Source organism: Pinus tabuliformis, chromosome 6 (genome assembly GCF_031772625.1).
Source record: "Pinus tabuliformis cultivar Carrire ecotype Pingquan chromosome 6, CPIR1, whole genome shotgun sequence".
Lineage (NCBI taxonomy): Eukaryota > Viridiplantae > Streptophyta > Pinopsida > Pinales > Pinaceae > Pinus > Pinus tabuliformis.
The window spans coordinates 1,895,452,595-1,895,524,683 of record NC_142292.1 but is presented as its reverse complement, the minus strand read 5'-3'; the positions used below and the strand labels follow the sequence as shown (position 1 = coordinate 1,895,524,683).

Below are 72,089 nucleotides of genomic sequence, written 5' to 3'. Positions count from 1 at the left end.
TCTGCATATTTAGGCCCCACCTCCTCATTTTTGCCTCCAAACCTCCACACTCCACCCATCCACACATGGGCTGCTAAATAATTCACACGCACATTGTCCGCGTAACCTAATATGTTATTCAAAGAGCCATGTGGTTGCTACATCTATCTATTAAACCCTACTCCCAATTATTGGCCAAAGTAAGAGTTTTAGAGTTTCGCGATCATGATAACTACGTCAAATAGTTATTCAAAATATTGGTTCCTCTTGGGAACATCAAAGAAAGCATAGAAGCCTTGCCTTCTTCAAGCACTTCTGTTAGTTTTAGATAACAATGGTATGTTCTATTCTTGCAACAATTTTCAATGTCCTTTTATGAGCCCAATGAAAATTTCCACTTAGATTTTGATAGAAATCACATTAACCAATAGATCAATAAAATTAAAAATACAATTAAAGACAAGAGAACAAAAATATTTGGCTAAATCCAAGGAAAAAAATCTCGGAGGGTGAAAACCCTTAATCAATCCTTCTTATTATAAAATATCAAATGTTAAGCAAAGAGAGAATATCTAATAGAGTGTAATGATGAAATTCAAAGTCAATGTGACTTGAATTTTGCAAAGAATCCAAACCAATATCCAAATGATCAAGTCAAAGTAAAATCTGGTTAGCTTGATGAAAGTGTGCAATTCTGAAAAGTCAATAGCAGTCAACAAAAGTCAATAGCAGTCAACGTGCCTTAACCAGACAAAAATCAACAGTCAATGTAGCAGTTAAATACCTCCTCTTGAGATCAGTCAAAGTCAAAGATACTTGTTCTTCCTTAGTGGTCAAATAGTATCAAAAAAATTAACAAAATGGTGGTCAAACCTAGTCAAATGATGAAATCGCCCTGTGGTCAAAACACTCCTCCAAGCTTGCAGTCAAACCCAGTCAAACAACACCTTCTTTCTTGATTTTTGTGCCAAAAAATGCAACCTACTAGGAAAAATATTTCCTTGGTCAAATCGTAGTCAAACAATCCCTCAAAGTCCAGTTTCTCAAAGTCTCCTCAAGAATAGAAAGTCAGCGTAAGTCAAATCATCCCCCAAAAACTCACATGTGTGGAAGAACAACTGCCTCAGATGTACGAACCAATGAGATAAGGAGAGAGAATAAAGTGTTGTGAATGTGCCAAATGAGGTGAACATGAGGCTGTATTGACAGTGGTTGGTGTGGGTGAAGGGATACGTCTTTTCATCAATAGGGCTGACATGAATAGGGGAACACCTATGCTAACATGAAAAAGAGGCATTTGTAGGAGGAAAAAAATTCCAATATTTCAAATGAAAAATGATGGCATCAATTTTTATTCAAAGGTGACGAGTGTCATCAAAAGAGGAACTTCCAAATGAGGGAACTGATCCCTAGTCTCCAACTTTAAGGCTCCCATTTATTTCATTAATATCAAAGAACTACAATATGCTTAGATACATAATAGAAATAAACTAGCTCGAGCGATGGTAACTTATCTCTGAGAAGAGATGTGGCAGCTACATACCTCTTAACTATGTTACAATGAGGCTTAAGGGTATTTTTATTAATTAACAATAAAGGAAAACCCTAAACAACAAAAACCCTAACCCTAGGAGATGAAACACCAAGAGTTTGATAGGTCCCTATAATACTAGTGATTACCCCATTACTATTGTATTTATATCCCTTATTAATATTGTTGTGCCCCTATTGTCCCCATATTGTTATTACTGTGCCCCATAGAATCCCTTTATTGTTATTTTTGTGGCTTTATATTATTATTGTTAGGTCAGCTGGGTTATATTATGACTCCTTAGACTCCTATATATAAAAAGGAGGTTTTTTCATTTGAATCGTCCAAGAATTGTTCATTTATGTAATGTAAAGGAGGTTGCCCCCTCGAAGAGGTTGAATTCTAAGGCGTTGATCTATCTTTTCTATCTTTTTGTGAAGCTAGTTTCATAACATTTGGAATTAGAGCTTTGGATTCTAGGGTTTCGCTGCTCCAAATAGGTCATCATAGAATTTTCACTATAACCTTTTTCTGTGATGTTTCAAAAGCTAAAAAAAACCCCATTTGAGACGAAATCGCACTAAACCTTGGGTCCGAATTTCAGAGCTTTTCGCACTATATGTGCGGAGATATGATCTAAGGAAGTTGGTCTTTTTGCAAACTCCTGAATTACATTCCAAACAGTTGACCTGGGGAAAATCATCATAACTCCCTCTCTAAGCATTAGATTGAAATTTCATAAGAAGTTACAGGAAGAGGATGGAATTTAGTTTCTTGTATATATTTATTAGAGCCAAAGGTTGAAACAGTGACTCGTGGCATGTCGTACAAGTTCGCTCTACTAAACTAGTCTATAATCAGGTCACTGTGGGAGATTTGGCATAACTTTTCCCTGGAGAATCCAATTTGGATTAGACTAGTGGCATTGAAAGGAGGATGCAGAGGGCTACCGCAGGTCGCATTTTCAGAACTGGATGATCCGAAATTACAGAGATACATCAGATTCAATATCAAGCTCCTGCAAAGTGAAAAAAGTGTGTAGTTTTTTTTAATTTTTTGCATAAGCTTGGTTTGAAAAATTAGTTTGAAGGAATTTGAAGGGCATAGTAAAGCATTATTATCGGTAATTGATGCCCCGAGGAAAGAAAATGCAAACACCTAGTAAGCAACCTAAAAGCTCTAGCATGACTCATGAACAAGAGGAAGAAATGCAACATGATATATTATGAGACCAAGTGCAACAAGTCTCACTTGCACAAAAAGTAACAGAATCTAAGATGGATGGTTTAAGGAAAGATGTAGAAGCTAAGATGGATGGTTTAAAGAAAGGCATAGAAGCAAACATGGATTGTTTAAAGAAAGGTGTAGAAGCTAAGATGGACAATTTGAAGATAGCATTGAAGACAAATTTGAAGACAGGCATGGAAGATTTGAAGATAGGCATGGATGATAAGATGGAAGAATTGAAGATAAATTTGAATAAGATGCTACAAGAAATTGTCGCTAATGGTGAAAGGGTAGTAATGAAAACTCATGATGAGAACAAAAGAAATGCCAATCATGATTTCATAGACTCTAACGTTGGATCAAAAAACCACCATATTCCAAAAAGCGATATGAGGAAGTTTGATGGCAAGGATCCCGCAACATGGATATTATAGATGGAGCAATTTTTCGATCTCAATAATGTGCAAAACACACAATAGGTACATATTGCAACTTTATATTTGGAACCAAATCAGTTTGTATGGTATCAATGGCTTTGCTCTTGTAAAAAAATTATCACTTGGGCAATTTTTACGGAAGAATTGACAGCGCATTATGAGAATACAAAAGGCAACACATTTTTTAGCCAATTGATAAGTCTCAAACAAAAGGGTTCAATAATGGAGCACATTGAGGAGTTCCAAAAATTGAACATAAGGGTAAAAAATATTCCAGAGGAGCATAGGATTGATGTGTTCATAGCGACTTTAAAGGATAATATCCAACATGATGTTTGCCTTTGGGAACTTAATTCATTAGAGAAGGCATTCAGGTTAGAAAGAAAAATGGAAAGCAAAATTATGGCAACCAGGAAGCATACCACTCACAACTATAAAGATGGAAGTGTTGTTGCCCCTAGTCTTCCACATCCTATAAGGTTGACACCACAACAATTGGAAGAAAAAAGATCAAGAGGGATTTGTTACAGTTGTGATAGCAAATACACTAAACGCTACAACAAAACAGACAATTTATGCCAGATTTAGCACCAAATTTTAGTGTATTTTTCTCTCCATTGGGATGAGCAGCCTGGCGCTAAATCTGGCTCTATTGTACAATTTTTAAAGTGTCCTTTTTTGCGCCAAATTTTGCATCATTTTTTGCACCAAGATTTGCATTTGGTTTTACAACAAGTTTTTCTTCTAGTTTTGTGCCATTCTTTGCTTCTACTTTTGCATCATTTTTTGCTTCCTATTTTGTGCCATTCTTTGCTTCTACTTTTGTGTCATAATTTGCATCGAGTTTTACACCATCGTTGGCATTAGATTTAGTGCCTTTTTTTATGTCGAGTTTGTGTCAGTTTTTGCATCCAGTCTTATGCCATTTTTTGCTTCTAATTTTGTACTTATTTTTGCATCTATTTTTGCACCAAATTTTCTACCTTTTTTACACCATTTTTTGCATCTAATTTTGCACCATATGTTGAATCTAATTTAGTGCCAAATTTTCATCCATTTTTGCACCATATGTTGAATCTAATTTAGTGCCAAATTTTCATCCATTTTTGCACCATTTTTTTCATCCACTTTTTTATTTCATTGCATCCTATTTTGCATCATATGTTGCATCCAATTTAGCATCATTTTTAAGAACATTTCTTGCATCCAATTTTGCATCCTTTTGAGCATCTAAATTTTCACCCTATGTTGGACCATGTGTTGCGTCCACCTTTGAATCCCACTTTGTGTCTAATGTTACATTCAATTTTGAGCTATTTTTTCGTCTACTTTTTCATTTGTCCTTGCACCAAGTTTTGAATCATTTGTTGCACCTCATTTTGCATCCAATGTTGCATCCAAATTTGAGCCATTTTTATGCCCATTTTCACACCATTTTTTCTACTTTTGTGTCCAATTTTCACTATTTTTTATGTCCAATTTTGCATCCTTTTTGGTGTCTAATTTTGAATCCTTTTTGGAATCCAAATTTGCATCATTTTTTCTGCCACATTTTGTGTCCACATTTGCATCTCATTTTTCACCTAGATTTTAGTTTGGATTTTCATCTAGTTATGCATCATTTTGGCATCCTTAGTTTCACCATTTTTTTAGTCCCATTTTTCTTCTTGTTTTGTGTCTTTTCTTACATCCTCTTTGCACCCAATTTTGCATCATAATTTTACACCATTCTTTGCAACCTCATTTTGGTGTCCATTTTTGCATCCTTGTTTGCGCCCAATTTGGTATCTTTTTGTATGCCATGTTTTGTTCCCTTCTTTGTGTCTAGTTTTGCACCCTTTTTTAATTCTACTTTAAAACCCTTTTTGTCTCATTGTTTGCCTTGTTTTGATGGCTAGTTTAACATTCAATTCTACTTCCAATTTTGCATCGATGGTTACATCCACTTTTGGCTTCTTGTTTAGAGTTTTACTTTTACTTCCATTTTACTAATTTTATTACATAGTGAAATATATTATAGTTTACAAATATCATTTTGCTGTAGGATTTAATGAACAGTTAGATGAACATAAAACCCTCTCAGTTTATCCCAGAAACCTAAGATAGATTGCTTAATAGATAGGTTGTTCTAAGGCTCAGGATTCTTAGTAGATAAAGATGTAGATAATAGATTAAGAAAAGAAGAGTGAATTCATGTGAGTCCTCGCATGCAGGTCTTGTTGGAGTTTTTAGTGTAGTTGGGAAGTGCTCCTAGATAGCTCTAAATCTTGGTCCTACACACAAGAGAGAGAACAAAGAAAACTTCACAACATAATATCTTGATAATGAAACTATCACAAACATATAAATATTACTGAATAAATAAATAAAAATCAAAATCCCATACATTCATTAGTTAAATAGGATATTAAAGAATGAATAGTAGCATATGGAAAGAAGAACAACTAATATATATTAATAAAGGAATTGGAGGAAAGTTACAACCATCAGATGCAGTTGCAACAACACCTTCCCCAACTCTTAGCTCCAAAACTCTCCCTCTTAAGATAGATCTCAACAGCATGCCAATACACGAATTTCCATCATTTCCTCAATGGCAAAGCCTCCAATATATATGGAAGTGAAGGCTATGAAGATTTCCCAAATTCCTCATTAGTTCAATTTTGGCAAAATCTTTTGGGTGAATAATGTTTCCTCATATAAAAATGGCATTTTCCACTTTTTAGATGCTTTTGTGCTTAGGAAAAAGCTTCCCCATGATTTATGGTTCTTTCCCACTTTTGCATGCTTTTATTTTTTTACGAAAAATCTAAAGATGAGGATAAAGAGATCACATTCCACCATATGAGTTTCCGAAAGTGAACAAGAGTGTCAAATGCTAGTTAACTCGAGCTTTTTCCCTCCCATTAGAGGAATTTTCATTTTAAAATGTTAACATGGAATTTCCATGTCATAATGTGTAAGCCAATCAAAATCTTTTAAAATTTAAAAGATATACAAGTGTGACTAGGCAATGGATTTTTTTTTTAATAATATAACTTACCTAATTTAACTGTGAATGGTGCCCAAGTGACCCAAAACTATATTAAATATTAAAAATAAAATTAATATCTTAATCTATAAAAATTAGAATATCGAGAATATTTTTAATGAAGGGTAAATCATGGCGTGTTAAATATATTTAAATATAAAATCTTAAATCCTAAATTTAATTTAAATTTTAAATTTACTTTCTTAATTTAAATTTTATTAAATGTTGTATTGATAAATTAATTTAAATAAAAAATATAAATATATCGCTATTTTGATAAAAGTGCATTTATTTGAGTAACTTAAATTTATATTTTAAATTTTCCTTTTAAATTTAAATTTTCTTAAATCTTGTGTTAATAAATTAATTTCAATATAAAATACATGTAGATGGTTATTTTTTTATAAAAGTGACGTTTATTTGGGTAATTTAAATTTAAATTTAAATTTCCTTTAAATTTTGAATTTGTTTTTTTTTTTAATTTAAATTTTATTAAATCTTGTGTTGATATATTAATTTAAATATAAAATACATATACCGTTATTTTGATAAATGTGAGATTTGTTTGGGTAATTTTGGTAAAAGAATAATAAAAATGATATATTAAAAAATTGACTACATGGCATTATTTTATTAGTTTCTTAATTTTTTCTTAGGTGGTTATTTTTTGAGTTGAAAATTCCTCTAATGTGAGAATTTTGGTAACAAACGTTAGATGAAGGGGACAACTTGTTATAGACTAAGATATCGTGGTCCTCATGGTACATAACTTGTATTATAGAATTATATAGTTTAGGAGAAAGGGGTATTTCAACCAACAACATAGTATTCTCCTCCAAGATGATGAGGAGGTATTTTCATGTATAACACATTTAAGAATATATCACAATTCAAATTCATAACTTAGTATTTGTAAACAAATTTAAGGGTAATTGACAATATTCATAAAAAATATAGCAGTATCCTCATATATAACAATTCTCCATAAAAAATTCATTGACAATTTTCAATATACATATATTACTACTAAATCAACATTTATCGCAAATATCATTATTCCAAGGTAAATTCACAACATTACATCCAAAAATAGTAATATCATCATACATAATCATTCTCCATAGAAAAGCATTGACAGGTTTCAACACATATATAAAGTATCAAGATAATACTAATAATATCCTCATCATCTTTAATCAAATCACCTGAGATTCAAATGTGTGATTATGATATCAAAATATTTCATGAACACCATTATTCTAAGGTAAATTCACAACATCCATCAAAAGATAGTAATATCATCATACATAATAATTCTCCATCAAAATAATGTTTATAATTTTCAATATATACATAAAATAACAAGATAAAAATGATAATATCATCATCATATTTAATCAAATCAACTAAAAGTCAATGTAAGATTACCAAATAAAAATGTTTCATAGATATTATTATGCTAAGGTAAATTCACAACATCCATAAAAAATAGGAATCTCATCATACACAATAATTCTTCATAAAAAAATTGTAAAGAATTTTCAACATATTAATAAGGTAACAAGATAGTACCGATAGTATCATCATCATTATTCAAATAAACTAAAATTCAAATGCATGATTACCATATTAAAACATCCAACTAAATATAAAAAATAACGCATGGCTAGCTAGCACCACGAAAATCATAGTCAAGCTCATCCTCATGATCATTTCCATGATCATCATCCTGACCATCCTGATAATATCATCCACATATTCATGACCAATGCCATCACCATCCTCATCATCATCATCTCTGATATACAATGTAATCTAAACATAGTCTATATCATCATCTTCGTGGTCATTACCTATAGCGTTCTGGAAAAAAAATCAATATTACATGTTAGTACTAATTCTATAAAAAAATGCATATTTTTATTACAGTGCTAGCAATAAAATGAGGTAGGACATAATAATATTTAATAGTACTAAAAATAAAATGAAAATATGGCTTAAGATATACTGGAGATCCGACTAAGGTTACACTTGTAATTCACATTAAGTAGTAGAAGCATTTTTTAATCCATATGAAGTAGGTACCCATTTGTTCTTCATATTATATTGTGAATGTTTCTTATGATTTCCATGCATAATTGGTAAATTAATATTTAATAGAAGCTTTATTTCGAATTACAATTGTAATTCAGATTAGAAATAGAAGAAATTTTAACAAAAAAAGAATGTCACATGAAAAAGTAAATTGTTTTAAATGAAAAATAAGTCGCATACAATATGAATGTCACATGAAATATTGAGTTGTTTTTAATGCATGTACTTTTCTCTATAATAATATGGATCCTAATGTTCGTTCAAGAACAAATGCTCACAAATAATTACTTCATTTTATCCATTATCACACTTAATCTATTATAGCTAGTGACGACAATGATTCCATTCAAATTTCTTTGAATTCCGTAAATATAATGTAAAAGAGAAAACTCCACGACCATGACCATCACTGCAACCCCCTCCTTTGCCTCGTCCACCATCAGAGACAATGAACTCGGAGTTATGACCACGATAACAACCCCTCCCTTGCCTTGTGTCCACCATTAGAGGCACTGAACTTGGAATTAAGAGTACTCATGTTTTCTTTGCTTTAATTAATCTCCAAGGAATCAAAACTTGGTCAATATATCAAGGACTCCATCAAGGAATAGATATATCATAAGAGAAGCTCAATAGGCTTTGCCAAAAGAGTGTGAAATAACACTTATCTTTGTTTTATGAAATAGCTCGAGTGAGTGGAAGGAATGGTGGGAAACAATTACCAAGGAAAGGAATATTTTTGGTCCGTCCTTATTTCTATTATTATTTTTGCTTCTTAGAATGGAGGGAAGTGTTTAAAAAAAATTCTAAAAAATATTTTAAATTAAAAAAAATAAAAATAAAAATAAAAAAATAAAATAAAATTATTTGCTTAAGTTTAGTTTTTTTTTTTAATATATATTCAGTTTAGTATTTTTTTACTTTCTAAAAAAATATATTTAGTTTCTGGTTTTTTTTTTATAACAAAAATTATATTTTCTTTTTATAAAAATGGATTTTAAACATCCATTCATTCTAAATTTGTGATTTTATGATATAAGTTTAAATTATATATAAAAAAGTAACTTAATGCCATGCGTTGTGTCACTGAGATGGGTATTATACATCTCTTCCTTGCTAAGTTATAGAATGTGCTTGGGTTTTCTTAATGAATTAAAATTATGTCTTCTCTTTATTATATCTTGAGATGTTCAACTTGCACCTAATAAAACAATAAAGTTAAAATAGGTTTGCCTTTGTCCTTTGTAGATTTCTTTCTCCATTAATCCTTTTCTCAATAGCTTAATTGTGTTATGGTGGCCTTGAGTGGTCACTCCCATTAGTTGCGTGATTTTTAGTTTTATGTTAGTGACATTTCTTAGGATTGATAACATGTTATTTAATTTATGAAAATGTGTTATTTTCCATATTATTGTTAAATATTAATATTAAATATGTTGGTTTTGAACATGGTTTATCAAAAAGTTCCCAAAAGTTTTATAGATTGTAATTTATAATGTAATGCTTCATTGCTTGAGGAAATTGTTTTGGATATTTTTTTTAAAGATTCATTGATTGATGAAATTTTTATGGATATTTTTTTTAGTATATTAACTTGTATGTGATAAAGTCAAAAGTCACCTCTTTTTGAGATTTTCATTGGTATATTTCCCTTAAGGCTATCAAGTTCACCATTTAGTCCCAGGTTAAGGAAATATAGGAGTCATGAAGTGGCATTGTCTAATAACTTTAATCTTGGAACATTTTTTTTTAGTCACATTATACTTCCTTTCTGTGCAAATTCTCCATGAAAATAGTCTCATGGAACATGAGGAACCTCAATAGTATAGGAAAACAAATACTCCTAAAAGAAAAATGGTACGCAAAGCACCCATCAATAATGTTGATATAAGAAATACAAATATTAAGTGAGGTTCTACCTCATATAATTAGAAAATGGGGGAGGAATTTCCAAGTAGTAGTGATTGATGATTAGATATACTTGGGTGGAATGGCTATTATTTGGAATGATCAGGACATCAAGGTTACCAATATGTTTACCTCTTTTCGCATTATGACAATATAATTTTAGTTAATTGACATCGAGGACTACTACCATGTATCCAATGTCTATGACTCCAATATTGCAAATGGAAAACCTCTATTTCTCAATTCTATTTCCAACACAAGTAATTTATACTCCCCATCTTCGTGGATTATTGGGAGTGACTTCAATATTATCAAGTGTCTCGAGGAAAAGAAAGGATGAATCACAATGTTTACCAAGAGATTTTGTAAGATATACCATCAAGGCCCTAAAGTAGTATCCATTAAAGTTCTCAAGCAATGAGTCTCCAACCCACACATGTGGATCAATGACATGTAATACATGTGTGTGTGGTGACTAACTTAACACATTGTTCTAATAACTCCAAAAACTTAAGTATTTCACTCCGTCACATGATTGACTGTAGTGTGACATAAGTAAACCAAGAGTAGACATGAAACCCTTAGGCAAGAAAAATCCCTAGATCCTCAATTAGGTGCTTAAATGATGAAGTTAAAATGAAAGGGGAAAAGAGGACTTCATGATTTAACCATCACAAACATGTGATCAAGTGTGACTAGGAGTGTATATATTCATATGTTTTCCAAAGAGGGTGTGAATACATGAGTTACCATTCATTGGGCCTTATTTTTCTTTCTTTTGATTTTTCTTATATATAGGACTTAGGGAATAAGGTTTTCATAAGTTTTGAACAACTCATAGATATAATATTTACATAAATTTTCACTTTAACCTTAGAGTTTAGACTTAGATAAATCATTATAGTGTATCTTTAATGTTTTTGGCTTTCACTTTTTGATTTTCTTTCATCACAAATGACAAAAGGGGAAATATTTTGCCACAAATCTATGAATGCTTAATCATAAAGGTGTCATGTGATGAAAACAAATTAATGATGTTATTCCCTATGAAAATGATGGGTATTCTTGAGAAACATTTATGCTTGTGGATGTCTCCTCCCTGGTTGAGAGGGAGTGAGCATTGACACCATATTATCCATTTGTCATGTACTATGGCCGAGACTAATAGTCGTAAGCCTACTAAAGACACCAGTAGGGAGAATGGTGGATTAGATAAACATCTGGGACCAATATTATTTAAGAATTTGTGCTTTGACTAGAACTAACCGCCATAAGTCAAGTACATTAATCCAAGATAAGAATAGTCATGAGGATCGACATTTCTTGGTGTCAAATATTATGACAGTGGATTAGGAAATGATCATGCGAGGACATGCCTGATGAACATCCTAGTGCGGTAAGTGCCTAAAGAGGCGGTGGCGTCCAAATTTATGCCTCCCAACATTGAGCTATGATCTAATGGAGAGATATAACTTGTTAGTCAAGTCCTTTCTATTTTGACAATGTTGGCTATGATAATGTGAATTATCGTTGATGCTTATCAATCCAGATCCCTTCTTATATGAATATTTCAACTTGAGAGTACTTTTTTGTCTCATTATGAGTATCTCCCTAGTTTAGAGGGAGTGTCATCATCTTCATTATCATCATCATCACCACCATCAATCTCATCATTTCATTATCATCATAATCACCATTCATGTCATCGTCATCATCATCATCATCATCATCATGATTATGGACATTGTCGTCAATTGTTCATAATTATAAGTGTCATAAGAAATAACATCAACCCAAAAAATATTACGAGTGCTCGAAAAGGGTTGTTAGGACACATGATATATGCAAGAGAAATGACAATTTTATTTTTTAGAGATGATCGATGATCATCATCATCACTACCATTATCATCGTCAATATAATTTTCATCATCCCCATCATCATAATTAATGTGATTTCTATTATCATTGTTGTCAACTTCGTCATGAACATCATAATCATCATTCATGCCATTATTTGTGTTGATGGTGACGAAGATGAGAATAATGATAATGATGATGATGATGAATTGGAAGATGACTCTAAAGATAATGATTATGATTATGACCATGACAACATTTAAAAATTGGGGAAGATTGTCGAAGGTCATTAGCATCGCCATCATCATTGTCATTATAAACCCCATCATCTTTATCATCATTTTGATTATCATAATAATCACAATTCATGTCATCGTCATCATCTTCATTATCATCATCGTCATAATTATTGACATTGTCATTAGTTGTTCATAATTGTTAATCTCATAAGAAATATCATCAATGCAAAAAATATATGAGTGTTTGAAAATGGATGCAAAAGTCAAAAAAAAAAATGGGGGCAACAATAGACCTAAAATTGGATGAAGATTGGACACAACATAAGTAGATGCAAAACAAGACAAAAAAATTGACACAAAAGTGGATGAAAAAGTAGATGCAATAGTTGATGCAAAATTGGACACAAAATAGGATGCAAGCATGGATGAAAAAGTGGAAGAAAACATGGGTGTAATAGTAGGCATAAAACTTAGCATGAATTGTTGTGAAGTAAATGTGGATACAACAATGAACCCAAAAAAAAGACACAAACTTGGATGAAAAAAGGAGTCAAAATTGGATTAAAAAATGGATGTAAACATGGACCAAACATGGGTGCAATAGTGGACACAAAATTAGATTCAAAATTGGATGCATCAGAAGTGGATGTAAAAGTAGATGTAAAATGGGATGCAAAAAACATAAAAATTATTTGATGCAAACTTGGACACAAAAGAGGATGCAAATGTGGATGCAAAATTGGAAGAAAATGTGGGTTTCAATGATAGGCACAAGATATGGCACAACAAAAGTGGATGAGAAAGTGGATGTAATAAAAAACACAAAAAAAGATGCAAACTTGGATGCAAGACAATATGCAATAAGGGATGCAAAAGTGGATGCAAACATGGGTGCAATAGCAGAAACAAAATTGGATGAAAAATATGGATGCAATGGAAGTAGATGCAAAAGATGATACAAAATGAGATGCAAAACCCAACACAAAAGTGGATGCAAAAATAGATGCAATATTTTGATGCAAAAGTGGATGCAAAGATGGATGCAAAATTGGAAGCAAATGTGGGTACAACAGTAAGTACAAAACATGGTACAAATAGTGTCACAAAAAAAGTGGATGTAATGATAGATGCAAAAAAAGAAGCAAATGAAGATGAAAAATAAGATGCAAAAAGGGATGCAAAAGTAGACGTAAACATGGGTGCAACAATGGATGAAAAATATGATGCAAAAGTTGATGCAACAAAATTCGATGCAAAAGTAGATGCAATATGAGACACAAAAGTTGATGCAAATCTTGACACAAAGGGGATGCAAAAAATGTTGTAAAAATGGATGCAAAAAAAGATTTAAAAAATGATGCAAAAGAGGATGCAAGAGATGATGTTGATGCAAGTGTAGGTGCAAAAAGTGGATGCAATAAATGATACAAAAGTTGGTGATACCAAATTAAGTGCCAAACTTGATGCAAAACATGGTGCAAAGGCTGGCACAAAAATTTGCATAAAACCTGGCATAAAACCTGGTGTAAAACCTGATGCAAAACCTCTTACAATACCTGGTGCTAAACTTGGTGTAAGACTTGGTGAAAAAATCGGTGCAAACTTTGCATCAATTTTTGCACCATATTTGATCAATGGACACAAATAGCACCAAAAATGGGTTCTAGACGCAAAAAAGGAAGAAAAAAGGGACGCTCATCATAGGGTTTTGTTGTAGTGAAAGGTCATAAGTGTACTGAGAAGAAATTATTCTACATAGACTGTGAAGAGGAAGAAGAAAAGGAGCAAGCAAGGTCAAAAGAAGAGGATATACTCCAAGAACAAAGCCTAGATAAAGAAGAAATGAATCCGACCATATCTTGCAATGCATTGGCTGGAATTACCACTCCTCAAACCATCAAGATAGAAGGACAAATCAAGGAGAAAAAGGTAATAGTGTTGATTGATTCAGGAAGTACCCACAATTTTATTCATTGTAAGATAGCAAAAGAATTGAATTGTTTCCTATATCCAGCACCAGAGTGTCAAGTGATGGTTGCAAATGGAGGAACGATAAATTGCTCTAGAAAGTGCCATAATATCAGACTATCAATGGGAGAATATGTATTGACTAGCCCAATGCTTTCCATTCCAATGGGAGGTGCTGATGTTGTACTAGGAGTCCAATGGCTATAATCCTTGGGTACAATAGATTTTAATTTTCAAGAAATTTTCATGAAATATTCTGCAGAAGGAAAGGAAGTTGAATTAAGGGGTATTGCAGGGAAACTGAGAAAGATAATCAGCTCTAATGGTATGACGAAGCTTCTAAAAAAGGAACAAAGAGGTGTAATTTCACAATTATGTTCACTAGATGTTTCCACATCGGAATCATCTATTTCTCTAGATCTCCAAAAAGTCTTGGACAATCATTCCAAGGTATTTGAGACTCCCAAAGGTCTTCCACCTATTCGTGATCATGATCATGTTATTCATCTGATTCTAGGAAGTATTCCTCCAAACATCATGCGATACAGATATCCCTATGCCCAAAAGAGTGAAATTGAACGTATGGTTGCAGAAATTCTAGAGGCTGGTATAATTCAACCTAGTCAAAGTTCTTTCTCTGCTCCAGTAGTATTGGTGCAGAAGAAGGATGGATGATGGCGCATGTGTCCAGATAATAGGGAGCTACACAAGCTCACTATTAAAGATAAGTTTCCCATTCTTGTCATTGATGAATTACTAGATGAATTGCATGGATCGATTTACTTCACCAAGTTGGATCTTCATTCAGGATATCATCAAATCAGAATGAAGACTGAAGACATTCTGAAAACAACAGTTAGAACTCATGACCTGGTCATTATGAATTTTGGTCATGCCTTTTGGCCTTACCAATGCACCTTCTACATTTGAAGGTTTGATGAATTCCATTTTCAAACCCTTCCTTAGAAAATTTGTGTTAGTATTTTTTGATGATATACAAATTTACAACAAGTCTTGGAAGGATCATGTTGAACATGTTGACAAGGTGCTACAACTATTGGAGGAGAAACAATTATATGCAAAAAGATCCAAATGTTTCTTTGGAGTGCAAGAGGTGGAATATCTGGGTCATATTGTATCTCATGAAGGAGTTAAGGTAGGGAGGCTCCTCTTACAAAAACATCTTACAGGGTAACAGAGATCCAAGGTCCCCTCCAAATCAAGGTGGATATACACCTAGGCCATACATAGTAGATCAGCTAGGGAAAACCCCAGCCCTAAACTTTGATTCTACTTCATATGAAACACAGGCCCTAATCTGCCGATTTAACAGTTTTTGGCCAAAGCCAATGGATCTATTTCACTGGATCTTCACCAATTGGACCATGGAATGTGATATACATCTATGCTCCAAGGGGTTTTTCATTGTTAAATTTGCATCCATGGAAGTCAGAGATACAATCATCAGTGCAGGGCCTTGGTTTTAGGGAACATTGGGTCTTTTTATGAACCCATGGTTTCCAGATTTTGATCCAAACAAAATGACTGTCTCCAAAATGCCGGTCTGGGTCCACCTATATAACCTTCCTCTTCACTTTTGGAGTGAATGAGTTTTGGAAGGAATTGGGAACAGCATAGGGAAATACATCAAAACAGATCTGGAAAGGACTGATGAGAGGATCTACACCTTTGCACGCATTTGTGTGGAAGTAGACCTAAGTAAAGGACTGCTGGAAAGTATAAGGCTAGTATACAAGCAACAAAACTGGCTGCAAGGACTAGATTATGAAAACACTGCTTCCAGATGCAGGAACTGTAGGCTGACAGGACACTTGCAAAGTACATGCCCAGAAGCCAAGAAAGCAAACAGTAAAAAGAAGCAGAAAGGGAAGTAGCGGAAAGGGTGGAAATTCCCCCCTTCTGACTCAGAGGACGATGAATCAGAAGCAGAGGAGGAAGTTACCCCCACAGAGAATACAGAGCCTACCCAAGGAAAGGAGACTCAAAAGGAAAGCATATCAGCCAACAAGGTTTCACAACTCCATTCAAATCAGGAAGAGAAGACAAGCGAGGATTTGAGTATTGGAGGGATCAAATGGCATCACCACTCAGATACTTCAGACTTAGACAAGGATATAGCTCCACAAAAAGTAGAAACACAGTTAGTCCTAGCTTCGATCGAGCCCACCCAAGGTGAGTGGCGCAAGGTCGAAAAGAAGAAGGGGAGAAAAACATGAGGTGTGAGTCCTCTACTCACTCCTGGGAACCAGTTTTTTCTGTCCTTTCCTCCTTTCTTTTCTTTCATTCTTTCCAAATACACGATAGCCTATCTACGTTGCATTGTGTGCGAAAGCACTCGAGCCCAATGGGCAACTTTTGGAAATGCTTCAATGCATATTCTTTGTGTAACTTTTCATTTTTTAAATAAAAGGTTACCGCTTTTTTCCTGTGGAAAAAAAAATGAAGGAGTTAAGGTAGACCTTAGCAAAATTAAAGCCATTAAGTAATGGAAAATCCCCACATCCATAAAGAATCTGCGAGGATTTCTTGGGTTGACATGGTATTATCACAAGTTTGTTAAGAATTATGGGAGAATAGTAGCACCTCTAACAACATTATTGAATAAAGATGCATTTTCATGGACTCCAGAAGCAACAAAGGCCTTTGAACATCTTAAAGAGGCAATGTGCCAAGCACCGGTCTTAGCTACACTGGACTTCACAAAAACCTTTATTGTGGAATGTGATGCTTCAGGAAATGGAATTGGTGCTGTTTTAATGCAAGATGAAACACCCATTGCTTTTGAAAGTCGTCCAATCAAGGGAAAGTTTTTACACAAAGCTATTTATGAGAAGGAAATGTTGGCAATACTACATGCACTTAAGAAATGGCGACCCTACCTAATGGGAAGACACTTCAAGGTAAAAACGGATCATGATAGCCTTAATACTTTTTATAACAAAGACTATCCTCTGAAGAGCAACAAAAGTGGGTCAAAAAGATGTTGGGTTATGACTTTAAAATCATCTACAAAAAGGGAAGCAAAATGTGGTGGCAGATGCACTCTCAAGAAAGGATGAGGATGTGGAAGCAATGTTGTGCGCCATTTCTATTATCCAACCAGTTTGGATAAACGAAGCAAGGGAGGAATAAAAGAACGATGAAGAAGTGTGGGCACTTATTCGAAAGTTACAACAAGATTCTAGTACATCTGATACATTTAGTTGGAAAATGATTCATTATGGTACAAAGATCGCTTATACCTCTGTAAGAATTCCCAACTCAAACAAAACATTCTTATGGAATTGCACACTTCTCCCTTAGGAGGGCACTCAAGATTTTTAAAAACTTACCACAGGGTTAAGAAGGAATTTTTTGGGGATGATCGTAAATCGGATATTCAAAACTTTGTGGCAGAATGTTTGGTTTGCCAACAAAATAAAGTTGAAACAATTAAGACCCGGGTCTATTACAACCTTTATCGATTCCAAGCCAACGTTGGGAGGAGGTTTCAATGGATTTTATCACAGGTTTACCCAAGACTGAGGGAAAGAGTGTCATCATGGTGGTAGTTGATAGACTTACCAAGTATGCACACTTTTTTGCATTATCACATCCATTTAAAGCCAGTACAGTTTCTATTGCATATATGGAAACAATTCAAAAGCTACATGGAAACCCAAAGATTATTGTAAGTGACAGAGATCCCATTTTCACTAGAAATTTTTGGACATAATTATTTTCTTGTCTTGGTACTCAATTAGCTCATAGCTCATCTTATCATCCTCAATCTGATGGGCAAACTAAGATAGTAAACAAATGTTTGGAAGGATATCTTCGTTGCTTTGTATCTGATAAACAGACACAATGGGTCAAATGGTTGCCTCTGGCTGAATGGTGGTATAACACTTCCTTCCATACAACAACAAAAATGACCCCATTTATGGCACTTTATGGATATCATCCACCATCCATCACATCATATTTAAGAGAAAATTCTAAGGTTTAAGTAGTGGAATATCACATCGAACATCAACAACAAGTCCTCCAACTCTTAAAGGATAACCTCATGTTGGCACAGAATAGAATGAAACAATAGGCATATCAACATCACAGTGAAAGAAGTTTTGATGTAGATTATTGGATATTCCTACGGCTACAATGATATAAACAAATGTCCCTCAAGCAAGCTAAGAAGGAAAATAAATTATCACCAAAGTATTATGGTCTATACAAGGTGTTGCAAAAGATTGGTACTGTGGCATATAAATTGGAGCTTCCTACAGCTTCTCGAGTGCACCTAGTTTTCCATGTTTCATGTTTAAAGAAGGTTATAGGCAACAAGCTCCCAGTTCAAACAATATTGCCAGAACTTGAAGAGGAAGGAAAAATTATATTGGAACCGGAAGCAGTCACAGAAGCAAGAACTCGACAGCTACGAAATCAATCAATTTCGGAGTATATCATCAAGTGGAAGAACTTATCTGCTGAATATTCCACATGGGAGGATGAGAATTTTATACAGAAGCATCCAGAACTACTCAAGCATTGAGGACAACACTTTTTTGAAGGAGAGGGGCATGTTAGGTCCCTATAATACTAGTGATTACCCCATTACTATTGCAGTTATATCCCTTATTAATATTATTGTGCCCCTATTGTCCCCATATTGTTATTACTGTGCCCCATAAAATCGCTCTATTGTTATTTTTGTGGCTTTATATTATTATTGTTAGGTCGGCTGGGTTCTATTGTGACTCCTTAGACTCCTATATATAGAAAGGAGGTTTTGTCATTTGAGTCATCCAAGAATTGTTCATTTATGTAATGTAAAGGAGGTTGACCCCTCGAAGAGGCTGAATTCTAAGGCATTGATATATCTTTTCTATATTTTTGTGACACTGGTTTCATAATAGAGTTTGTGGGGCCCATTGGGGCTAGTTGGGAAGCAATCTTTTCGAGGTTGTAACTTGGTCATATGATCTCTGTTTGGCACATATGATACCTCGTTGGAAAGATATCTTCGATTGCTACATTATTTTCCATATGCCCCTACCAATGACTATGGGCTTGTTTTATACCTCAAAAATACAACGTTTACGGGATCAAAATAGCTCGAGAAGTTAAGGACCCGAAAAACTAGTAAACATATAAAATGTTGCTACAATAAAGGAAATTGATGAAACTGACTGAAGGTTTAGGTGGAATAGGTAGGTGGCCATCAAAATCCACTTTGGTCAGTCCTCCCCCCTTAAGAATAAATGGTCCCCATTGCGTGCAGAGCCTCCATGAGGTGAGGAAAGTTATGTTCAACCTAGTCCCTCGTGAACCACTTGCCTTGGTGAAGAAGTTGCCCTATTTTGACAACTTCATATAGCTAGATCCTTTGCTGGAGTGTGTTCTTAATTTGTGTTTCTTTGATCTTGTCAGTTGTGGATTTCTTGATGAAATTTGGGTTGAGCTATGTTGGTGTTAGCTTATTAGCAACATCAGATGTGTCGAACAATGGAGGAAAGTATTGTCACAGCCAATCCACATTGAATAATGGGTGTAGTCCAACGAACGATGTGATGCTGAGCTCAAAGGAATTGTCCCCTATGGCCTTGGTGATGGTGTATGGCCCATATAGAAGTGGGTGAAGCTTATGGTGGGGCCTAGCGAGGCTCTCCTTGTGAAAATATAACCAAACTTTGTCTCCCACCTAGAACTTATGTGGAACTCAATGTTGATCATGACGTTACATGTACTTAGCATTAGCTCTCCAATATATCATGGAACTACTGGCCGATGTGATGAATGCGCTCAATGAATCTGCTAGCTTGGTCAGATTTTGGCTAGACACGAGATGAATTTGTTGAGTAGCTGCAAATGGTTTGGCAACATCAATGGGACATAGTGGCTAGAATCCCAACCCCACCTGAACAGGGTTATGGCCAGTCGATCTATGGAGAGTTGTCTTGTAGTTGTGTTGGACATAGGGTAGGATTTCATCCCATGTTCATGGATTCTTCATGTTCTATGGGCAAAAAATGTACACAATCACCTTGTTGACATGTTTCTTTGACCATCAGTTTTGGGCGGACGGCCTGCACTAAGTGTGCTTGGTATCCAACATCGACCATAGGCTTGACATAAATGAACTCAGGAACCTACTATCCCGATCTAAGATAATGGACTGTGGGATCCAAAAATGTACCCACACTCGTTCAAAGAAGAGCTTAGCAGTGGCTTCTGAACTGATACTCTTCTTGCAGGACACCAAAATGGCCATCTTAGAGAATCTCTTAACAACCACGAACACACAGTCGTTGCCATGCTTAGTAGAAGGAAGGCTCGACATGTAATCCATGGAGATGGATTCCTAAGGTCGACTAGGAGTAGGTAGAGGAGTATATATGCCTTGCTTCTTGATTTTTAGTTTAGCAATGGTGTAGGAAGGGAAAGATTTGTTGTACTTCCCAAGAACTTATCGAAATTTTAGCCAAAAAAAATACTTCTGCAGCACTACCACCTTTTTCTCTACTTCGAAATGTTCAGTGACCCAACTATAGTGCGCTTCCAAAATCATCTTGGCATGCTCGCTTGTAGGAACATAGAGGTGTCCCAAGTGGCATAACAATGCAACCTAAAGGTGAAAATCTAGAACTTTCTTACCTTCCAAGAGCATTTGGTATGCGTGGTCGAATTCTGGATTGTTATTGGAAATATGCGGCCACCCGGAAGTCTCATGTCCACAAGAGTCAAGCATAGTGGGCTGCGCCATAATCGATGGTCTCTTGAGATAGTCTGCAACATTATTGGTGTTTCCCTTCTTGTTCTTGATGTTCAAATGGAATTTTTGCAGATATGTGGACCATTTTTTATGGCAATCATTCTGCAACTTCCCTTGTGTCTATATGAAGAACACGGTTCTGTGGTCTTTATGGATGACCATTTCCTTCCCCATAATGTAATGCTTCCAACATTGGAACACTTGGATAATAGAATACATCTTGTTGTCATAAGTGGGATACTTTCAGATTGTATCTTAAAGTGTATCATTATGGTATGACACTGGATGCCCTTGTTGGGTAATAGCTACACCAATAACATAGTCAGAGGATTATGTCTCAATTTCAAATGGTTGTTGTAGGTCTGGTAATGTGAGCATTGCTGTAGCGAAGAGGCGATGCTTTAACTCGAAGAATGCCTTATGTTGGGATTCAGACTAAAATAATTTTTCTTTTGCTCCACCCTTGGTGACTTGACTAAAAGGTCAAGTGATATGAGAGAATCCCAACACGAACCTGCGATAGAAATTGGTAAGACCTAGAAAGCTACAGAGCTCTGTTGGAGTGGTTGGAGATGACCAAAATCGAATAACTTGTATCTTTGCTGGGTCCACATGCACAACCTGCTCATTAATGATGTACTCTAGATATTGAACCTAGGTCATACCAAAAGTGCATTGCTCCAAATTGGCACACAATTTGTTCTGTCACAGGGCTTGGAGGACCTACCAGATATGGTGTATGTGCTCTTCCTAACTCTAGCTGAAGACCAGGATGTCGTCTAGGTACACTACCAAGAACAAGTAGGTAAAGGGCCACAAGATGTCATCCATCATCTGCATGAAGTTTGTGGGGGCATTCATGAACCCGAAATGCATGACCAACCATTAAAAAGGGCCCTCCTTGCATTTGAAGGTAGTCTTCCACACACAATAGGGTTGAATTGCTACCTGGTGATAACTGGACTTCAAGTCAATCTTTTTGAAATATTTTCCCCCATTGAGCTGATCCAGAAGGTCATCAATCTATGGAATTGGATACCTATTCCTAACAGTGATCTTATTGAGTGTTGACTAGTCAATATAGAGTTTTCATGTGTTGTCTTTCTTCTGTACCAACATCATCGGGCTCCCATAGAGTGACAAACTTGGCCTGATGTGCCCTTTCTGCAACAACTCCCGAATTTTCCTCTTAATTTAATAATTCCATAACAGAGCATCAGTAATACGGTTCATTGGGTAGTGACGTGCCAGGGCTCAGATCAACGGAGTGATTGATGTGACAATGTGGGGGTACCCATATAGGTGAGGTGAATATGTCCCTGTACTCTTCCTAGAACTTGTCCATCTACTACTTCCAAGTGGAGGAGCCCTCTCTCGAGGTTGTAGATGTGGCCACAATATTAGTCTTTCCCTGATGGAGAATAATAAGGAAGATAAATTTCTGAGTCTCAGAAATGATCTTACTGCATTTCTTCACAAATATCATAGAAATGGTGGTAAGCAATTCTACCTCCATTTGTACCACCCTCCTCCCAAATCTATCCAAGTAACGGGCCAACCAGGGTAAACATGTGACGAGAGGCTACTATGATATGATTCTACCACCTAAGTAACCTTAAGGAAGTGGAACCTATGGAAACACACCATACAAACCTTCCACATTAGCAACATGACTCCCTAGAAACAACCCAACCTCTCAAGTAACCAACCTATGGGTCCCACTGAGTTTTTAGATCAATTAACCCCTGGACGCTCCCATGATATGGGAATTCATGCAGTAAGAAGGCTCTAGACACTCCCACAACATGGTATGCTAGCGTCCAAGGAATTTTCTACTTAGTGTTATGCCAAGTCTCCCGGATTTGAGCCACTTTTTCAGGCCAGGGCCTAGGTCACTACCGAGAACTCAGTGACACTTTCATAAATTAATTTACACAACATAAAAATGATGCATTTGCAAAAAAATAATGACAAGGTCTTGATTGGACCCCTACTAGCCATGACAGGAATTTCGTTAAACATGTCACAAATATGTAATGTACATATGTAAAGAGTAGATCTAAGCATAGGCTTTTGATACTTATCTCAGAATCACTAAGAAGAATTATTCCTTTATATCATTAGCTACATTATCATCATAGATACATTATTCATTCATTTGCAAATCAAAACATGAGGAGAGCCATACATCATCACTGTCATAAAACATGCTTATAACCAACATTAGAACAACAAAAATATCAAGGATGCATCAGCCATAGAATCTAGATATAGACCAGTACATTTATACATAAGATATAAAGGAAAAGTATATTTCAAATAATAATTAATAGATAAAACTTATAACTTCTTATTTTATCAAAACTTAAATAAAACAATAATAATAAAATTTATATCACCGTTTAATTTAAAAAAAATAATATTAAATCACCATCAAAATCAAAATTTAAATAACAATAATAACAACAAAATTATATCATTTGATTATAAAAGCTCATACTACTCAGCTTCACGGGCATTCCATCATTAATTAAAAGGGAGTCATGTTTCTAAATTCATATATGCAATTTTCAATTAAACAATTTTGTAATTTTCAATTCCACAGTTTTCATAAACTCTTTGAATATGGTTTCCCTTGCCAATCAAACTAGAGAGGAATGGAATCAAACAAGATGAATGAAACTAAACTTAGGAAATCAAAGTCATTATTTGAAATTAAAGTGAAAGAGAGAAAGAATTTTGTCGTCATAAAGATACAACGTTTTTCTGGAGATTTAAAATAATCCTCCCTAAAGAGAAGATTATCCCATTATACCATAAACTGACATCATCAAAATATTATTCCATGCATTCCAATGCTCAAAATTTAAGCTCGTTATTGGTTTGTAATGAGAGAAAATTTTCACAAATTTCAATTATCAACATTACGCCTTCCAATGCTCATACACTATCCCACTCTCACCAGTTTCAGAGGTTTCAGAGTAATTTGTCCATCATTTTCCCTAAATTTCCAGGGGTAATAATCCCATATCACCACATTGTCATCTAATGCACTGCATATATCACCGACCAGACCAACAGTAATAGCACAAACCTGGTATTCTTCAAAGTTTTTCCTTGTGCAACTTGAGTTGTGAAGTTTTGTAAGGCCTTAACAGTGCACAAAGCTCAATTCTTATTACATAAGAAAAAATCCACATTATCTTAGAAATTTATGTTATAGTCATATTAACTAGAAAAACCATACAAAGAAAGGAAAGAATCAAAGGAAATGCATTTCTAAGTTGTTGCAAGTGACAAGTAAATTGACGAAAATCGTAAGTGTTAACATTGGAGGTCATAGTTTTATGCCTCTTGTTGTTAAACGCTCATTAGTTCTCTTTGGAAAGAGACATGAAATCCAAAATCGGAGCTCTTACCATTAGAATTAGATTCCAAATCAATTTTATCCAGAAAGAGTAGACACAGTAGCAAAATCTTAACATAGTAATTACACTGAGTCTTTAAGCACGTGATTAAGAAATAATACACTTCAGAAAATAAAGCATTACTATGATCGCAAGACTCAAATAATAAAATATTATACATAATTCTTCAAGAAGGATTCCACAATTGTGTATTTGACATCTGTATAAAGCTCTGATGCTTCTCCCACTTTAGGTCCAATCTCAAAATTTGCAGTACAACTTTCATAGAATATTTGGTGGGCCTACAAAATTGCAATCTATAATACAAGACCCTTACCTGCAACCAAAATTTTCAATTTCAATACCCAAATATGCTAAATGATAATCTCATCTCAGCTCTTCACATAAATCAATAAGCACGTCAATTTGCCAATGTGCATTTCTTTAAAAGATACATACCTCCCATAAACTTGAGCCATTCTTTGGATGAAATGCTCTTGTTCACCAAAGGGTAGCCTACAAGTCTTTCTGAGATCTCCACAACCTCCTTCTATGAGGGGATATTGACTGGTGGACGGATGTATATTTTATGTTCAGGGCCCGGGGATCAACACCTAGTTTTGAATGCTTTGTACACAATAAGATATACGTGAAGCAAAAAAATCATATGTTGTTCAAATGATCATAAAATATTATACATAACTCTTAAAGAAGGATTCCGCAGTTTTGTATTTGACATATGGATAAATCTCTAAGGCATGTATATTGTTTAGGGCTCAGGGATCAACACCTAATTTAGAATGCTTTGTACACAATAAGATATACTTGAAGCAGACAAATCATATGTTGTTCAAATGATCATAGAGCATATACATTATAATTGAGGGCCTTATACTTTATCAGATTTTTCATATTTTGTGATCTAATTATGTTGTTCTTGTCTCCCATTAGTATTGAATCTTAGTAAAAATCAAAAGCTCAATCATAAAAGTGTTGTTGAAATCGAAACATTTCAAAAATTAGTCACAAAAATTATAAATTGTGGGAGTTCAACATAAATCTTTAAACATCCAATTTTTTTGATCTGTCCATAGGACTTATTGGTCGGGGTGGGCATTAAAACATGAAATACTAAAATAGAGCATCGGGTGTTAATATTTTACAACAGTAAGAGTTGCTAGGATTACCTTCTGTTTGGAGATTTAAATTAAAAATAATCCTCTCTAAACAAAAGATTATCCAATTATACCATAGATTGACATCATTAAAATATTACTCACTCAGAAACAATCAATTTTATGATTTTATTCATGTAAACATTATGGTTTATCAATGAGAAGAGGTTGCTAGTGATACAAACTTTGTTCACTGAATAAGTTTGTGGATGTAATTATCTCTTTTACGCGGAAACCTCCTAGCTGGTTTGGGCCCACGAATCGAGTGTGCTTCCCATTTTATTACAATGTGAATTATAGTAAAAGAGGTGTGGATTTTGGTTTGTGAGTGCCTTTGCTTCCTTTGTTGATTTGATTTCTTTCATAGTCAGGTTGATTGATACGAGGGTTTCTTGCTAATAATGCTTATTTTTTCCCATATTTGAGTAGATTTACTATTGCATGGTATTCACATTCGATTTAAAGGCATAGATCTGATAAAATTGGATGATGCTTTATGGTTAATGTAGATGTTTCCATATTATAATTTTTCCCTTACTTTGTAGCAATCATAATGGTTTATGGAATATTTGTTTTATATATATGTGTGTTGTATGTTTGGTTTATCAAGCTTGGATAAATTATTTCTCATCATTGTACAAGCCAATTTAAATATACAAGCTCTGTTTCATATTGGCATATATATCACTCAAACTTTGGTTGTATTTCCTTGTAGAAATATTAATTAATCCATGTTGAATATTTATTTCAAAACATAGGCATACCTCATTGTTCCTCTTATCTACATATTGAGATCCAAAGGCATGCATTTGATTAAGATTGTATATGATCAAAGAAGTTAATAGTCATTGTGGTTTGAATTTGTATACTAGTAAACACTCTATTTTTTGGTTTATATAATGTATCATTTTGTTTACTAAGTATTGACATGTTGAGTTATCTTCTATTTTTCACAATTCAAAATAGAGATTGTTTTCACCACCATCAAAAGTTGATGTATAACTTTTTGGCTTGTAGTATTATCACCTGATAACTCAAACAATAGTCTTTGTACTCAGAGGATTTAGCCTTGACTCCTTTATGAAATTTCTTGAACTATGTGAGATTGGCAACGTTGTTTAGAGGTTAAAGAATGTTTTCTCAAACCTAGACTGTTGTTTTTATTCCTTGTGTTTTTAAAAACCCGAGTGATCTATTGAGTCCCGTTGTCCACTAGAGAACTGAGTGAAGCATTAGGTTCACCAACCTGAGAGGAGCCAATAGTAAGAACTCAATGGAATTCGTTTGTTTCTAAAACCCACCGTGAGATTTTGATTCCTTTTGTCCATTGCAGAACTGAGTGAGACATTAGGTCAACCAGCCTAGGAGAAGGAAACACTAAAAGCTCAATGGTTACTTCTCTTGATACTGTCATTTATGAAATTATTCTATGAAGATAGAGATATCTTAATTATCACGTATTTGTGGGTCCTGTCTCGGACCAAACTGTGTAGTGCCTCTAGTTCTACAACTCTTGGAATGATAAAATAAGTGTTAAGTAATTTCCTTGTCAAATATTACACCCAAATTTTTTTTTATTAATTTTTTCTTTTCTTTAAGGGATATAATCGTCTCTCATGATCATGTCACTCACAAGGAAATGAATCTAGGTGGGTGAGATAAAAACCATTCTTCCTAACCACTCGATATAACCCCAATTGACATTGTTAATTGAAAAGTTGTATATATATATATATATATATATATATATATATATATATATATATATATATATATATATATATATATGTATATATATGTATATATATGTATATATATATATATATATATATATATATATATATATATATATATATATATATATATATATATATATATATATATATATATGTTCATTCTAGTTGTTTAAAAATAATAGAAAAACAATTTTTTGTGGTTATTCTTATTATTATAGATTAATAGAGACCCATCCACCACTAAATCTAGCTGATTTCCTTGACCCACATCTATGGAGCAACAATCTCATTATCTCCAAAGCACTGGAGCAGCTTAATCACAAAAATAATGTTCAACTACTAAACATTACATATTTGAGTCAACTCAGGGAAGATTGTCACTCATCTCTATATTATTTAGATAATGGATCTAGACCTGTTGCCTTTAGTAGGTGGGATTGTAGCCACTTGTGTCTTTTTGGAGTGCCAAACACATGGAATAAACTGTTTTATGCATTTTTTATTGCAAGAGGCTTTATAGATTAAACAAATGGAGTTTGAAACATGTAGAATTCCATTATATGTTGATTTCTTAAGTGAATTATATCGTGTAACTTGAAAGTGAGATTAATAATTGATAAACACCATGGTGTTTGAAATTTGAATGAAATTGAATGTTTCGCTTACATTTCAATGGGGATTTGGGAGACCCTGGCAAATATGTGTTTATATTAGTTTTCCTAAATCATATAGGCAAGAGAAGTTTAGATGAAAATCATATTGCAATACTGTGCATCCAACTTATGATCAAATCATTTTTTAAAGGGAGAACAACACATTGCAAGGGTTTTTTGGTTAACATAGATCACTGGATTAGTTCACCCATCATTACGAGCATTCATCATAGACAAAGTAGTCCTGAATGGGAATATTTACATAAGGTCTTACTTTAACATACATCAAATGCCCCTTTCCCCAATAAAATTAAACAATGTTAGTACTCACTATTAGCTATAGAAGATGAGTTTCAAAGAGGTTCAAATAATCCCTTACTGATAGGAATTTTAGAGGACCATGGTTTAATGAATACTATGGTTGCTCAATGCTTTATACCAAATTTTGTATCTAGTGAATTACCATAATGTGGTCACTAACATATAAATCATAACTAGTGTTAAACAAAACAATGGCATCAAATGAATTGAGAGTTCAAAGAGATTTTTACTTTCATCATCTTCTAGATCCATGCAGTTTTCATTTTCCTTCTCTTTACCACAACACCCTAACTTATGCAGCCATATCAAAAATCAGTAGTTGGTAGCCACACAACTCTTTGATCAAGTCTATCTTCCCCAAGTTCTAATGATATCTTTAGCAAATATTACCTAGTAACTTCCGTGTGTTCAAAATTTATTGCATGTCATTTTAGAAACCAAAAAGAACATGAACTGAACTGCCACAATTCTTAATCACTCAAAACACCCACATTTTTCCATTTTTTCTAGATATTGGGGCTTGTTATTCATAAATATTGCATGAAGGGACCGAATCACTGATCATAGATACCTACTGTAAATAAGATTCATTTTAATAATTTCCAAGTAAAGCCCTTATATGAATGCCCTAAAATTTGAACTTGGATGGGTTACAATAGATTCCCACTAGCCAAAATTAAATGGATCGTGTGCTAATTTTTATATTCCATAACCTAAATTGACCATAGACATTCCCAACAACCTAGAATAGAACAACCCACTTGACACAAAAATAAACATACCCAAGGAAAACAATGGGCCAATATTGGATTCAAAATATGTGCATAGCCTATAAATAATTCTTCCCTTCACTGTTCTACTTTCCGCTATACGTTTCTCACTACTCTGCCCCTATATTTCCCCTTTAATTAAACATTTCTTTCAATAAAATGCAATATATGCCTCTTAATAGACATTCAAATCCTTCTATGGATTTTGAAAGATACAATATTGCATGCTTTTATTGGATTTTTGCCCCATAAAGTTCATGAAAAGTAGCTTTACCTTAAATTTTGAGGTCATATGGAGTTGTTGGTAATGTTACTATAACTCTCTGCGAAAATTATTGCATACATATGTTCTTGGACTATAGGATTTCGTTATAGGTGGCAAACTTTAAAGCTTTCAATCAAATATTACCAATACTCCTTAAAAGAGCAATACATGCCAAATGTAACTTCAAAAGAGGTCATTTATAAAAAAATGTCAAATTGAAATTAAAACCTTTGGAATTTAGATCACTGGAATTACATGGATAATCCTTGTAGATAGGATCTTTTAGAAACAACGTAAAGACCACAGGTAGGGAAATTGTTGAGGGCTATGTAATAAATAGGTGACACTAAGAGAGTTAAGTGATATTTCTCCAAATGAATGAAACAAAGCTAAATGAAATATACTCTGATATGACAAACAAAGAGGGAAATTAAAACAATGAGTATGCCCTTATTTTCTGGGCTAGATACTATATGATTTAAGCAATCCTTAAAAGTTGTCTACAACATATTGTCACTTTAAGTTTTTCGTATGTCCTATAAACTGCCTTCTAGATAATCCCATAGTCTATAAAAACTTTTCTCTTTATCGATTTATTAGGGACAAATTATTTTTTCCCTTTTTCTGATGAATGGAAGAGGTCCATGTCTGGAATAAGAAAATTCCACAGACTCTGAAACAAATGATAGATCATATTTAATATTTGGGTTATTATACTTAGTATTTATCTTAGAATTATTTTTATTTGAAGTATCACTCATGTCATCACTTCTGCCTAGATACATACAGGTTCTCCCTGACTTCACAAGAACTAAAGAGTACACAATACCTAATTGTGAGATTGTAAACGACAATAGTGAGTGCATGTATGAAATGAATGATTATTAATTGCAGAAATAGAATGTGTACACTAAGGAATATAATGCTTATATTAAGTAGACCCTACCTCCACCTCTAACCATCCATAATTGGATTTATTAGCCACAAATTATTTTTTCCTTTTTCTGATGAATGGGAAAGGTTCATATCTAGAATAAGAAAATTGCATAGACTCTAAGACAACTAATATAGCATTCATGATAGTACAAACTATTGTGAAAAAACCGATAAAAATCATATAAAGAGAAAGCCAAAAAATGTTTTGACACTTTATTCTTATTCTTATCTTCTTTTGGTTATCCACCTGGTTATGATCAAGCTTGAAGCTGTAGAACAACTTGTCATGTTTTTCTTTGTCTATTCACTGTTGTATTTCTTTCTCCAATATGAAGTTATGATACAATAGGATTCTTTGCTTCAAACGAATGATTATTAATTGCAACCATTTTCCTCGGGGCAACATTCAGATCCAGTATTTAGAACACACTACCATATTAATTGGAATTATTTTCCTCTGGGCATCATTCATAGTGAGTATTTGGGATGAATTTCAGTTCACAGGGGCTACTGTGACAATTTGTAATGGGTTCATCTTCCCTTGTCATGAGGTTAATTCTTAATCTATTAGTTTATGATAATGTCGAATCAATAGTTGGTTGGATACATTGTTGGAGAAGAAGGTCTATGGTTCTATCAACAATCAATGATTCAAGGAATAATAGTAGGGAACATGACCCTCAATGCCAATCGGGGAGAGGTGACATGGGAACCTATTAATCACTTTACATATTGGGAATCGCTAAATATATTACCCTTTTATAATGGTGTTATTCAGGATAGAATATGATTCTCAATCATTCAGTTGGTTTGGGTCCAACAGAGAGGGAGAAATAAAGGGCTTAAGCTCATTGTGTGGTGTGAGCAAAGGGTCTAATCTTATTTTACTTAGTTCAGTGATCCCATCAGATAATAGTTCCAATAAATGAGACATATAGAGCTATATATTGGACCAGGAAGGAGGATATTATGACCTAGAGAATGGGGTTTCTTTCTTATTGATCTTAGACTTTCTTTCAAACATGAGTGTGATCGATTGAACGAGTCAAGCTCTAGACATATGAGATTTTTGGATTACAACCCACAAAATACAAATCAATTTATAAATCCTAGTCAAGTATGTTATTTCATTAGGGTATTATCATTTTATTAGGTCTTCCCCACTTTGGACATATGCGTATGATTTCTTCATTTTTCAGATTTCTATTAACTAAGCTTCATGGTGGATTTCTACTGTTGGATAATCCTTACCCCATAGACAATTTATATTTTTGGATAAGCCTTACCCCATAGACCAGGATAGCATACACCGAGTCTTACATTTACTTAGAAAACTGATGTGCAACCTACTTGTAGGATTGTGAAGAGTGGATAAACTATTGTAAAGCCTTTGCAAAGGCATGGATCAGTCTTTCTTCCAAGCTCTAGAGATATAGTATTCATAGAATACAACACATAGAGCCTAGATGAATTATAACATTTTGTGTGGCTACTCTTCAATAATGACACATTTGCTTGAGATATTCTTAAAAAAAAATGTATTTTGAAGGCCCAACCAGGGGAAACACATTCCTTAGGGCTGATGTAAATTTACAAAAAAATATTGTTCGTATAGCATAAGTAGGTGATGGTTGTTGCTTCTAATCGGTAGACATGACCATAGGAATATTTAAAAAACGCATATTTAGTATTTAGGTAATTCATTAATAGATTTTTGTAATCTGAAAATTATGGAAAATGAACTTACATGCTAAACAGAGCTTCTAAATTATGAAAATCTATCCAAAATGTACTCGAGTCATTGAAGTTAAGGTAGTGGGTGAATCTTTAAATATTTTGTTTGCATGTTTGCTTTGGATTTGTATAAATTTAATGATAAAATAATTGTATGTGTAGAAATTACAGGAACATTATTGGACACAGGAAGTGGAGATTACCACTCGACAACCTAGCCTTGAAAATTCCTTTGCACAAGAACCTCAAAGTATGTATTACTAATCCTCTTGATCATCTTGCTCATCTCAATTTTTCTAGTATGGTGCAGGAAAAAATAAAATGATGTATTTATCTCATTTAGAATTCTCTTGCTTGGTTTCTGATGTTTTTGACTAATTACTTTTTTGTGTGATAAGCACTACTGATACATGGACATATGCTTACACTCATAATGCATGCCTTTATAACAGTCCTCGACCATCAAAATCTGTTGATATGTTTACCTCACAATCTTTTACAAGACATAATGTTTCTCTCGAAGAACTTTACCCTAAAGGCTCTGGATATGTGTCAATATCCAGAAATAGAAGTGCTGAAGTTGCCATAACTTATATGCATGCTACAAAAATAGAATCTATTATGTGGTTTTGAATTTGCATTAATTAGGTATATTGTTAAAATATGCTTACTAAAAAATCAACAAATCAAATCCTCCATGAAATAGCCAACTAAAAAATACCATAACATTATATAATCCTAATAGATTGAATATTCAGCACTAGCGAATTTTCCAAAAGAGAACAGGAAAGGTACAAATAGCACTGGCGGGGAATTTGTCTAGATCCAAGTTGTTATATGGATAACAGCAAAGAAATGATGAACTCGGTTCTAAAATTTCATAAGCAAAAATTCCCTTCCTGTCCAAACAAGCACCACAACTTCGAGATTTGTTACAGTTAAGCTACCTCGTTATCTCAACCTAGCCATTTTAAAGTTTCATTGTTAATCAACTACAAAGAGAGGTATTCCTTAATGGGTAGTTGAAGATGAATTGTATAGAACTGTCACTGAAGTGTGTTAATAAATGGATAGCTTTAACTTTTAGGATGAAGTTTAAATTAAAAAATAGAATTTTAAGTCAATTTTAGTATCAATTAATGGGTAAGAATAACTTTTGTTTGGGTATGGAATCTAAGGAAAGAGGTCTAGGAATGAAAACATGCCCTTTTATGGACCACTAACAGATAATTACAAGTGACATGGCTTTTTTGAATAACAATGATGAATCAACCTACATTTACAAATAGCCACTAATAATAGCTATGCCACTCAATTATAACAAATTTTCCCACTATTTTAAAAAAATATATATAAGCGGTAAAAATTGTATTAAAAAATAATATATAAATAAAATTCTCCATGCGACTCTCCGAGCAATAAGTCTCCCGCCATTGATGCCGGGGGAGTTTAAATGTATTCCATGATCATTCATGCCGGTACAACTTTAAACGTGTGGATACTTATGGCGGTGACTTTAAAGGAAAGCTTTAGAATTTTGATCAAGTTTAAAAGCTATCCGGGTTCGCGCTTGATCACTACGACCATCCGCTTCTGCATGTGCATCAGTATTCTGCCAAGCGAGAAACATTCTAACACGATCGAAGCTTCTCGGAATCCCGGCTCATACTATCCGCTGGGGTTGCTTTTGGAAAAAGACACACCTCACTGTCAATAAAGACGTAGTGGCACGGATCACTTCGTAATTTACGCACTCTGGCAAGACGTCAGGACCAAATGAGGCTCCTAGTGTACAGCTGTACGCTCAGATGAAATGGTTGGTGCCAAAAACTAAACGCAGTGAAGTAGGGCCGCCCATAAAACCGCAACGAAAGACTAGGAGGGCATTGCTTGACCGAAATGAAGAGGTTTGTTGTAGTGGCCTTCCTCTCATTACATGAAATACCGTGTCCCGGAAGCCGACCTCGCGACAATACCTATACATCATGCTCTCCCCCGTCCTTCACAACCATTCTCATTCAGTTATCTTCTTGGACATAGCCCTCACTTCATTTCTAACGAAGCGAAAAAATCCACTCCATACATTTTCGGTGACACAAATTTGCACTACCATCCTACTTTTACATTTTCGGTGACAAATTTGCCCTAGTATCCTACTTTTACATAATATGGCTGGCTTCAATACTCTTTTCTGTTTCGTTTTCATGCTGGGATTGATGAGCTCAGCCTCTCCCACACGGGCACCAGCACCATCGCCCATTGCAGCAGCTCCCAACGCGTCGCCCGTTCAATCTCCAGCGGCGCCATCACCGGCTTCGCCTCCTCCTGCGACTTCCCCAACTGTTTCTTCTCCCGCTTTTGCTCCTTCCAAAGTGGCCACCCCACCAAGCTCAGCCTCCTCTCCCACAGCTCAAACTCTAGCATCTGGCCCTATGGCTCAAGGCCCAGCCACCGCTTCGCCACCGAACGCTAACAGCGGGGCTGTCTCTACCGCAACCGTAGGGAAGGTGGCCATCTTTGGGGCCGCCTTGGTTGGAGGAGCTGCCTTCCTTCTTTAAGCACTATCATCTCTAATGATGTGAAACAACCATTGAATATTCTTCAAGGACGAAATGAAGCGTGGTGAATTAGGTACAGATGTATGATGATGGGATTCATTCATGTCATTTCGACCTATGGCTGCTGCTGGTTATTGCTTGAGTGCTATATTCTTTTTTGTGTTTCATATTCTTTTTTAATAGGCTTCATAGAGCGCATAAACCCCATATTCGTTGGGCATTCTTTATTGTATAATTCTTGGATATGATAATTTTTTTAATACATAACTGTTGGAAATTTTTGTTCATTTCAAACACACAAAAAAAATAGCACAGAGAACAACGCTATGGTTTTCTACAGGATCTTAATCATATTAAATAATAAAACTATTACAGAATTGTCTTCCTCAACACAGAGGGATTTACAACAGGAACTTTAGTTCCAGAACCTGAGTCCAATATCTCAGAAAATTATTTCTCCAGCACTCCTGTGCGTTGCAAGAAAAAAGAACTCTTCTTGGCTAAAAAAAAACTCTCTACACACTACACGTCTCTGCTCTTGCATTTTCTTTTTTATATGGTGAACAACACAAAATATCTTTTCAATACGTGTTGCTTTTGCATACTTCCGTGAAAATAAAAAATAATAAAATTTAAGTTTTCACCTACATTTACCAACCCTAGTAAATATCATTAATTACACTCAAAATATCTTGCTGGAATTTAATGCATGGCTTATCACACCATCGCATCACAAGAAGAGAAGGATGTGCCACCGCCTCTATAACCTTTAGATCATGCGATTTGCGATCTGCGATCGCATCGCAAATATCGCATCGCAGATAATCAAACATGCAACGAAGGGTGACGAGGGAAAGTGCGATATGCGATCAGATCGCATCGCAGGGAAAGTCCAATCGCTGTTCAGCTGTCGGTAGATTAAAATTATCATTCCAACACCCCCCCTTAATTTTAACTGCTGGGTTTTTCTGCATACCCAGGCATTTCCTGAAATGATCAAATCTTTTCTTTGCCAATGGTTTTGTCAAGATATCGGCTAGCTGATCTTCTGTTCTGCAGTGCTGCAAAACAATTTCACCATTGTTAACCAATTCACGTATGAAGTGAAATTTGGTGTCTATGTGCTTTGTCCTTTTATGAAAAACTGAATTTTTAGACAATGCTATTGCTGAGCTATTGTCGCAGTAAATGGTTGTGCCATTTTCCTGTTCATGACACAAATCTCTGAGAACTCTTCTCAGCCATACTGCTTGGCATGTTGCTACCACATACTCTGCCTCTGCTGTTGACAAAGCCACAACTGGTTGCTTCTTGGAAGCCCATGAGATGACTCCCGATCCCATATGAAACACATATCCCGATGTGCTTTTCCTATCATCAACACTTCCAGCCCAATCACTGTCAGTGTAACCTGTCAACATGAAACTTTCAGAAGAGGAGTATAAAATACCAAACCCCTTCGTTCCATTCACATACCTTGGAATCCTCTTGGCTGCCTGCCAATGAGTCTCTTTCGGTCTTTCCATAAATTTGGAAATTAAACTCACAGCATGCATAATGTCTGGCCTAGTTGCAGTCAAGTACATAAGGCTGCCAACTATGCTTTTGTACAATTTTGGATCAAAATCCTTACTGCTGTCTTCTTTGGTCAATTTCAACCCCACTACAGTTGGAGTCACAGCTGCCTTGTTGTTCTGCATGTTAAATCTCTTTAACACCGCTTCTACATATTTATCTTGAGAAATGAAAACGCCATTTTCACTTTGGTCTACTTCAATTCCAAGAAAATATCTTAAGAAGCCCAAGTCAGTCATTTCAAATTCACTTTTCATGACTGCTTTAAAATCAACAATGAGTGAAGCGTCATTGCTTGTAAAAATCAAATCATCTACATATAAAACAACATTAATAATCTTACCATCATTATCCTTTATGTAGAGTGTGGGTTCACCATCACACTTGTCAAACCCATTGTCAATCAGATAAGCATCTATTATGCTGTACCATGCTCTTGGAGCTTGCTTCAGCCCATAAAGAGCCTTCTTGAGTTTGCATACTTTATGCTCTTGGCCTTCAACTTCATAGCCCGGAGGTTGTTCAACATAAACCTCTTCTTTCAACACTCCATTCAGGAATGCAGATTTAACATCCATCTGATAAATCTTCCATTTGTGTTGTGCTGCAATAGACAACACTGTTATGACTGTTTCCATCCTTGCTACTGGTGCAAAGGTTTCATCATAGTCTTTACCTTGTTGCTGCTTGTAGCCTTTCACAACAAGTCTTGCTTTGTGCCTGTCAATCTTGCCTTCAGCATTGCTTTTGGTCTTGTAGACCCACTTAACTCCAATGGTATTTTTGCCTTCAGGGAGGTCCACTAACTCCCATGTTTTACTCTTCTCAATTGCACCAATTTCTTCATTCATTGCTTCAATCCATTTATCTTCATTTACAACATCTTCAAAATGGACTGGGTCATCAACATGACAATATAAAGCGAATAATGAATTCAGACCGGTATTGTTACTTACCTCTCCTTGTTCATAAATCTCATTCAGATTTCTGAATCTTGGTCTTCTTGGTGTGCTTGGAGTTCCATCCGAACGTGAGGGTATATCTGATCCCTGTGGTGTGCTTGGAGAAGCACTTCCTTGACTTCTTAAGGCTGTTCGAATTCCAGATTGCGGTGTGGTTTGTTGTACTTGCTGTGGTGTAGGAGGAGCCACCAAGGAAGGATTATTTGCTTCTGTCCCTTCCTTTTCTTCTTCGTGAGACACAATTGTCTTCACATTCACTGTCTTCTCTAAGCTTCCATCCCAAGCTTCATCTTCTATGAACTGCACATCTCTGCTTACTATCAATTTCTTGGTAAATGGATTATAGAGTTTGTATGCTTTTGACTCATCACAATAGCCAATAAAGACACACTTCTCCCCCTTACTATCAAGCTTCTTTCTTAGCTGATCTGGTACATGTGCATATGCCACACAACCGAATACTCTCATGTGAGTGACAGTTTGCTTTTGACCACTCCATGCTTCTTCTGGTATTTTGTTCATGACAGCTTTAGTTGGGCATCTATTCAAGATGTAAACTGCGCAAGTAACAGCTTCTGCCCAATACTCATGCGGCAAGTGTTTTTCCTTTAGCATACTTCTGACCATGTCAAGAATGGTCCTATTCTTTCTTTCAGCAACACCATTATGCTGAGGTGTATACCTCGTGGTGAACTGCTTTTGTATGCCATTCTCTCTGCAAAAACGCAGAAAGTCTTGGGAGATGTACTCTCCTCCTCTATCTGTTCTGAGCACTTTGATATAATGCCCACACTGCTTCTCAACAAGAGTTTTGAAGTGGCGGAATTTCTCAAACACTTCACTCTTTTGTTTCAGCATATACACCCATGTCTTTCTGGTGTAATCATCAATAAAGGTTAAAACATATTTATTTCCAGAAAATGATGGTGTTTGCATCGGTCCACACACATCGGAGTGAACAATTTCCAATGGTGCTTTTGCCCTTATACTCTTTCCTGCTGGAAAGCTTTCTTTGTGTTGCTTGCCCAAGATGCAGCCTTCACAAAGGCTGTCTGGTTTCTCAATCAATGGTAATCCTTTTACCATTCCCTTTCTGTGCAATAGATTCAAGCCTCCGAAATTGAGATGTCCAAATCTCAAATGCCACAACCAATTCACATCTTTCAGTTGCTCCTGAAAGACTTCTTGTGTTACAGCCGCAATAGTTCTTCCTTCCTTCAAATCTGCCCTGAGTTTGAGAGGAAACATTCTATTGCTGGTCATCTGCACCTATGCAATGATCTTCTTACTTGGAGGTATGTCTCTAATTGTACACAAATCATCTTTGAAGAACACGTTGTAACCTTTGTTAATGAGTTGTCCAATGCTCAAAAGATTACATTTCAGACCAGGTACATAGTATACATCTGGCACAATCATCTGTTCTCCATTTTTTGCACGAATACTGACTCTTCCCTTACCCTTGACAGATATCGTATCATCAGTCCCTGTTGTTACCTCATATTTCACATTTTCATCCAGATTGGCAAACATTTCAATGTTACCAGTCATGTGATTACTACAACCTGAGTCTAAGAACCAAAAATTTTCTTGTTTGTCTTGTGCTATGTTACATGTTAACAGCACGTTCTTTGGATTCTTGTCTTCTTCATTTGCAAAATTAGCATTTTGCCTATTATTCATGTCATTTTGCTTTTTCCTACATTCATTGGCATAGTGCCCATATTTCTTGCAATAATGACATTGGACTTGGGATTTGTCATACCTTTGTCCATGAGCTTGCTGTTTGCTTGAACCTTCATCTTGGTTCTGATTGCAGCTCCTTCCACTTGTGCTTGCAGGATAATTTCTGCCTCTGTTTTGGCTTCTTCCACGACCTCTGTTATTTGCTTTGCCTCGACCTCTTCCTTGGCCAAAAGACATCTGAGTCTTGAATGCTTGCTCAAAAGAGGAATCTGTTCCTCTACTCAGTCTGTGTTCATGAGACAAAAGAGAAGCACTCATCTCATCTACCGTGAACTGTGAGAGATCTTTTGTTTCTTCTATTGCTACTACAATAGATTCAAACCTTGAGGGTAAACATCTCAAGATTTTCTCTACAATCCTTCTTTCTTCAAGAATCTCACCATGAGATCTTATCTGGGTTATTAAGCCAATAACCTGAGTGAAGAATGAATCTATTGTATCAGATTCCTTCATGCTGAGATTTTCAAAGTCTCTCCTCAACATCTGCAACTTTGCAGTCTTCACCTTCTCCATGCCTTGATAGGCAGTTTGGAGAATATCCCATGCCTCCTTGGACTTTGTTGCTGCTGCAATCCGCGGAAAAACACTTTCATGTACTGATTGGAAGAGAAAAAAGAGGGCTTTGGCATCCTTCTTCTTGTCACTCTTCAACTGGTCTCTTTCTGCTGCTGTCAAAGCAGCCAACGCTGTTGCATCTGCTGGTTCAGCATAGCCAGTTTCAACCAGCTCCCATATTCCTTGAGAAGCAAACAATGCTTTCATTGTTATGGACCAATAACTGTAGTTTTTCCCATTAAACTGTGGCAGTTGGGGATTTGTCAAACCAGTTCCAGCATCTGCCATCTTAACTTGTGAAAAAATAAAGAAGAGATACTGACTGTAAAAAATAAAACAGGCAAAAAACTTTTCTGCTGGTAAAATCTGCTCAACAAGCTTCTTACAGCTCCTACAGTGAAAAAACAAACTCTTGTTTTTTTTTTTTGACTCACTGAGTGCCTAGACTAGCTCTGATACCATGTTGGAAATTTCTGTTCATTTCAAACACACAAAAAAAATAGCACAGAGAACAACGCTCTGGTTTTCTACAGGATCTTAATCATATTAAATAATAAAACTATTACAGAATTGTCTTCCTCAACACAGAGGGATTTACAACAGGAACTTCAGTTCCAGAACCTGAGTCCAATATCTCAGAAAATTATTTCTCCAGCACTCCTGTGCGTTGCAAGAAAAAAGAACTCTTCTTGGCTAAAAAAAAAACTCTCTACACACTACACGTCTCTGCTCTTGCATTTTCTTTTTTATATGGTGAACAACACAAAATATCTTTTCAATACGTGTTGCTTTTGCATCCTTCCGTGAAAATAAAAAATAATAAAATTTAAGTTTTCAACTACATTTACCAACCCTAGTAAATATCATTAATTACACTCAAAATATCTTGCTGGAATTTAATGCATGGCTTATCACACCATCGCATCGCAAGAAGAGAAGGATGTGCCACCGCCTCTATAACCTTTAGATCATGTGATTTGCGATTTGCGATCGCATCGCAAATATCGCATCGCAGATAATCAAACATGCAACGAAGGGTGACGAGGGAAAGTGCGATATGCGATCAGATCGCATCGCAGGGAAAGTCCAATCGTTGTTCAGCTGTCGGCAGATTAAAATTATCATTCCAACAATAACAATTATTCTTTATCTCCTTCCTTCATCTTCAAGTTCGGCTCTGCATGGTTATAAATTAGGGTTTCGTGCTCAGTTTTAATGTGGATCATTCACATAAACAACTGGATGGCAGTTGTATGAACTTTCATTGACTTTTTGTGTCAACGATTTTCTATTCCCTATATATATGTAGAATAAAATCTTTATGATGTGAAAAATTTTGTGTAAAGTAATAGAGCAATAATTGTGGATGTGTTTTTATTACAGTCCGTCAATGTAGCCAAATAATTGGTTAATGTGAAATGCAATAACCTATAAATGGACAAGGCTGGGGCTATGTATGTGTTATTTAAAAAGTTACTAGCATTTGCACCAAATGTTGCAAAGGAAACGCCGTAAGGCATAAACTGAATTACGCAAATACAACAAAAAAATACTTTGATAAAGAATATAAATATATTGAATGCTCACATCAATGCCCCATTAACTAGAACCACGTAGTAGACATATCTATCAACATTAGGATTACACACAATGATCAAGAAATTTCCCATATACAAACAACACCTTCCACAACAACCTTTCTCATATCCACATTTTAAAGTAGACATATCTATCAACATTAGGATTACACACCATGATCAGGAAATTTCCCATATACAAACAACACCTTCCACCTATCAACATTAAGATTACACACCATGATCAAGAAATTTCCCGTATAAAAACAACACCTTCCACAACAACCTTTTCTCACATCCACATTTTAAAAAATGCCTCGGAACATGATTGGAATATCCCATATTTCCTTTTTCATTATGTAGATAAATCTTTCGATATTATTATTTTCATCATGAATATTGTTAGTTCATTGTTCTAAAGTGTTAGTGTGTTAAATTCAATACTACAAGTTCAACGAGTGAAAAACGTTCCTTAATTAGCATAATATGCATTTTTCTCTCACCATGTATTTTTCAATCATTCATTACAAAACTTCCATCAAAGAACACATTTCATTCATTCATTACAAAACTTCCATCAAAGAACACAAGTAACAGATTAACATGTATACTACAAGTTCAACAAGTGAAAAACGTTCCTTGATTAGCATAATATGCATTTTTCTCTCACCATGTATTTTTCAATCATTCATTACAAAACTTCCATCAAAGAACACATTTCATTCATTCATTACAAAACTTCCATCAAAGAACACAAGTAACAGATTAACATGTATTTTGTCGTCATTATTTTCATGTATTTTGTCTTCACTATTTTCATCATGGAGCCAAGAAACACTAAATCCTAGAGTGGATGTGCATTATATCCGAATTGTTGCAATGGATGTGACCTGCCATCAAAAAGAGCATTCCCATCCTCATATGAACCCCATTCTTCTTCAATTGACCACTTGATTTTATTCAATTCCCATCATTTTTGCTCCATTCATTTGCCCCATCTTGTTGTCTATCAAAGCACTTCCCTTGTCCTTTGAAGCATTACCACTAGTAACAAGGAGATCATCAAAAAACACACTTTACAACTTTGAATAGGGCTAAGACATATCACATAAAAGAGCCTTCAAGTTGCAATATTTTGTTCAAATAATGCATGCTAAGATCATTTTTCTTAAATTTCAATTTTTAATAAGTCATTGTAATATTTAAAATAATTATTTTTAAAATATGTAGTAAACTAACAAAAAAAGTATGCAATAATGTGCCAAATTATATAGAGTAAGTTATGTGGGTACTATGAAATATTCTCATAACTTTAGAAATTATAATAATTGTTATTTTATTTTTTAATTATTAATAATTATAATACATTTAATATAGATGAAATATTATTAATTAAACAGAAATCTAAATAAACAACTTCTAAAAATACCATTTTGCACTTTCAATTATATTTTAAATTATCCCACATGAATGTCAACGATATGTCATGTACTTGGTCACTATTTTTTTATTGATATCATTAATAAACAACTTTTAAAAACACCATTTAGCACTTTCAATTATATTTTAAATTATCCCACATGGATGTCAACGATATCTCATGTACTTGTTTTGTTTTATTAATGATAATGACCGTAAAAGTACATTGAAGCATATTCAATGCACCTTAGTTGCAACTTCCAAATTGTGATAGTTGTCCAGACTTCAAAGATACAGAATATACAGATATACGAAACCTTAGTTGCAACTTGCAAATTGTGATAGTTTTCTAGACTTCAAAGATACAGAATATACGGATATACGGCAACTTGCAAATTGTGATAGTTGTCCAAACTTCAAAGATACAGAATATACGGATATACGGAATGTATACAGAATATATGGATATACGGCAACTTGCAAATTTTGATAGTTGTCCAGACTTCAAAGATACAGAATATACAGATATACGGAATGTAATGCAGGACATCTTGTCACACCTGGACAATATTTAACCAGTGCTCGCTTTTATTACGTTCATTTTTAACATATTGTCATTTTTAACATACTGTCTGCATACGCAATTGGGAAAACTTGACAAATAAGACGCTAAGATAAGATTATTGCATAGATAGTTCTGGTATTGAAATAAATTGCTTCCATGAATATCATTGCTCTCCGCTAGCATGACCTCTTCCCACAATCGTGATGTACTACAAGACCACGTGTATCTCAAAAGTCATTAAATTATTCCTTGCTCCAGTGACGGCCACAGCGAGGGACCGGCAGAGGCAGAGGCAGAGCATGTTAAAGATTTCGTGGATGTGTTGCTGCAGATGACCGCTGATAACAATGATATAAAGGGAGACACCAAAGCCAAATGGGAAGCAGTTAAATTGATTATGTTTGTATGTAGATAGGAAATCTTAAATCGAGTTAAACAGCTAAATCGATTCTTTTTTATTGTAAATTTAGGAAATCTATTGGAAGGTCACATAATTGACATCCCTCTTTACCACACTCTGCCCTGTCCTTCAAATTTCAAAATATTCCCAAGAACCCCCTGAATCTACATGCAAATAAATTAACTTCAGCAATTCAATATTACATTGATTTTTAATTGACAACATAAACTGTTTTCCCATTGGTTTGTACAGGACATACTCATCGCTGGAATGGAGACGTCGGCATCCACATTAGAATGGACAATGAGTGAGCTACTCAGACATCCCCATGTCTTGAAGAAGTTGCAGCAAGAAATAGAATCCTATGTCGGAAAACGTGGCAAAGTAAACGGATCTGATGTGGGAAGGATGAAGTTCCTTCAATGTGTTGTGAAAGAGACGCTGCGATTACATCCAACGGGGCCGCTAGCGATTCCCCATGAATCTGTAGAGACCGCGAGCGTATGCGGATACAATATACCTAAAAAAACAATAGTAATCGTGAATGTGTGGACTATTGGAAGGGATCCCAATGTGTGGGGGGTGGATGCTTTGGTTTTCAAGCCGGAGAGATTCATGCATGAATTGGGTGAGCATGACCATGTTATGGATTTAGTGACAGGTCAATCAAATTTCAGGATGCTTCCCTTCTCAACAGGGAGGAGAGGGTGCCCAGGGGCCGCCATGGCTGTTTCCATGATTGACCTTGCACTAGCTCAGCTGATGCACTCTTTTGACTGGAGAGTAGATGATGATCCATCAGAGCTGGATATGACAGAAGGTGGGCCTTCTATATCAAGCCATTTTCCGCTCTTTGCTTTTCCAAAGATAAGGAAGGAAGGTCTTTGACCTCTTCCAGAATGGAATGAGATTAGCCTTGTTAAGCAAGGTGAGACATTGACAGATAGCTACCAACCAGAAAATAAAAATATTAAAGACTATCCATCAGCTTGAACATAAAACAATAATTCAATGCATATAGTGTTTGATCCATTATCTTTATGGAAAACAAGTTTCAGAAATCCCTACATGTCTAAAGGCGGTGAATGAAGTTGTGCACCTATGAAAGAAGAAGTAACATGGATATCAATCCTGACATCTAAATAAATATAAGATTTATCCAAAAAGCAGATAGCTACCAGCCCTGGCAATATCGGCGCCCGTTGGCATAAAACTTGAAGACATTTTGTCCTTCTTTCAGTAGCAAGGGAGTATCGTTTCCATCCCCGGTACCTAAATTAAAAGTAAAGACTCGGTGTTATTTTTTTATAGAGCATGCATATTCCTAGGCATTTAATGCCCTATGGCAGGCTGGTTAGCCCTTGCCTTATGAAGTACCCTGAAACCACCTCTTCCCATGTACAGCTGGGTACACATCGCTTCTTGGTTTGGCTAAGTATGCCCAACGCTTTTGCTGGTAGGACGTCACGCACCCCTACCTATTTATCCGTAGTCCTTATTGTTTAGCGCTACTCCAGGGCCCCCCTATTTTGTGCAGGTCATTGTTTTGTCGGAAATATCCCTCCCTCCAACCTAGGCGATACTCTTAAAGGTATCGGATGTCTTAAGTATATTCTGACATATTTCACAAAATTCTGAAGACCGTGTCATGTAAAAAGTTGTACAATTGCCAGCAATATAGAGTACAAAAAAGGAGCTATTCCATTTGTCTGAAAATATGGATTTTGTCAGAAAGTGGACTACTTTTTTTCAAGAATGGGCTTCAAATACAACTAGTCTCTTAAAGGTCTAATAATGAGTTTGGCATCTATGACGCTGCCATTAGAAATTGGGAGGGAAAGATTCTCCTTGTGTCTTCCCTGGGCAAGTGTGACTGTGGTAAAGAATGTATCAATTTTCAAAGAGAAGGTTATAAACTTTTGAATTTTATTAATTTTAGATTTTTTAGAAAGATACAATTAGTTTTTTTCATCTTCCCGAATGGAATAATCTGTTCTAAATGCAATTATAATGAATCTAAAAATATTTAACAAGAAGGTTATAAGCTTTTGAATCCTATTCAATATGAAACCACTCTCTAAACTAAGATTTGGGCAAAGAAACATAGACCGTTTTGACTTCTTCCAGAATGGAATGGGAACAACCCTTTTAAGGGGGACATTGAAAATTCGTACCTGGAAGATTTGAAGCACGAATATGAAGGAAAAATTTTCCTGACTAAGTTCTACTTGTCACGAAAATACTCTGTCTAACATTTTTCCATGCTCTCTCTAACATTTTCATTTCTCCTCTCTGCACTAAGCATTGTAGAGATTCAGAAGCAAATGATAATACAGATTTTCGTTCACTACATCACTGAGGCGGATTGGAAGTGTTCTATTACTTAAAAAAACACACAAATAAATTTTAGTGGTAAATAACTCATATAAATTATCTTTCTGCATCTATGATTCACTGCTTTAAACTCATTACTACAATAAATAAAATATAAAATTGATTAAAAAATTCATGGATAATAACCATAACATTTATAAAGACAACCAAACCTATCAATTATCTTGAGAAATAACAATAATCCATTGTATAGTCTCCATCCATCATCCACTATCCTGATAGAAAAAGAAAAAAAATACATACAAGTCCAAAGGCTGTGAATGAAGCTATGCATATATGAAATTAGTAATTCCTTAGGCTATGGAGCAACGTCCATATCCATCTAGACAGCTTTGCTGCTCTTGACATAACCAAGAACAATCCCTGATAGAAAATATATTTTCTTAATGCAGACCTTTTAGTATCTGTTTCTTGACATAACCAAGAACAATCCCTGATAGAAAATATATTTTCTTAATGCAGACCTTTTAGTATCTGTTTTTAATATAATCATAAGCATATTTCAGAGTCTTCAATAAAAAGGTTCTAAGTTTTTGAATTCTATTCAAAATGAAATTAGTTCTTTTTTAAACTAAGATTTACAGAGACACAGGTAGGCAAGTAGTTTTTGACCTCTTCCAGAATGGAATGAGATTAGCCTTGTTAAGCAAGGTGAGACATTGACAGATAGCTACCAACCAGAAAATAAAAATATTAAAGACTATCCATCATCTTGAACATAAAACAATAATTCAATGCATATAGTGTTTGATCCATTATCTTTATGGAAAACAAGTTTCATAAATCCCTGCATGTCTAAAGGCGGTGAATGAAATTGTGCACCTATGAAAGAAGAAGTAACATGGATATCAATCTTGACATCTAAATAAATGTAAGATTTATCCAAAAAGCAGATAGCTACCAGCCAGAACTTAAAAATATTAAAGGCTATCCATTATCTTGAACATAAAACAATAATTCACTGCATATAGTGTTCGATCCATTATTATTATTATTATTTTAATGGAAAACAAGTTTTAGAAATACCTGCAAGTCTGAAGGTGGTGAACGAAGTTGTGCACCTATGAAAGCAATAAGGCACAGTGAGAAGCAGCAACCATATCCATCTTGATATCTACCAGTGAGCGTTGCTTCCTCTTTTTTCCGGAAAAAGAGAAGAGAGAGGAATATCTATATATATATATATATATATATATATATATATATATATATATATATATATATATATATATATATATATATAGAGAGAGATATATATATATCTACAATCCTCTATATATAAAAAAAAATCTAACGATTTTCACAAACAAAAAAAAAATTACAAGAAGTTTTTGAATTCTATTTAAGTTTAAACTATTACAGAAACACACAGGTAGCTTTTGACTTCTTCCAGAGTGGAATGGCTTCAGTCAAGACATTGACAATTCATACACAGAATATTTGCAACAGGATTTCCCAAGACATGCTACTATCGGTTCTTATTGCAGCTGTAAAGGATCCAACAATTTTCAGTAAGGTTATAAGCTCCTGAATTCCATTCAATATGGAACTGTTCTATTTAAACTAAAATTTGGACAAAGACACAGGTAGTTTTGACCTCTTCATAATGGAATTGAATCAGAAAGAAGTGGTGACAAGGCTGGGACCACCATATCGATGTATTCATGTCGGTTGTTTTGAGTGGACAGAGCTATGATCTGCCTTTAAGGCAAATCTGCTGAATACAGTTATAAAGAATTTATCAATTTTCAGCAAGAAAGTTATAAACTTTTGAATTCCTATTCAATTTGAAACTATTTTTATTAACCTAATATTTTTACAAAGATACAGAGTGGAATAAAAGCAGCCATGTAAATCAAGACAAATTTGAAACACGCTTCCCAAGACCTGTTACTATCTGTTCTAAATGCAATTATAATGAACCTAACAATTTTTAACAAAAAGGTTATAAGTTTTTGAATCCTATTCAATATGAAACCACTCTTTTTAAACTATGATTTGGGCAGAGATACACAGGCAGTTTTGACACCTTCTAGAATGAAATAGGAGCATCCCTGTTAAGGGTGGACATTGAAAATTCATACCTAGAAGTTTTGAAGCACGAATATGAAGAAAAAATGTTATTGACCAAGTTCTAGGGCTCACGAAAATTCCCTGCCTAACAACATTTTTCCATAAGTTCCGGGTCTCGAGGAAATTCTCTGTCTAACATTTCCGTTTCTCCTCTGTGGACTAACCTATTGGATAGATCCAAAAATAAGTAACGATACTACAAATCTTCGTTTACCACATCAATGGGAATTGGGCAGATTTAAACTCCTATATTATTAGAATAAATATACAAATAAATGAGGGGAAAGAAAATAGGATCTGCGACTCAGCAACTGCAACGAGCTCCTCGCTGAGCCACTTCCAATTCGAACTCGGTGTAAGCAAACAATTAACAGGAAAAAGATTCGATGTGAAAATCGATACCTTACCTAACACTAGGAGGATCTGGACACTCGAGAATAGGTGGTATAGTAGCAGAAAAGGGAGTCCTGGGAGACCCGAATTCATTCGCTTTAATCTGGTATTCCGGGCTTGGAGATCTGTCCTCCCTGTCCTCTACCCCTCTCTTCCCTTCAGTTTCTCTCAACCCACCTTCACCAGGAGACTCTTTGGCTCTCGGTTTCTCCTCCTGTAAAACAAACAACCGAATATTTAATCAATCTATCCATCATAACAGCGAAGAATTCCAGCAAAAGTTCTATCCATTCATTTGCCCCATCTTGTTGTCTATCAAAGCACTTCCCTTGTCCTTTGAAGCATTACCACTAGTAACAAGGAGATCATCAAAAAACACACTTTACAACTTTGAATAGGGCTAAGACATATCACATAAAAGAGTCTTCAAGCTGCAATATTTTGTTCAAATAATGCATGCTAAGATCATTTTTCTTAAATTTCAATTTTTAATAAGTCATTGTAATATTTAAAATAATTATTTTTAAAATATGTAGTAAACTAACAAAAAAAGTATGCAATAATGTGCCAAATTATATAGAGTAAGTTATGTATGAGTGGGTACTATGAAATATTCTCATAACTTTAGAAATTATAATAATTGTTATTTTATTTTTTAATTATTAATAATTATAATACATTTAATATAGATGAAATATTATTAATTAAACAGAAATATAAATAAACAACTTCTAAAAATACCATTTTGCACTTTCAATTATATTTTAAATTATCCCACATGAATGTCAACGATATGTCATGTACTTGGTCACTATTTTTTTATTGATATCATTAATAAACAACTTTTAAAAACAACATTTAGCACTTTCAATTATATTTTAAATTATCCCACATGGATGTCAACGATATCTCATGTACTTGTTTTGTTTTATTAATGATAATGACTGTTAAAGTACATCGAAGCATATTCAATGCACCTTAGTTGCAACTTGCAAATTGTGATAGTTTTCCAGACTTCAAAGATACAGAATATACAGATATACGAAACCTTAGTTGCAACTTGCATATTGTGATAGTTGTCTAGACTTCAAAGATACAGAATATACGAATATATGGCAACTTGCAAATTGTGATAGTTGTCCAAACTTCAAAGATACAGAATATACGGATATACGGAATGTATACAGAATATATGGATATACGGCAACTTGCAAATTGTGATAGTTGTCCAGACTTCAAAGATATAGAATATACAGATATACGGAATGTAATGCAGGACATCTTGTCACACCTGGACAATATTTAACCAGTGCTCGCTTTTATTACGTTCATTTTTAACATCTTGTCATTTTTAACATCCTGTCTGCATACGCAATTGGGAAAACTTGAAAAATAAGACGCTAAGATAAGATTATTGCATAGATAGTTCTGGTATTGAAATAAATTGCTTCCATGAATATCATTGCTCTCCGCCAGCATGACCTCTTCCCACAATCGTGATGTACTACAAGACCACGTGTATCTCAAAAGTCATTAAATTATTCCTTACTCCAGCGACGGCCACAACGAGGGACCGACAGAGGCAGAGGCAGAGCATGTTAAAGATTTCGTGGATGTGTTGCTGCAGATGACAACTGATAACAATGATATAAAGGGAGACACCAAAGCCAAACGGGAAGCAGTTAAATTGATTATGTTTGTATGTAGATAGGAAATCTTAAATCGAGTTAAACAGCTAAATCGATTCTTTTTTATTGTAAATTTAGGAAATCTATTGGAAGGTCACATAATTGACATCCCTCTTTACCACACTCTGCCCTGTCCTTCAAATTTCAAGATATTCCCAAGAACCCCCTGAATCTACATGCAAATAAATTAACTTCAGCAATTCAATATTACATTGATTTTTAATTGACAACATAAACTGTTTTCCCATTGGTTTGTACAGGACACATTCATCGCTGGAATGGAGACGTCGGCATCCACATTAGAATGGGCAATGAGTGAGCTGCTCAGACATCCCCATGTCTTGAAAAAGTTGCAGCAAGAAATAGAATCCTGTGTCGGAAAACGTGGCAAAGTAAACGGATCTGATGTGGGAAGGATGAAGTTCCTTCAATGTGTTGTGAAAGAGATGCTGCGATTACATCCAACGGGACCGCTAGCGATTCCCCATGAATCTGTAGAGACCGCGAGCGTATGCGGATACAATATACCTAAAAAAACAATAGTAATCGTGAATGTGTGGACTATTGGAAGGGATCCCAATGTGTGGGGGGTGGATGCTTTGGTTTTCAAGCCGGAGAGATTCATGCATGAATTGGGTGAGCATGACCATGTTATGGATTTAGTGACAGGTCAATCAAATTTCAGGATGCTTCCCTTCTCAGCAGGGAGGAGAGGGTGCCCAGGGGCCGCCATGGATGTTTCCATGATTGACCTTGCACTAGCTCAGCTGATGCACTCTTTTGACTGGAGAGTAGATGGTGATCCATTAGAGATGGATATGACAGAAGGTGGGTCTTCTATATCAAGCCATTTTCCGCTCTTTTCTTTTCCAAAGATAAGGAAGGAAGGTCTTTGACCTCTTCCAGAATGGAATGAGATTAGCCTTGTTAAGCAAGGTGAGACATTGACAGATAGCTACCAACCAGAAAATAAAAATATTAAAGACTATCCATCATCTTGAACATAAAACAATAATTCAATGCATATAGTGTTTGATCCATTATCTTTATGGAAAACAAGTTTCAGAAATCCCTGCATGTCTAAAGGCGGTGAATGAAGTTGTGCACCTATGAAAGAAGAAGTAACATGGATATCAATCCTGACATCTAAATAAATATAAGATTTATCCAAAAAGTAGATAGCTACCAGCCCTGGCAATATCGGCGCCCGCTGGCATAAAACTTGAAGACATTCTGTCCTTCTTTCAGTAGCAAGGGAGTATCGTTTCCATCCCCCGTACCTAAATTAAAAGTAAATACTGGGTGTTATTTTGTTATAGAGCATGCATATTCCTAGGCATTTAATGCCCTATGGCAGGCTGGTTAGCCCTTGCCTTATGAAGTACCCTGAAACCACCTCTTCCCATGTACAGCTGGGTACACATCGCTTTTTGGTTTGGCTAAGTACGCCCAACGCTTTTGCTGGTAGGACGTCGCGCACCCCTACCTATTTATCCATAGTCCTTATTGTTTAGCGCTACTCCAGGGCCCCCCTATTTCGTGCAGGTCATTGTTTTGTCGGAAATATCCCTCCCTCCAACCTAGGCGATACTCTTAAAGGTATCGGATGTCTTAAGTATATTCTGACATATTTCACAAAATTTTGAAGACCGTGTCATGTAAAAATTTGTACAATTGCCAGCAATATAGAGTACAAAAAAGGAGCTATTCCATTTGTCTGAAAATATGGATTTTGTCAGAAAGTGGACTGCTTGTTTTCAAGAATGGGCTTCAGATACAACTAGTCTCTTAAAGGTCTAATAATGAGTTTGGCATCTATGACGCTGCCATTAGAAATTGGGAGGGAAAGATTCTCCTTGTGTCTTCCCTGGGCAAGTGTGACTGTGGTAAAGAATGTATCAATTTTCAAAGAGAAGGTTATAAACTTTTGAATTTTATTAATTTTATATTTTTTAGAAAGATACAATTAGTTTTTTTCATCTTCCCGAATGGAATAATATGTTCTAAATGCAATTATAATGAATCTAGAAATATTTAACAAGAAGGTTATAAGCTTTTGAATCCTATTCAATATGAAACCACTCTCTAAACTAAGATTTGGGCAAAGAAACATAGACCGTTTTGACTTCTTCCAGAATGGAATGGGAACAACCCTTTTAAGGGGGACATTGAAAATTCGTACTTGGAAGATTTGAAGCACGAATATGAAGGAAAAATTTTCCTGACTAAGTTCTACTTGTCACGAAAATACTGTCTAGCATTTTTCCATGCTCTCTCTAACATTTTCGTTTCTCCTCTCTGCACTAAGCATTGTAGAGATTCAGAAGCAAATGATAATACAAATTTTCGTTCACTACATCACTGAGGCGGATTGGAAGTGTTCTATTACTTAAAAAAACACACAAATAAATTTTAGTGGTAAATAACTCAAATATAAATTATCTTTCTGCATCTATGATTCGCTGCTTTAAACTCATTACTACAATAAATAAAATATAAAATTGATTAAAAAATTCATGGATAATAACCATAACATTTATAAAGACAACCAAACCTATCAATTATCTTGAGAAATAAGAATAATCCATTGTATAGTCTCCATCCATCATCCACTATCCTGATAGAAAAAGAAAAAAAATACATACAAGTCCAAAGGCTGTGAATGAAGCTGTGCATATATGAAATTAGTAATTCCTTAGGCTAAGGAGCAACGTCCATATCCATCTAGACAGCTTTGCTGCTCTTGACATAACCAAGAACAATCCCTGATAGAAAATATATTTTCTTCATGCAGACCTTTTAGTATCTGTTTCTTGACATAACCAAGAACAATCCCTGATAGAAAATATATTTTCTTAATGCAGACCTTTTAGTATCTGTTTTTAATATAATCATAAGCATATTTCAGAGTCTTCAATAAAAAGGTTCTAAGTTTTTGAATTCTATTCAAAATGAAATTAGTTCTTTTTTAAACTAAGATTTACAGAGACACAGGTAAGCAGGTAGTTTTTGACCTCTTCAAGAATGGAATGAGATTAGCCTTGTTAAGCAAGGTGAGACATTGACAGATAGCTACCAACCAGAAAATAAAAATATTAAAGACTATCCATCATCTTGAACATAAAACAATAATTCAATGCATATAGTGTTTGATCCATTATATTATCTTTATGGAAAACAAGTTTCATAAATCCCTGCATGTCTAAAGGCGGTGAATGAAGTTGTGCACCTATGAAAGAAGAAGTAACATGGATATCAATCCTGACATCTAAATAAATATAAGATTTATCCAAAAAGCAGATAGCTACTAGCCAGAACTTAAAAATATTAAAGGCTATCCATTATCTTGAACATAAAACAATAATTCACTGCATATAGTGTTCGATCCATTATTATTTTAATGGAAAAAAAGTTTTAGAAATACCTGCAAGTCTGAAGGCGGTGAACGAAGTTGTGCACCTATGAAAGCAATAAGGCACAGTGAGAAGCAGCAACCATATCCATCTTGATATCTACCAGTGAGTGTTGCTTCCTCTTTTTTCCGGAAAAAGAGAAGAGAGAGGAAAATATATATATATATATATATATATATATATATATATATATATATCTACAATCCTCTATATATAAAAAAAATCTAACAATTTTCACAAACAAAAAAAAAATTATAAGAAGTTTTTGAATTCTATTTAATTTTAAACTATTACAGAAACACACAGGTAGCTTTTGACTTCTTCCAGAGTGGAATGGCTTCAGTCAAGACATTGACAATTCATACACAGAATATTTGCAACAGGATTTCCCAAGACATGCTACTATCGGTTCTTATTGCAGCTGTAAAGGATCCAACAATTTTCAGTAAGGTTATAAGCTCTTGAATTCTATTCAATATGGAACTGTTCTATTTAAACTAAAATTTGGACAAAGACACAGGTAGTTTTGACCTCTTCAGAATGGAATTGAATCAGAAAGAAGTGGTGACAAGGCTGGGACCACCATATCGATGTATTCATGTCGGTTGTTTTGAGGGGATAGAGCTATGATCTGCCTTTAAGGCAAATCTGCTGAATACAGTTATAAAGAATTTATCAATTTTCAGCAAGAAAGTTATAAACTTTTGAATTCCTATTCAATTTGAAACTATTTTTATTAACCTAATATTTTTACAAAGATACAGAGTGGAATAAAAGCAGCCATGTAAATCAAGACAAATTTGAAACACGCTTCCCAAGACCTGTTACTATCTGTTCTAAATGCAATTATAATGAACCTAACAATCTTTAACAAAAAGGTTATAAGTTTTTGAATCCTATTCAATATGAAACCACTCTTTTTAAACTATGATTTGGGCAGAGATACACAGGCAGTTTTGACACCTTCCAGAATGAAATAGGAGCATCCCTGTTAAGGGTGGACATTGAAAATTCGTACCTAGAAGTTTTGAACATAGTTACCAAATTCGGCCATATCGCCGAAAAAAATTCGTAAATTCGACGGTTCGATTCGATTTGCGAATTAAAACGGCAATTCGAGTTCGGCTTCGGTAAAATGTACTCGATATCGGAGTTCACGATATCAGATTCTTCGCAGATTTTTAATCATAGTTACAGATTCGAGCATCCCATTTATTATGAATGGCATACGATTAACGTTAATAAATGATAACGGTAGATGTAGAAGAAATTTACATGAAATGAAATACTTAGAAACCTATGATAATTATGTTTTTCTAAAGTAAATAATTTATAATTTATAATTTGTAGATTTATCAAATTTCATTTATAATTTATAGTTTTATCAAATTTAAATTGAGGAGAAAATTTGTATAAATTATTTGATGAAATTCGATTCGGTTTTCAAGTATACGTGGTTGGATAAGCGGTTAAATGAAAAATTAAATGCCTTAAAATCCGCGATTGGTGGTTTACCTAAACGGAACAGATTGTTCATTTAAGAGCGAATGTTAATGGTGGAACAAATAGTGGTAGGATGGCATCCGCGTAGAAGGAAAGAAACTGGAAAAATTGGAAAATCAAAGTGGAATAGGAAAGTTTATAATTTTCCAATTCCATTATTGTTTTTATCGATTAAAAAGCTAGTAAATTAGGAAAAGGAAGAATCTGTTACACTGATGGCATCAAACTGGAAAAATTGAAAAATCACAGTGGAATAGGAAAGTTTATAATTTTCCAATCTCATTATTGTTTTTATGGATTAAAAAGCTAGTAAATTAGGAAAAGGAAGAAACTGTTACATTGAATTCCTAATAGTTTGTTAATTTGTAATACGTGTTAATTTTGCAATGACTGATTTTATGAAATTTTAGATATTTTTAAAAATGTTTATATTTATTAGGAAGGATTATAGATAAATCACTTTTAAAATTAGAAAAAAATATTTTAGATTTAAATTTAGAAATAAAGAAGTATTGAAGGGAAGGGAAGTTTTTTTTGGTGAATTGTATTTGTAAAATTATTATATTATCTAGTTTATTCAATGTTATTCAAAATTCAAAATAAATTTAGAAAAAAATGGGCTGAAAATATCCCAGACACAACAAGAAATTTTTTAAAATGATAGTTTTCAATATATATAGTGTCGAATTTTTTTCGAATTAAAAATATCTTATTCGAATTTTTATCGTATCGTATCGAATTCGAATCCGAATTCGAATTCGAACTTGGTAACTATGCTTTTGAAGCACGAATATGAAGAAAAAATGTTATTGACCAAGTTCTAGGGCTCACGAAAATTCCCTGCCTAACAACATTTTTCCATAAGTTCCGGGTCTCGAGGAAATTCTCTGTCTAACATTTCCGTTTCTCCTCTGTGGACTAACCTATTGGATAGATCCAAAAATAAGTAACGATACTACAAATCTTCGTTTACCACATCAATGGGAATTGGGCGGATTTAAACTCCTATATTATTAGGATAAATATACAAATAAATGAGGGGAAAGAAAATAGGATCTGCGACTCGGCAACCGCAACGAGCTCCTCGCTGAGCCACTTCCAATTCGAACGCGGTGTAAGCAAACAATTAACAGGAAAAAGATTCGATGTGAAAATCGATACCTTACCTAACACTAGGAGGATCTGGACACTCGAGAATAGGTGGTATAGCAGGAGAGAAGGGAGTCCTTGGAGACCCGAATTCACCCGCTTTAATCTGGTATTCCAGGCTTGGAGATCTGTCCTCCCTGTCCTCTACCCCTCTCTTCCCTTCAGTTTCTCTCAGCCCACCTTCACCAGGAGACTATTTGGCTCTCGGTTTCTCCTCCTGTAAAACAAACAACCGAATATTTAATCAATCTATCCATCATAACAGCGAAGAATTCCAGCAAAAGTTCTTATTAGGGCCATTTCTCCCGGTCAAGCTTCTTGTAATTTAAAGAATACACTTCGAAACTAAAATAAAGCAAAAGTTGCTGCAAATACTCACAGCAAAGAATTCCAGCAAAAGTGCTTATTTGGGAAATTTTTCCCAATCAAGCTTCTTGTAATCAAAATTTAAAGAATGCACTTCAAGACTAAAATAAAGCAGAAGAAGTTGCCAATACTCACAGCAAAGAATTACAACAAAAGTGCTTATTAGGGAAATTTTTCTCAGGCAAGCTTTTTGTAATCAAACTTTAATACACTTCAAAACTAAAATAAATCAGAAGAAGCTGCCAATACTCGCAGCAAAGAATTCCAACCAAAAATGCTTATTAGGGCAATTTCTCCTAGTCAAGCTTCTTGTAATCAAAATTTAAAGAATACACTTCAAAACTAATAAAGCAGAAGTTGCCAATACTCACAGCAAAGAATTCCAACATAAGTGCTTAATGGGGAAATTTTTCCCAGTCAAGCTTCTTGTAATCAAAATTTAAAGAATACACTTCAAAACTAAAATAAAGCAGAAGTTGCCAATGCACACAGCAAAGAATTCTAATAAAAAATGATTATTAGGACAATTTCTCCCAGTCAAGCTTCTTGTAATCAAAATTTAAAGAATACACTTCAAAACTATAACAAGGCAGAAGAAGTTGTCAATACTCACAGCAAAGATTTCCAGCAAAAGTGTTTATTAGGGCCATTTCTCCCAGTGAAGCTGCTTGTAATCAAAGTTTAAAGAAAACACTTCAAAACTAAAATAAAGCTGAAGAAGTTGCCAATACTCCGAGCAAAGAATTCCAAACAAAGTGCTTATTAGGGCCATTTCTCGCAGTCCAGCTTCTTGCAATCAAAGTTTAAAGAACACACTTTAAAACCAAAATAAAGCAGAAGTAGTTGCCAATACTCACATCTTGACAGGCATTCGCATTGGCTCTGCCCCCAAACAAAGGGGGTTTTCTGTTCGTTCTGACAAAGATGAGCGGCTTCCTAATAAAGAGAATTGAATCTTCATCATCTATGTCCATTTCCTGAGTCTGAGATGAGGCCATGACAATACTGTGTCAATACAGTTCAATTGCTATAAAGCAAGCAATTGCCGATGCAAAAGCCTGTAGCACACTGACTGCTACTCCGTTTCTCTTTATCCTCATTCTTTATCCTCTTGTTCTTCCTGAAAACAACTGCCGCGACTGTTGACTATTAATCAGATTGATAGATTCAAGAAAATCCCAAAAATAGTCTCGAAGAAACCAGAAGAAGCCAGAAAATTGAAAGATGACAAACGGGCGGAAAAGCAGAAAAAGCAAACGGATCTCATTTAAGAAGTCGGTGCATATAAAGAAAATAATACCTAGTGGAACCATAAGGAATAAACTAACCAGCGCGCAAGGGCAGAAGGAAGGAATACAAACAGGAAAACTGCTTTTAATCGTTCGGCTTCCCACGATCTTCGGCTTCCCACGATCAACGATCACACTTTGTTATATCGTCTAACATCACAAATCAACGGTTAACAATAGGACACGGTGTCAGCGGGGTCAATTCATTCGAAAGGGAAACGCCTTACGGCGTAATAAGCATTTAGATGATAAAAAGTGTACGGAGCGAATATAGTGGCAGCAATGAGGTTTGATCCTGGGTCTCCCGTGGATTAAACTTGATAGTTACCGATTCACCATGTGGTTAAAAAAAAAAAGTGTACGGAGCGAAGCATCCTTTGGAACCCCAACAAATTACGGATGGGCTCGCGATCAAACAAAATGAGAATCTAGCTCCTTAATGAATTAAGATTTATAAATTACAGAATGTCGCGACAATGCAACTAAGATTTTTGATTAATCTAAATCAAAAAAATTCGGGTTAAATGTTTAAAGAAGGTTGATACCAGTAATCACAATGCAAAATTTTGCCGCTCATTTGCTTTAATTTGGTAACTCATAATTAATTTGTTAATTGAATGATTATAAGAATCTGGGTTTGTGTGGTTTTATGAGCCAATCTCTTAGGAAACATTGTCCTCTCACTCAATAGAATATAAGCATTTGGGTTTGTGTGGATTTTTCAGCCAATCTCGTGGAAAATATTGCCCACTCACTCTTAATTTAATCTTCAACTCTTTAATAAGCATTTTTACGGAATAAGTTAATTTAATCTTCAACGCTTTAATAAGTATTTTTATGGAATAAGAATTAGCGCTTTCTTAATTTAGTTCTTTTTAAATAAATAGATGGTGAGGATTTAGGATTTTTTTATTAAATAGATGATTAAGATTTTATTTTAACGAATATGATTTACGAATGGCTCGATTTCCGCGAAAACAGAACGTCGAGGTTAAAGTTTAAAGAACCCTAATAACAGTAATCATGGTTCGATGCGAAAGAAGAATGTTCAGGTTAGTTTAAACTCTAATAACAGTGTTCACAATGTTCAATTTTCCTTGCGGTAATCCACCTCATTCGATTTATTTTGGTAACAATTTATTTGCTAGTTGATTGATTATAAGAATTTGGGTCTCTGTGATGGAACTTGGAAGCCTCATCGAAGTGAGCTTGAAGACTCCCCAAGAAAGCTTATCTATTGGATTAAATTTACGGCAAATTATACACCCACAGTAGATACTATAACAATTATTGTCCAGTTGACTTGTGCCGCAGTATTTTAAACGACCTAAATTTTAAAGTGCTTACTGGTCTCAGGTCTCAGCTAAGGCTTACAACATAAAAGAAAACTTGATAAAACTTGATAAAGGTGTTTTTATTTTTGTTGTTGGTTTCACACATCACAACTCTCTTCAGCAAACACGGTGTTGCATACATTCCACCGAAACTCCACTAGAAACTCTCTGCAATCTACACCACCGAAACTCCACTAGAAACTCTCTGCAATCTACACCACCGAAGTGAGCTTGAGAACTCTCCAAGAGAGCTTGTCGTTTGCATTAAACTTATGGAAATTTATACACGCAAACAACTGTAGATTCTACTGCAATGTGCTGACTGTAATTCATTGTCTAGATGACTTCTGCCTACTCCCCGCCCACTGTCATCGACTAGCCGTCATGGGAACACAGACGGACGGTGTGATTATTCTAACATTATGGAGATATATCGGCAAATCTCATAGAAAAATAGTCTCCGCTCACTCTTAATTTGATTTTCAACTTTTAATATATATTTTTATGGAATAAGAATGTGGGTTTCCTAAATGTATTATATATTTTTCAGACCTACAGAATTCAAGTTGATGGTTAGAATTTAGGGCTTTTTAATTAAATAAATGGTTAGGATTTCATAACAAATATTCTTTATAGGCATATTATAAACAAATATGTACAATCATTTACCTCACCATTTATCTTTACTTTAATCTCTCCGCAAAAAGAGAAAAAGTCATCACATTGAAAGCTCTATGGACAAAATTTTTTGCACAATGAGATTTCTTAGATCAATGAAAGGTCACCTCCTCTGTATCCCGCTAAGAAATGAGACTATTAATCAGATTAATTAAAATTTATTTTCAATTAATATTTAAGAAATTGTGCATACACGAGTCGAGATGTGTAATTAGAATAGTAATTGGCGGAATAAAATCTTTGTTTAACATTTTTCTACTATTTCGTTGAGCTTGAATTTCATTGTCAGACTTTCATTGTCAGACTGATGAATGTCTCGTTCACAATGACATTGCTAATATCATTGCAATGTTCAATATTCATTTTATAATTTTGAGTTTGTCAACAAAAGTTGTCTGTTCGAAGCTCTCGGCCTAAATTAATGAGCTCTATTTTTTCTTTCTTAATTTAACACATCAACTTGCGTTTCACCCCTGTGATCTTACAATTTTAAATTCTTTGAAATTTACTAAAAATGAAACACCCAAAGTCCATGTTAACTTGTTGGGAAGGGAGATTTGATGGATGATAAATAGTTGAAGGATAACAATAGCGAAAACCTATCAAATGAAATTGAAAAAATTGCAATTAATTAAAACAACCGGAATACTTGAAATTTGTAGAATTTTCTCTGCAAATCAGCTAGCTCACTCATATCATGTAGAACTTTCACCTGCAGATCCAACTGATATATGCAATGTACTAAATCATAATACTACATCTACATCTACCATGAACTTAGTGGAAGCTTAATTGAACATGAGCAACATCAAGCATGAACACATATAACTGATAAGAAGGAATCAATCACACATAACACAGAATATATCACTAGGGAAAGCACCAACATAAAACCACAACACTTTATTATCAATCAAGTGAAAATCCTCAACAACATACAAAAAGAATCAGCTCAAAAGCTATCATGATACTCTGATGATGTAGCTCATGGACTATCTAAGCCTATATATATAGGGTGCACAAGTCCTCCAAGGCCCTATTTTTTGCCCAATTTTGATTGGGGTCCAATTACATAACATGTGTGAATTGGCCCCAGTGATACCTACTGTTAACCTCAGGTCCAACTATGAAATCCTTGAGGACTCAAGTTCCTCCTGCATGCAAGGAATATTCACAAGGAAGATCCTAGCATCTGATAGTACACCATCCCTCATCTGATCTCAAATGGGTCTCTCTCTGAACTGCCATGCATCAGTTACCCATGAGAGAATACACAATTATCTGAAAATAACAGTTGTCACATGCATGCAAGCATCAACAAACTATATCTCATTAATTTAACAACTTGTTAAATTAATCTAACTGAACTTGAATAAGTTAAACTAAGTCAACTGATCCTCTCAATATAGAACTCATCCATAATTCCTCAACGAGTGGAGCAAATCAGGGACACATTCCCGAATCAGTGGAGAAATTATTGCATGTTCTCACAAAGACTTCAAGTTTGATTTTCCTTAATTAATTAACTCATGGAGAATTAATTAATTAATATTCAAACTGCTGGTAAGACCAAATTCGAAATTTACTTCCTATTTTAGACCAGGGACTGTCTAAAAATAGGAATCCAACTCGAACTGCTAAAAATAGAATTTCTATTTTCAGCACTTCTATTTTTCATTCCCTGTTGCCCAATCCAGCACTAATGCCAAAACTGCTATTTTTAGCAATTTCTTGTTGCTAATTTTCAACACTCCCTCTCAACAAAAAAGGCTTCCTCTCGAACCTGATGCTGTACCTTTGAGATGTTCTGCATGAAACACATCTACTAAGTGTGGTTGCTCCAGCAACTCTCATAACAAAAAAAACTCCCAACTGACCTCTCTATTGGGCTAGAAACATACTCTAATGCTGAAGCTCTACTTATTGCTGACAAGTGCTCCCTCTCTGACCTCTGCGCTACTGCAACATCTCCATGCATCTCGCACCGTTGCACCCTTCTATGTGCTACCCTGCACTGTGCAACACACTTGTGCCTCTCGCATTGTTGCAGCTTGCATGCTCTGCGTTGTCCTGGGATTCCCTGCACTATAGCTCTCTCTTCCACTCCATCCGCATCTGTCTCTCCCTAATCAGTCAGTTTCTGCTACTCCACATCGGGGCTCTCGTAGCAAGGTCTCATCCAAGAGGTTGGGTACCTCAAGGATCCTGCCCCTCCTCCTTGGAACGATCACTCTATATTGCCCCACCTCCTACCTGGAGGTATGGCTGCACGTGATCCCTCTGCCCACTTGGCTCGAAGTTTCCCCTACTGGAGGTCTCTGCATGAGTAGATGTCTCTACTCGATCTCCACTCAGTTTCTCCTGTTGTGGCTATTCCACAACCTCTTGAAACTACTGCACCAATGATGGCTCCTCGACAATTATCTGAGACTTCTTCTGGCACTGCATGTTGAGAGGTAATATACTCTCCCTTTCAACCACCAAGTCTCCATCAGTTGCCGTGCTGCTCAAGGCTTTGCATGCATCTTGAACCTCAAGAGCATATAGGTTCTTGACCCATGAACCAATCTGCTTCACCTATCTAGTGATGATGTGTCTAAGGAAAACCTTTCCCTTACTGAAGACTACATCATAGCCTCAATCTTCCAGCATCGCAATTGACACCAAGTTTCTCTTTAGTCCCGGTACATACTTGACATCGGTTAAAGTAAGGCGAGCTCCATGCTCCCTCTGAAAAATAACCGTGCCTACACTTGAGACACTATATTTTTCATCATTACCCATCGCTATGAGTATCTGGAGATCTTTCTCCTCCAAAGTACTGAACTGACTCTTGTCACTGGTCATGTGGAAAGAAGCTCCACTGTTAAGAAACCAACCACTTCCCACCATGGATGAAACCATGCATGCTAAGAGTGTGAAATCCAACTCAAACTGTGAAGCAAGTGCCTCACCTTCAGATCCTTCCCCTGATCCCTTGGATTTCCTCTGTGGACAATTTGCAGCATAATGGCCCACCTCATGACAATGAAAGCATCGCACTTTTGAATTGTCAACCTTCTTCCCACCATTGGAAGAACTGGATTTGGAAAGAGAAACCTTCTCCTTCCCCTTATTTTCCTTACTTGCTAATGCACAGTTATCCTCATCCCCCATGGATGAAGAAACGTCTCTGGTGCTCTGTCTGATCTCCTCCTGCATTAAATCTGACCATAGTCGTTCCCAATCTGGCAGTTTCTCCCTTCCATTAACCGAGTCCTGGTAGCTATGCTAGCTCTTAGGAAGGCCAAGGAGTGCTAGACTCACCATATCATCATCAGCTGTCATGACCCCTACACTTGCAAGCTCATCCCTGCATGTCATAAGCTTGTTCAGATACATAGAGATCGTCTCATCCTTTTCACACTTGATCTTTCGAAGTTTGTCGTTCAGTGTGAGCTTCCTCTGATCACTGCTATTCTGATATAAATCTTTCAATGTTTTCCACATTGCAAATGGAGTCTCCTTCCCATGGAGGCTCAAGACAGTGTGATCTCGCACTCCCTCACAAGATAATTCTCCTAGCTCTAGGCACACACTTCTTCCATTTCTCCAGTTAAGTAGCATCAATAGGCTTAGGGACTTCTTGATCAATGATGTCCTTAAGGTCGTTATCTTCCAATACTGCCTCCATGCAATCCTTCCAAGCTATATAGTTTGAGCTACCATCAAGGGCATACTCAAGCCTCAAACCATAGAACACCATCGGTGAAATAGATGTGATAAGAAGTTGAGATATATATCCTGAATAATAAACTTCAAATTCCTTCTTGTATATTGTTCTTCCTTGATCACCTGTGCTCCAATACCATGTATAATTTTCTCTACAAATCAACTAGCTCACTGATATCATGTAGAAATTTCACCTACAGATCCAACTGATATATGCAATGTACTAAAGCATAATACTATATCTACATCTACCATAAACTTAGCAGAAGCTTAATTGAACATGAGCAATATCAAGCATGAACACATATAACTGATAAGAAGGAATCAATCCCACATAACACATAATATATCAATGGGGAAAGCACCAACATAAAACCCCAACACTGTATTATCAATCAAGTAGAAATCCTCAACAACATACAAAAAGAATCAGCTCGAAAGTTATTCTGCTCTCTCTGCACTCTAATGATGTAGCTCATGGACTATCTAGGCCTGTATTTATAGGCTGCACAAGTCCTCCAAGCCTCTATTTCGTTGCGCAATTTTGATTGGGGTCAAATTACATAACATGTGTGAATTGGCCCCAGTCATACCTGCTGTTAACCTCAGGTCCAACTACGCAATCCTTAAGGACTCAAGTTCCTCCTGCATGCAAGGAATATTCACAAGGAAGATCCTGGCATCTGATAGTACATTGTCCCTCATCTGATCTCAACTGGGTCTCTGTCTGAATTGCCATGCATCAGTTATCCATGAGAGAATACTCAGTTATCTGAAAATAACAATTGTCACATGCATGCAAGCATCAACAAACTATATCTCACTAATTTAACAACTTGTTAAATTAATCTAACTAAACTTGACTAAGTTAAACTAAGTCAACTGATCCTCTCAATATAGAACTCATCCATAATTCCGCAATCAGTAGAGCAAATCAAGGACACATTCCCCAATCAGTGGAGAAATTATTGCATGTTCTCACAAAGACTTCAAGTTTGATTTTTCATAACTAATTAACTCATGGAGAATTAATTAATTAATATTCAAACTGTTGGTAAGACCAAATTCGAATTTTACTTCCTATATTAGACCAGTGACTGTCTAAAAATAGGAATCCAACTTAACTACTAAAAATAAAACTTCTATTTTTAGCACTTCCATTTTTCATTAACTATTGCCCAATCCAGCACTGATGCCCAAATTGCTAATTTTAGCACTTCTATTTTTAGCAATTTCTTGTTGCCAATTTTCAATAAAATTGATTAAAAATTTAATTGTGCTAAAGTTTGGAGGAAGGTGTTTTTATTGTGTAGAGAATGCTTCCTGCCCACAAGAGAGCTTCCTCCACATAAGCACAAGGTAGATTTTATGGCCCACTATAATTATTGTTATTTATTTATTAATTCATATCTAGTGCGAAATAGATGAACTTGTGCAGAATGAGTAGGATAGTTATCCTCGACATATTGCTTTCCGCATGGAGAATTAAGGGCATTAATCAAATTAAAATTATCACTTTAATATTAAAAAATTGCAATATGTAATTAGAATATTAATTAGCGGAATAAAATTTGTGTTCGACATTTCTCAGCTATTTTGTTGAGCTTGAATTTCATTGACTGAGTGTGATGAATGTCTCGTGCGCAATTACATTGCCAATATCATTTCCTTTAAGTTCTTAAAGCATTGCAATAAGAGGACATGGAGATGACCCTTGAAGGGGGAAGACATGATCACCTCCCTTTTGCTAAGATGTAGTGACTGAAGCTTTAACAACCCTAGTTAAAACTCATGTAAAAATATATAAGAACACGGTTGGTGAGACACATATTCCAAGATGAATGGTGGGGGAAAACATCCTAGTGGCTGTTCATTCGGCTTATTATGGCTAAGGAAATTGGAAAATGCAATGGAAAAAGATTTGGAAAGGCATGAGGCATTTTTAGCACATTTATTCATGAAAATAATGCGAATTAGGAAAAAAGGAAGGTGAAAGGTCACAGGTTCCATGTGAGGAGGAAATTGAAGGAAAATAATGGAAAATGAAGGAAATAAGGCCTCATTGATACAAAGGCTTTTGATAATTAGTGGGCAGGTTTAGTTAGTGTAACCTTTTAGTTAGTTCAGTTTTAGAGTTTTCTGATTATTCTCTCTCTCTCTCACTCTTGGAAACTTAGAGTTTTCTTGGAGCACTTTGGCATTAGACAAAGAAAGGAAACGAAGGAAAGAGGAAGGAAAAATCAAGCAAGGAAGAGCATGATCAAACAACTACAATAGGATTCTTTGAAGGTATTGATTTGCATGTGTGATTTCCTTGCTATATTTGGCATGCATGGTATTGCATGTGATTCTTTTCTATCGTGGCATGGGTTTTGCTAAGTGTGATAGTATTTTTAGCCTAGCCATGCCATATCAGGATAGCCTTGATGAGATGGGTTGTCATACTTCGGTTGAGTTGGATCACTAGATGAATTCAAAGCTAAGTCAAGTGGATCTCTGAAATCAAAAACACATGGCCCAGTGGTCCTGAACTGAACTGTGGATCATGGTAAAGCCACTAGCCTAGTAACCCTTGAGCTAGACTATGGGTTGTGGTAAATCCAAGATTATGTGCCTCGTGGGCCTGGGAATATTTTCCGGTGGATGGCGAGATATATGGTAAATCCAAGAGGTGGATTGCTCTCTGTTGGGTCTAGTAGTCCTGAGATAGGAAGTACAGTAAAGCCTGGAGAGTGGGTCTCGATGTGGGGCCTAGTGATCTCTACATGAAGGTTGTGTCCTTTGGTGTGAGTTTGCAGTGTGAATTGTTGATGGTTTAGCAATTGGTTGTGGATTGCCTTAGCTTTGTACTAGATCTTGTGAGTGAGACAGAGTTATCGTCCATTGGGAGACCCTTTATGAGAGTGAATACTTGAAGAAACATACTGACTGGACCCTTCGAGAAGGCTTGCGACGTCAAAGCTTTGTTGTATGCTTTGCTTTTGATTCATTTTAATAAAATCAATGATGATTTCCTAGGTCTTGTGTAAAATATACTTGATAGCTTATGGTTCCTTGCCTCTGTAAGTAAATAGATCATTTTTGTTCTCGATTACGTGTTCTGTTGTTCTCTTGTGTTGTCTCAGGTTTACTGCTCATTGAGGAGAAGGAAATGATAGTTGAAGCAGTGCAACAAAAGCTCCATCGAACATCGATTTAAGGTAAGCTCTTTCAACAATGACTGTTTAAGGAAATAAGTTGTTGTTTTGTTTTGTTGTGACTAGACCCACTTTAGGGCTAGAGGGGCTGCCTCTGTTCGCAGAGGGAACATTTCCTACATCACAATGAGATTAATAATTGATAAACACAATGGTGTTTGAAATTTGAATGCAATTGAATGTTTGGCTTACATTTCAATGGGGATTTGGGAGACATTGACAAATATGTGTTTATATAGGTTTTCCTACATTAGTAGAAAATGATGAAATTAGTGACTAGGTGACTAAAAATGTTAGTCACGCAACTATTTCAAGTAAATTACTACTAAATTTGAGCAATTTTAAGTGACCGAACTAAAAATGACTAACTTAAATGACTAATTTAGTTTAAGGATAAAATATATGACTAGATAATAAGTGACCAAACTAAAAGCGACTAACTAAAATGACTAATTTAGTCAAGGATTAAAATATATGACTAGATGATAAGGGACAAAATTAATAATGATTAACGTAAATGAATATTATAGTCCAAGAATAAAAATATGACCAAATAATAAGTACAACAAGTATATGAATTAGTCATTTATGTTAGTAATTTTTAATTGTGTCACTCTAGAAATGGAAAATTCCAATTTTGATACTGAAGTGTTTCATTTCACTACAAGGGTCTTTGAATCCACTTGCAGCATTAAAATTTAGAGAAAAAGGGGTCTTTGAATCCATCTACAGTGTTAAAATTCTAAATACCCTTGTGTCTCTAAATTTTAAAATGGATTCAGATATTCTCAACATCGGTTTGACCTTCTTTCGTCGTTGGTGCAAGGCTCTCCTTGACCAGTTCGTCCAAGGAGGGCAAGGCCAGTGCCACTTGAGATGAAGGACAAGAAAAAAAACAAACTGGAGAAATTCGTAACTTCTAAAACTTCTAAAAACCCTAAGAAAGTCATAATACATTTCATGTCTTTCTCAGATCTCTAGGACGAAAGGGAAACCAAACTCAAAGCTAGACAACCCTAAGAAGAGTTTTTCATCCCCTCACAAATGGCCTCAAGCCCTCGGTTGGCTAAAACTAGAGGACCTGAACAGTGCACAATTGGAGCAGGGGTTAGGGCCTCTGAATCGCTAGATGACTGCCCTAGAATGCCTTCGATACACTTAAAGAAAGGATCAGTACAGCACTAGTACTAGCACTGCCAGATATTCAGCATCCATTTGAGATCAAGACAGATGAAAGTGAATATGCCAAGGGGGCAGTGTTGATGCAACACAAAAAGCCCATTTACTTTCATTCTGAGACATTTACATCAACAGTGGTTAACTATCCCACGTATGATAAAGAATTATATGCATTAGTACATAGTGTTAAAAAGTGGAAACATTACATAATGGGTAAAGAAACAATAATACATATAGATCATTAGCCACTACAATACTTACACTCACAAACTAAATTGCAACAATCACGACACTATATGGATGGGGTTTCTACAACAATTTCATCTTGTTATCAGATATAAGAAGGGCATGCATAATAAGGTTGTAGACATGTTATCAAGACCAATCATAAATGCATCCACTATATTTAAGCATCATTCGATAATTCATGAAAGTTACATTGAACAATATGCTCAAGATACAAATTTTAAGGATGTATATGCAGCATTAAGTCATGGTAAGTAGGTAGAAGAATTGGATTATTTCATAAAGGACAAACTCTTATATCATTTGGGAAAGTTATTCATTCCACAAACTAAAAGAGTTAATATAATTCGAGAAGCACATACTTTTCTCATATTAGGTAATTTTGGAGTAAGTAAAACAGTTTCACAATTACAAAGATATTGCTATTGGCCACGAATGAATGAAAAAATTTCTAGATACATTAAAGGATGTACTATGTGTGCTACAGGAAAGCCAAGTAATAGAAAATTAGGCTTGTATACTCCATTACCAATTATTTCTCGTCCTTGGGAAAGCGTTTCCATGGATTTTGTTAGGGGATTGCCAATGTCTAGAAAGGGTCATGACTATTTGTATGTAGTTGTGGATAGGTTCGGTAAGATGTGTATTTTGATACCATGTAATAAGCAAGTCACAACTGAACAAACTGCAAATTTTTTCTTTCAAAATGTACGGGTTCATTTTGGATTACCCACTTCTATTGTATCCGATCAAGATCCTCGATTTGTCGGGAAATTTTGGTCAAGTCTATGGGAGTTAATGGAAACTAGGTTAAAGAAGAGCATGAAATTTCATCCACAAAGAGATGGTCAAACAAAAGTGGTCAACAGGATAGTGATACAGTTGTTTCGAGGATGTTGCAGCAAGCATCCTAAGCTTTGGGATGAAAATTTGTGTTATGTGCAACATGCTTACAACCATGCAAAACATTCTTCTATTCAGAGATCTCCTTTTGAGATTTGTTTGGGTTTTGTACCAAAGTCTCCCTTGGATTTTCTCATTGGTAAAGACATAGCAGTTGATGGACACATTGATGTGGACAAGGCAACAAAGTTCATTGAACAAATCCAAGACATTCACTAGGTAGTACAGGAACAAATGGAAAGACGCCAAACAAAGTATAAAGCGCAGCATGACAAACATCGAGTTGAGCATAGTTTTCAAGTTGGTGATCAAGTCTGGTTATAAATCAGCAATGAAAGACTACAAGGGGAAGGTAAGAAATTGAAACCAATTAGATATGGTCCTTTCAAAATACTTGATAAAATTGGTGAAAATTCTTTCTGCCTAGATCTACCAGCATATATGCATATCTATTCCATCATAAATGTTGAAAACTTGAGATTTTATGCACCTTCATGGATTGAAGATCATGAAGAGAAAATTCAGTTACCTTCCATCCAATATTTTTTGCCCGAGTATCTCAATGTCCTACAGGAGGACATAGTTCTTGACAGGAGGATAAGGACTTCGCGACGAGGAAAGGTTGAATATCTTCGAGTTGGACTCAAAGGTACAAATCCAAGTAAAGCACGATGGATCAAGATTAGAAAAGTGAAGGAAGTTTATCATCACTTACTCGATAGCTAAAACCAAACTTTTGGTGGTCTAAAAGCTTGTAGTGCAGAGGAGTGATCCAAAATGGATTCAATTTTGCCTCTAGATAAAAGTATTCAAATGCAGTTGAAAGTTGAATCAAATCGAAGTGCTCATCGATACGATTCCAGCGGTGTGAACAACGTGTAAATCTGAGTTCAGATGAAGAAGTTATGGCCAGTGAAAGTTTTTGGGAAAAATTAGGGCAAATGGTAAAAAAGTAAAATATTCAAAGTCAATAGGTCAAAGTCAAAGTCAACGGTCAATGCAGGGTGACATCAACAGGACGTGGCATCCCAGGAACATGCCACCCGTCCTGGATGACATCAGCAGGAGTAGTGATGTGGTGGCACATGATTGGACAGAATGGGCCAATCTGGTGCTGACACGTGTTAGCTTGGATTTGCCCAATGTTTGCATGAAATCCTGCAAAATGGGGTCAAGGGGAGTCGAACCCTTGACCTCCCAAAACTGCCAAGACTTCGCCGTAATCCGCTCAACGGTCGGGCTACAGAGGTGCTTTTTAACAGATTTGTTGATTTATATTTATTGTTGCAAGATTGAAGGCGCCGGAAAAAAGGGTCGTCGACCAGGGTCAACTCCAGAGCCTACGGACCCCTTATTTGGTTACAAAATTATCCCACATCCATGCCAACAGACAACCATATATGGTATATATTAGCATATATCCAATGTATAAGCCAACAGAGTGCAAAGATACATGTCACCTAAAGTTTAATGCGGATATATGTTACTATATATGTATATCAATCCATATCAAAACGTCATCGTGTTGGGTGGAGGTTTCGACCCGCTGACCTCCAACATTGTAATATATACCACACCTTTACAGCTTCGGGCTAGCCAATATGCCCATACGTTCAGACCTGAAACAGAGTCGAACCAAAATAGTTTTTACCTATTGCAGAGTTGAACCCGCCAAATCTAGGGCACGTAGAACGAGGTGGTTTCCATAGCACAAAGGATAGTTTTAGTTAGTGGAAAGTGGTTTTGCAGAAGGCATAGGTGGTTTTGCACATTCTAGGGGTTCTGGAGGGCACATAGGCCAAATATGGGAAAGTTTATACTCGTTTGACTCGAAATTTTGAGCTGAACGAAATGGTGAGATCCTTTTTCTCATTTGAGTCTCTGTTTTTGAGCTCATGTCTGTAAAAGAATTTTGAAACTAATAAAGCGGTCGCACTGGAAGCTAAGCACCCGGAGAGGTAGCCAGGAAGTCTAGTGAAGTCGATTATCAAATTGTCGTTGTATTGATGTGTATGTTTATGTTTCAATTTGCTTCTATGTTTATGTTATTCGCAATCTTTTCAATCCGTTGCACTAAGTAACATAAGCAAGCTTCACATAAAGTCTACAATACCTTTTCACATTTTCGGATCAAGTCCACTTAGAGTGAAGGCACCACCACACTACTAGACCTCCCACTAGTTCCTCCAATAGTTGGAACTAGTTTAACTAACTTTAACTCTGTTAGACTGAATTAATTTATTACAACTCAAAATACACTCAACTAGTGCTCCTAAATGTAGGAGACACTCTACATGAATCTAGTTAGACCCTCGACTCATTTTAATTGAGCCAACTATGTCAAATTAACTTAGTTAACTAATAAAAGTTGTCATGAGATGTGGAATTACAATTTTATTCCCAATTTCATTCAAGGAAAAAATTAAATTAGGATTTTAATGTTGCCTTTTCAACAATTACCACTAAACTTTTGACAAAAGGTAAACTAAGTTTTACAATGAATGTCTTTGGGCACACTTTCTATAGGGTTGAATTTGGTCTTAATATTCTACAGGTATGATCCAACAAAGTGGTGAACAACTTTTAAAATTGAATTCTCAAATGGGGGGGACCTGGCTTCGAGTTTCACTTCACCCTTATGGGATCAGATGGTGTCATAACACACAAATGGGGTTTGTGGCCTATGCTCCAATCATCCTAATCTTCTACATTGGTATGAGTTAAGGGACAAATTTGTTATTCTTTATCCGTTCAATTTCATTTGCAATAAAATAAGGACACATGACCTTGTAAGGCAACTAGATCAGAAGTGAGATTGAGTTGTCAATAGAAAAGAGAACGGCTTGTACAATTTTTATGCTAGGCTATTCCACCATGATGCATGAGCATGTGCAAACTTATGAGCCTAATTGCCTTTCATTAATCCCAACATTCTCATGGAAAGGACAAACCTTTATTGGCAATGGAAATGTTTGCCACCCTACTAAAGAATTACTGTAAACTAGTTTCTTTGGATATACATGAACAAACTCACTCAAAGTGGCATCAACAAATTTAATAATGGGTGAGCTCAAAAATGTGACTTGAACTGGTTAACATAATCACCTAACTCAGACTTAAAGTAATCCCACACAGAACAAGAATACCTTGGAACTAAATAATTGAAGCTATAAG

At 35.3% G+C, this 72,089-nt stretch overlaps 2 protein-coding genes across 2 annotated transcripts; both read left to right on the top strand.

Moving 5' to 3' along the window:
- The first annotated feature begins 34,058 nt into the window (after window positions 1–34,058).
- Window positions 34,059–34,787, top strand: LOC149266757 (uncharacterized). The gene has a single exon (XM_089397360.1). It carries the CDS (start codon window positions 34,211–34,213, stop codon window positions 34,598–34,600), a length of 390 nt encoding a protein of 129 aa, XP_089253486.1. The 5' UTR covers window positions 34,059–34,210; the 3' UTR covers window positions 34,601–34,787.
- Window positions 34,788–42,880: 8,093 nt separating this feature from the next.
- LOC149266756 (uncharacterized) lies at window positions 42,881–50,843 on the top strand. Its single transcript, XM_089409065.1, has 6 exons — window positions 42,881–42,987; window positions 43,258–43,402; window positions 43,652–44,219; window positions 49,447–49,526; window positions 49,887–49,958; window positions 50,208–50,843. Exons 1-6 carry the CDS (start codon window positions 42,881–42,883, stop codon window positions 50,841–50,843), a joined length of 1,608 nt encoding a protein of 535 aa, XP_089265191.1.
- The last annotated feature ends 21,246 nt before the right edge of the window (window positions 50,844–72,089 follow it).

Excerpts from the sequence above, each read along its gene's own strand:
- LOC149266756 (XM_089409065.1), top strand. The coding sequence starts at position 42,881 with ATGTATACAGAATATATGGATATACGGCAACTTGCAAATTTTGATAGT. Across the intron at positions 44,220-49,446 it reads AGAGCTGGATATGACAGAAG|AATATATGGATATACGGCAA; the intron begins GTGGGCCTTCTA and ends GAATGTATACAG. Across the intron at positions 49,527-49,886 it reads AATATACAGATATACGGAAT|ATGACAACTGATAACAATGA; the intron begins GTAATGCAGGAC and ends GTGTTGCTGCAG.
- LOC149266757 (XM_089397360.1), top strand. The coding sequence starts at position 34,211 with ATGGCTGGCTTCAATACTCTTTTCTGTTTCGTTTTCATGCTGGGATTG.